General features: G+C 43.9%; 1 protein-coding gene across 1 annotated transcript; it reads right to left on the reverse strand.

Annotated features, from left to right (window-relative positions):
* Positions 1 to 21,101: 21,101 nt before the first annotated feature.
* UBE2L3 (ubiquitin conjugating enzyme E2 L3) lies at positions 21,102 to 49,048 on the reverse strand. Its single transcript, XM_082243758.1, has 4 exons — positions 48,993 to 49,048; positions 33,590 to 33,685; positions 29,627 to 29,813; positions 21,102 to 22,066 (listed from the first exon to the last, which is right to left on the reverse strand). The coding sequence occupies exons 1-4, from the start codon at positions 49,017 to 49,019 to the stop codon at positions 21,912 to 21,914; spliced, it is 465 nt and encodes a 154-aa protein (XP_082099884.1). The 5' UTR covers positions 49,020 to 49,048; the 3' UTR covers positions 21,102 to 21,911.
* Between the last annotated feature and the right edge of the window lie 23,041 nt (positions 49,049 to 72,089).

Consider the following 72,089-nt stretch of genomic DNA (forward strand, 5'->3'; position numbering starts at 1 on the left):
GTTAAATGCTTATGCAACTTGCTAAAAAAATATACAACAGGAAGGCAAAGGTTTGGATATGGGGATGTAACATCTACATACATTTATTTTCAACCTCCTATTGTTCTTATATTGTAAAGGGCCATACACACTAGAAGATTCTCTGAAGACTTTTTCGTGCAGATTTACCTTTTCTATGTAGTGCAAGGGCCTACCAGATTGCATAGGATTTGAAAGTGTTTGTTGGACCTCATATTATTTGGTTTTGGTAAATCGGAAGGATAAATTGTTCTGACAATCTTCTAGTGTGTATGGCCCATTATACTCACCAGCTAGAGCTGAGATTTACAAACTACGGCCATCCAGCTGTTGCAGAACTACACATCCCATGAGGCCTTGTAATTCTCTGACATTCACAGACATGACTAGGCATGATGGAAATTGAAGTTCGTGAACAACTGGTGGCCCATAGTTTGAAGACCTCTGAACTTGAGCTTTGGTATATGCTGACTTTGAGATTTAGCATGTGGGTGGGGGGATGGGTAAGTAAAACTGGGCATTTATACATCAATTAGGGCTTGTGGTCAGTGAAGGTTTTAACATCATTACATAAACATACAGAATCATAGGTGGGAATGGATGGACTGATGTATTTTAGATAAATCATTAACTAGGTACTAAAACATTGGCCAAGGAATAATTGTTTGAGGGAAAGCAATAAAATGACCCAAATTCAAAATACTGTTAACAGGCAATGCGTTTAGGGACACATAGGAGAGAATGGTGGGGTGGTTAGTGGGTAATTTTACAAATGGTTAAAGATAATCTACATCTTTACTACTATGTGCATGCGGACAGAGGGTAGTTTACAAATAATGGCCTGTGTCAATTGCTGTACATCCAAAAACATCATAATTCAGGTGAAACTAGTAATACATGTAATGTAATGTAAAAAATCAAACATACCTTGATATAGTCCTTCTGCAAGACCTTGATGATGGCAGAGCAGGTCTCAGGGATGATGACTCCAAGAGCTTGGGGGGAGATGCCTGTGGTGAACTTCAGATCCTGCAGGCTTCTCCCTGTTGCAAGATACCTCAACGTCGCAATTAACCTTTGCTCAGGAGTAATTGCAAGCCGCATACAAGTATCCTGCTTCAGAATATAGGGGGACACCAGGGCAAGAAGACGGTAAAAGATGGGATCCGTCATCCTCAAATAATTCCTGAAGTCATCAGGATTATTTTCCTGGAGCTCCCTCAGCAAGGACATATGAGAAAATTGATCACGGTTAAGCAACCAATTTTTCGTCCAGGAGGTCCGCTTCTTCTTCCTATTGCTCGTACGTCGTCTCAGAGCCAAAACTCCAACACTAACGACAGCAACGGACGAATTCACAGTCGCCATAATAAATTCTCGAACGATGTCTCGGAAAATAGCGAAATGTCGTCAACCAAACAAATGCTACCGAAATCAGCGCGAGATGCCCAGAAGGGTCACGGCCAAACACTCACTTCCTCTTTTGTAGCGGCGAACGTGCGTGGAACGTAGTGACGTCATTTTCTGTCGGAAGACAAATGTCCTGGGCAAGTTTGGAGCACTTTTCAACAGACAAACAACAAACACACCAGCCGCGAACATTTGTAGGACGTTCCGTCGGCCGACGATCGGTACGTGTGTACGGGCCTTTAGACACAGAAAGAAATTTCTGAACGAATAGGCTGTTCCCAGAGTATCAAGGCACCTCAGTGGGAAGTCTGTGGGAAGGAAAAAGTGTGGCAGAAAATGCTGCACAACGAGAAGAGGTGACCGGACCCTGAGGAAGATTGTGGAGAAGGACCGATTCCAGACCTTGAGGGACCTGCGGAAGCAGTGGACTGAGTCTTGAGTAGAAACATCTAGAGCCACAGGTCAAGCCACTTTTGAACCAGAAACAGCGGCAGAAGCGCCTGACCTGGGCTACAGAGAAGCAGCACTGGACTGTTGCTCAGTGGTCCAAAGTACTTTTTTGGATGAAAGCTAATTTTGCATGTCATTCGGAAATCAAGGTGCCAGAGTCTGGAGGAAGACTGGGGAGAGGGAAATACCTGAAGTCCAGTGTCAAGTACCCACAGTCAGTGATGGTCTGGGGTGCCATGTCAGCTGCTGGTGTTGGTCCACTGTGTTTTATCAAGGGCAGGGTCAATGCAGCTAGCTATCAGGAGATTTTGGAGCACTTCATGCTTCCATCTGCTGAAAAGCTTTATGGAGATGAAGATTTCATTTTTCAGCACGACCTGGCACCTGCTCACAGTGCCAAAACCACTGGTAAATGGTTTACTGACCATGGTATTACTGTGCTCAATTGGCCTGCCAACTCTCCTGACCTGAACCCCATAGAGAATCTGTGGGATGTTGTGAAGAGAAAGTTGAGAGACGCAAGACCCAACACTCTGGATGAGCTCAAGGCCGCTATCGAAGCATCCTGGGCCTCCATAACACCTCAGCAGTGCCACAGGCTGATTGCCTCCATGCCACGCCGCATTGAAGCAGTCATTTCTGCAAAAGGATTCCCGACCAAGTATTGAGTGCATAACTGAACATAATTATTTGAAGGTTGACTTTTTTTGTATTAAAAACACTTTTTTTTTATTGGTCGGATGAAATATGCAAATTTTTTGAGATATTAATTTTGGTTTTTCATGAGCTGTATGCCAAAATCATCAATATTAAAAACAATAAAAGGCTTGCACTACTTCAGTTGTGTGTAATGAATCTAAAATATATGAAAGTCTAATGTTTATCAGTACATTACAGAAAATAATTAACTTTATCACAATATGCTAATTTTTTGAGAAGGACCTGTATGTATATTATATATATATATATATATATATACACACATATAATATATATATATATATATATATATATATATATATATATATAATATATAACGCATGAATTATAATCTAATCAATAATATAATTTTATTATATATATTATATATTATATAATAAAATTATATTATTGATTCGATTATAATTCATGCGTTTGTGTTTCAAATTTATCACATCTGGGATGTCTACTAGACTCTTGTTTTGGTCAGGTTTAAGTCAGTAATTACTAAGAATTGTAGGCCTATAATACATAACGCCAAATTTCCATGAAAAAAATTGTACCGCTTTTGGTACATAATTCCTGACATAATCATACCGCCAGGGAGGTTAATGACAATTTAAACCTAGAGCCCCTGCCGGATTCCCTATCCTTAGACTCTCCCGCTCCTGATTCCTCCTGGGAGGAATGGGGAGATTCAGAATGGATTACTGCGCTTACTAAGGAAGAAGAAAAGAGGCTGCAGGCACTCCAATACAACAATATTGTTACTAACTTATATAATCCTTATATGTGCCGCGCTCAAAATTTATAAAGTCAGATTCTTACCACATATATAACAATTAAAGTGTAACCACTTGAAAAAGTGCTAAGTGCATATAGTGTAAATATCAAACGAAGGGGATATGTATCATCGCATAATAGGAAACATAGATCTCCCAATGCATAAAAACTTATACCATTCCTGAATCTGAAGTCACCCTTTTACATTTAAAGATGATAGGTTAGTAAACAGAATAGAAAAGTGCTTAGTGCATACTGTGCAAAAAAAAATAATGTGCAAAGTCATCAAGGAGCTGAGTATCGATGTCCTATCCAATGTGGGGGGGTCACTGTACCTCTCAATGAGTATTGACCACCTCCACAATTTGGAGAAAGCACACACAAAAACAGTTTAAATGTGATATTCCACCAAAACAAATTGAAAACTTATATTAAGGTGCAATTGTAAAGTCCACTTAGTGAAGAAAAAAGTGTTCAAAGAGTGGGAATCTTTATCTCCTAGTGTAATTCCAAGTGAAAGAACAGGTAAATCTCCACCAGTGTAGCTGCCAGTGGCGGCTGGTGCTCAAGATTGTTGGGGGGGCGCAAACAGAAAAATGTAATAGGCATTGCTTTGCGGCAAAAAACGCTGTAAAAAAATTGCGTGACTTTGAGGTTGCAAAAGTGTGAAAGGGGCCTTCAGTAATTTAAGGTATAGTGTGCCCCCTTTCAATGCAGAGAGACCAGCGTGCCCCTTTTCAATGCAGAGACCAGCGTGCCCCCTTCCAATGCACAGTGACCAGCGTGCCCCCTTTCAATGCACAGTGACCAACGTGCCCCCTTTCAATGCACAGTGACCAGCGTACATGCCCCCTTCAATGCACAGTGACCAGCGTACATGCCCCCTTTCAATGCAGTGACCAGCGTACATGCCCCCTTCAATGCAGTGACCAGCGTACATGCCCCCTTTCAATGCAGTGACCAGCGTACATGCCCCCTTTCAATGCAGTGAAAAGCGTACATGCCCCCTTCAATGCAGTGACCAGTGTACATGCCCCCTTCAATGCAGTGACCAGCATACATTCCCCCAATGCAGTGACCAGCATACATGCCCCCAATGCAGTGACCAGCATACATGCCCCTAATGCAGAGATTAGCGTGCCTGCCCCCTTCAATGCAGTGACCAGCATACCATTCCCCCAATGCAGAGATCAGCGTGCGTGCCCCCTTACTTACCTGGAGCAGCAGCGGCGGCGGCAAGCGGCTTCTCATCAGTCTCTCGGCGTCGGCTTCTCCTCGGGCCCGGCGGCGCGTCTCCTCCAGTCCTCCCGCCTCCTCCTCGGCAAATGGCATGGGGTTTGCCTTGCGGCCAATCAGGAAGCGCGTATAGGTCGCGCTTCCTGATTGGCCAGGAGGAGGATCGGTGTGACAATAGCGAATTTTCATTCGCTATTGTCACACAATGGGTGGGCTTGAGACGCACTGCTCTGCGCCCCGGGTCCACCCTTTGCATCGCCCTATTAGAGCCTCTGGCTCTAATCAGGTGATGCAAAAAAAAAAAAGCCCCATTGAACTGCATGCGTGCGGCGCCCCTGCATGCAGATTAGGGGGCCGGACGCATGGTTGGGGGGGGGGGGCGGCGCCCCTGCGCCCTCAGTACACCAGCCGCCACTGGTAGCTGCCACCACAATAGATTCAGGAGCGCTTACCGGAACATGTGGACTCTTTATGCCTTTGGGACAGAGTCAAACAAGCAATAGATGAAAGGTCCCATAGAAAACAAACATCACCGATAACCTTCTCCTCTGGCAGACTAATTCACTCAGATATGCGTCCTTTCTCCAGGACCCAGGTACTCAGAAAACAAAAGAAAGCCTCCACACGGTGTAATAACTCATGGATAAGTATATTTATTAAAAGTAGAAAACTTAGTGTAGAAGATGAATAACGGCAATGCATAGTGATCACAATCAGTTGCTACAAGCGCAATAGGGTGGTAGGTTCACTGTAACCCTTAACACGACGTACGTTTCGTCTCCAAAGAAGAAGGAGGGTGAGGACTGGAGGACCGCCTTATATCTGGTGGGGTTAATGTGTTTCCTGTCCTGGTAGGAGGAGCCCTAGGTCTCATGGGCTGTCCTGGAATATGACTTGAGAAATCCCCATTGGGAGATTGTATTCTGACAGTGACTGACTGGCAAACATTTTCCAGTTCACCTGAAATTTAGCCAGTCCATGCTGAACCAGCTGAATATCTATGCTCAGCTTTATTCTGGCGGTACTTAGATTGTCGCCCACCAGCTAGAAAATCTCGAAGTGCGGCTGGTAGTGTACTTGTCACATTTGGGTGGCAGCAGTGGGATCTAACAGTGTAACAGCCACAATATACATGATCTATAACCTTTTTTTCAACTACAAATAAATTAATTTAAATATTATTTTAAAGTAATAAAATGTTTTAAATCTCTGACATGAGGAATATCAAAAATGTTATTAAACGCTACATAGCCTTAGCTAGTTCCCAGCATATTGCCTTAGTCGAAAAGGCAGTGTAGTAGCTTTCAACACCAGTCAAAACTGGTGGAGATTTAATAAATGAGCAAACAGTAGAGGCATTTGAGTACTGGAAGTATCCCAACAAATGCTAATGTTAAAATATGGTATACATTCATCAAATTACTTTTTTAATCCAGATTTGTTTTTTCCTCAGCATTATAGTCTGCTGCAATGTTGAAAATATTTGAGGCTGGTAAACTGTGTGTGGCAAGTATTATGATACAGACACTGAGCAATTCATGAAGAATGCAGATATTTGATCTTATAATGAGGAAGTAGCAGGATTACAGGAAAGCTATTAATGTCACACAGTATTAGTCATCATTTCAGCCATTAAAGGCAGCCATTGGCATTCTACTGCATGGTATGTGAACATGTGATGCAGCAAAAACATCAGAAAACGTAAAGCTCACCTCTGGTATGTGAAAAATCACACTATGCACAGCAAAAACATTTGTATTAACACAAAAACTAAGCAACGTAAAGTACAAATGTCAAACGAACTTGATATAGTTCACAACTAATGAAGACATACATAGGGGTTAATGCAGAAGTGAGCCTAATTTTCCACTCTCCAGCTTTAATAAATGAACCCCATAGTGTCCATCTGACAGCTATCTCAAAGGGTTTTCTGCTATACATATAGGTTAAAGCAGACCTCAATCCAAAACATTTTTCTAATTTTGGATAGAGGAATGTTTAAAATTGGTAGTAAAGATTGTTTATTAATGTTTTACCTACAGGTAAGCCTATAGGTACTGTAAATATCCCCTAAACGTGCACCGTTAAGGAGATATTTACTTGTGTAGCCACCAGTGACGTTACCGCCACATGCGCTCTGAAGGAATGGCATACCTGTGCCATTCCTTCAGAGCCCTGTGCCGTAAACATTGAGATTATCAAAGGACCGGAGCCAGCGAACCCAGAAGGAAGACTGGGTGAAGATGGAAGCCCTGTCAGCAGTGAGAGCGCTCCGCTAGGAAGTCTTTTGTAAGTAAGCAACGCAAACTAGCCCATTATAACATTGCCTTGCAGGGGAAAACTGTTCCCCCCCCCCCCCCCCCCCGCAAGTTTACTACCGATTTAAATATCTCTTATGTTAGGCGTGCTTTGCATCTTTGGGTAAAGCTACTCTCATTTTTGCCAGAAAAGGAATTATGGGGAATCTTTCACTGGGGTCACTTCAGTGACAACTTTTTCAAAAGACTACTCTGCCTTCACTTTAGTGGGATGACAACCTACTCACTGTTGTTTGGGGACAGGAAGCATAAGGAAATTTCACAGATGGGGACACAGGTTGCAATAAAAACCCAAAAAGGCTATAATCCTCCACACTATCTAAAACAAATTTTGGTTGGAGTTACGTTTTAAAAGTAGTGTTCCCCAAATTGTGGCCCTTTGTTTGCTTTTGACATGTGTTTGGGGTAATATTCCTCCCACAGACACCAATGACAGGGCACTCTTAATCACACAACCAACATCTTGGACACAATCCTTCTTACTAACACCAACAATGAGGCACTATTTCTTCCCACTAAAACCGACAATGGGGTACTATATCTCCCATAGACACCCCTAATGAGGCACTATTCCTCCTGCTGACACCAACAATTTGGACACAATTCATCCCATTGATACCCACTGTTTCTCCCATTGACACCAATGAAGAAGCACCATTCCTTCTACTGATACCAGTTATGGGGTACTATTCTTCCTCCCACTAACCAAAGGCACTAGGTCATTTATTACTCTCATTACTTACCAACCCTGAGGTATGGTTTACTTCCACTGACTGCTTTCACTGGGTCATTTCACACAGCTCCCTAAACATATTGGATATTTTCAAAATAATTGTAAATATAAATGGGTTTACCTTTTTTTTAACAGTGGGAGATGGTTAGAACTGTGATGTTTTTCATTGTTGCATCTATGACCATTTAGGAAGAATTTCCCTCACTTGCTATTTGATCAGAGACCGCGGGTTTACAAAATCTTTATAAATGGGGGCACAGGCAGTATTAAAATAAATTTTTCAAAGTAAAGTGGGAATGGAAAGAACCTCTATCAGGTTTTTTTTGTAGTCTGTTACCACTGGGGAGATTCCTCTAACTTCCCGCCTGGACACCAAGACAACTAGTAGGGCATATCTACTCAATAAGGGTTAAAACAACAGGGAAAACTTGACAGAGGATAGAACCCTTCCCCACTCCAACAAAAAAAAATCAGTTTTGGTTGTAGTGGGACATTAAAAAAATAAAAGTGTCAGTTCCTGCATGATTTGAATTTTCATGTCATCACTCATTAGCTTGAACTCAGGCCATCAAAGATTATGGCTAATCCAAGATCTTCTGTCTCCAGCTTCCTGAGAGCACATAGTAACGTGTCCTAATGAGTTGTTCAATGCTTCCAAAGTACATTCAAAGAACAATGCAGGAAATACAGGGCTGGCACTGCATTTGAAGGAATAAGCTCCAAGGCTATCATCCTGACATCTTCATTGCTGAATCTCAGACCTACAAAAGCCCCCTCACAGAGTCTCTAGGTCAGATATTAGTAAGTAGTGATGACAAGCTCAGAGCTCTGTATCATCATAAATCAATTTGTTGACAGCTTTACTTTTATCCAGACAGGTTCCCTTTTAATGAACATTAGCCACACAAAAATTTGTCCAGCAGATTTAAGAATTTCTAACCACATGATTTCAGTGTGGTTTATTTATGCCTTAAAAATGGACCTTGCATTAAAAAAGTAAATTATTGCTATTAGGTAAAGCCCCCCTTCCCCTATATGTAAAAACACTTGGGGAAAAAATGCAAGCAAAAAAGACAATGGGAGAAAAAAAAAATGGGATTTTTGACTTACTGTAAAAATCCATTTCTCTGATGTTCATTGACGGACACAGCGCCTGTCATTCTTGACCATTGGGTTATACTGCCCCCTACAGGAGTAGGACACTAGGCAGAAAAAACTTCTGGCTTCACCCATGGGCAGTCCCAGGGGGTATACTCCCTCTCCCTGCTATAGTCACTCAGTTTTGTTACAAGCAGTGTCAGGAGAATTATAACTCCACAGAGGAGAGGGTGCTGTGTCCGTCAATGAACATCAGAGAAATGGATTTTACAGTAAGTCAAAAATACAATTTTCTCTTTCAGTCATTGATGGGACACAGCTCTAGTCATTCTTGACCATCGGGATGTCCCAAAGCAGTGTTAAACATGAGAGGTGGGAAAAACGCAAAAAAAAATGCCCAAGGCTAAACATTAGCCAACCAGGCAACAGGGGCTCAACCAAAACAAATGAAGCCCACCTGAAAAAAAACAATACACCCTCAAAGAGGATCAGGTCCTCTTAAACAGCAGCCTGCAAAACCTTGCGACCAAAGGAAGCATCCGCAGATGCTAATACTTCCACTTTACAAAACTTTGTAAAAGTGTGCACCAACGACCAGGTGGCCACCTTGCAAACAAACCTGCGTCACTGACGCTTGATGAGGGAAGGCCCAGGAGGAACCAAGCGCCCTAGTAGAGTGTGCCTTGACAGGGAAAGGAGGAACCTGACCCCTAATCCATCTGAAAATGGTCGCAGAGGAAGCGGACATCCCTTTGCGAGATCCATCCGTGAGCACAAAGAGTCTGACTTCCTGAAAGACTACATAGCTTCCAGGTACACCTTAATTGCCTGGACCACATGCAACGCAACTTCCTTTGGATGTTTAGGCCTGGGACACAGGGAAGGCAACACAATGTCTTCATTCAAATGAAAGTCAGAGACCACCTTAGGATGCTGGCCTGCTCTATACACGTGACTTTCTCAAGGGATAGGTAGGTTTTATTTGCATTATTTGTGAATTAGCTGCGATTTTTTTTGAATGTTTGCATTTGAAAAAGACAGTTGAAGCTGATACCTGGCCCTTGATGGTATTCAAGGTAAATTTCTGTTCAATCCCCCATTGAGGGAAGGTTAATATCCAAGCCACGAGAAGGCGCGAGGATGAACCCCAAAAGACTCACACCACGCAATGTATGATGGTAGATCTTCCTCAAAGTAGATTTCCTAGCTTCTAACAACGTAGGAATCACCGACTCAGACAAACCTCTATCCTTTGGCGCCTGGCGTTCAACAGCCAAGCCATCAAAGCCAGCGACTGTAAAGCAGGATGGAAGATCAGTCCTTGGGACAGCAGATCCTCCCTGAGAGAAAGCTTCCAAGGAATATCGGCATACCAAACCCGGCGAGGCGAGGCCAGTCCAGGGCCACGAAGATGACCGGAATCCCTTCTGCCTTGATCCTGCGTAGGAGTCTGGGCAGAAGCTTGAGAGGAGGGAAGGCATAGATCAGATGATACTGACCCCCAGAACGTCTGTGGCGTCCACCAGTGGATCCCTTGACTGAGCCACAAACCTCTACACCTTTCTGTTGATCCGAGATGCCAACATATCCACCTCGGGGGTGTCCCACCGGAGACACAGGTGATGAAACCCCTTCCCGTGGTCCAACGCCTGCCTGCCAATTTTACATCCCGGGAATGTGTAAGATGGAGAGGGCTGGAACGAACCGTTCTGCCCACATTAGAATGCCAGCTACCTCCAGAGCCACCAGTACACTTCTTTTTCCCCCTTTGTGATTGACATAAGCCACGGCTGATGTGCACTGGCCAACCCTGAAGACTTATATCTAATGATCCAGACACAGTCTGATCGCTCGGAGTTCAAAGACATTGATCGGGAGTCTGGAGTCTTCCAGATCCCCTGAGCAGAATATTTGCAGCTTACGCATCCCCCGCCAGACAGGCTGGCATCTGTGATAACCACTGTCCAATACAAGGGGAAGGAAGGATTTTCCCAGCCAAAGCGCCAGAAGCCACCATTTCAGGGACTCCATTGTTCCCCGACTCAGCTGGATCAGATTGTCCAGAGACTGCGGAGTCTTGTCCCACTTGGTCAGAATCTCCCTTTGCAGGGAACTCGTATGGAACTGTGCAAACGGAACAGCCGCGATGGTAGATACTATCAGGCCCAGCACCCGCATGCAAGTCCGGAGGGATGACCATTTGTTGGACAGCAGGAGGCGAATTGCAGTCTGCAATTTCTGGACTTTGTCCAGAGGAAGGAGCACTCTGGCTCTGGCTGAGTCCAGAATCAGGCCCAAATAGTCCAGCTTTGTGGACGGAACCAGGGCAGACTTCTGAAGAAGCCAGCCCAACTCCTGTTGAGTTTGTATTGTGATCTCCGAGTTCACCACCAGAGCAGAGGGAGACTCCGCTCGCAGAAAGTTTGTCAAGTAGCCCAGTACCGCAAACCCCCATTGGCATAGCAAGGCTAGCACCGCAGCCAACACTTTTGTGAAAACCCGAGGAATGGAGGCGAGACCAAAGGGTAACGCCACAAACTGATAATGCTCCTCTTCCACAGCAAAGTGGAAAAAAAACTGAATTTTTGCAAAATCTTACCTGTAAAATTCCTTTTTCTGAGTCCTCCGACAGTCGCCACCGCCTCTAAGGCATCACTGTTGGTATTGACTTCCGCTCCGCAGGAGTAGCTAGGCATAAAGACAAATCAAAAGAACAAAGGCGTTTGCATATACACACCCATGGGGGCTGTCCCATCTAGTCAATACCCCCCTGCATTACCACTCCCAACTCAGTTTGGTAGCATAGCAGTAGGTAATAAGAACATAACCCCAAAAGAGGGGCGGGGGCGGTGACTGTGGGAGGACTCAGAGAAAGGAATTTTACAGGTAAGATTTTACAAAAATTCAGTTTTCTCTTACGTTTCTCAGTCGCCACCGCCTCTAAGTCATCACTGTTGGGATGTCCCAAAGCAGTATAAACATGAGGGGTGGGAGACGCAACTGTAGAAAAGGCAACACAGTACCAACATCCGAGAAAGGAATCTTACATGCACCGTAAGAGATCCTGCTGGGCAACAGAAAAAACAATGCTCAACAGGAGCAACAGCCCAGGAAAGCAAACACTAACAGCCAAGGACCCATATAAAAAAACAAGGGTCCTTCATGGCACTGCCGCACTGAGAACCTTGCGGCCAAAGGAGGCATCAGCTGATGCCAGAACATCTACTTTGTAGAATTTGGAAAAAGTGTGCACCGACGACCAAGTCGCAGCTTTGCACACCTGGGCCACCGAGGCCCGATGCCAATAGGCCCAGGACGCACTCACAGATCTGGTAGAGTGCGCATTAACAGGGAAGGGTGGAACCCGTTCCTTCAAAGCATAAGCTTGTTCAATGGTGTGTCTGATCCATTTGGCAATAGTCGCTGCAGACGCAGCCATGCCCTTCCGAGGTTCCTCAGGAAGGACAAAGAGGGAATCCGTCTTCCGAAAGGATTCCGTGGAGGACAGGTAAACCCTGATCGCCCTGACAACATCCAGGGAATGCAGAGCAATCCCCTTCGGATGCTTAGGCTCCGTGCAAAGCGAAGGCAGGACAATGTCCTCATTAATGTGGAACTCAGAAATCACCTTAGGAAGGAAGGAGGGTTGCGGACGCAAAACCACCTTATCCTTGTGAATCACCAAGTACGGGGAACGGCAAAACAACGCCGCCAGTTCCGACACTCTGCGAGCCGAAGTGATCGCCACCAAAAAGACAACCTTCTTGGACAGCAGAGACAATGATATTTTCCGTATGTTTTCAAACGGAGCACTCTGTAACATGGACAGAACCAAGTTCAAGTCCCATGGAGGTAGAGGCTCCTTCCTGGGAGGAGCCAAATGTCACACACCTTGAATGAAGGTGCGAACCAGGGAATGAGACGCCACAGGGCGTTGGAAAAGAACAACCAGTGCGGACACCTGGCCTTTTATCGTGGCCAGCGCCAGGCGCTGGTCCACCCCAGACTGGAGGAAGGCCAGCACTCTTGACACCGAGTACGAGCGAGGAGAGAACCCCCTGGACTCACACCAGGCAAAATAGGCCTTCCAAGTACAGTAATAGATTTTACCAGAGGAGGTCTTCCTAGCCTTAACAAGGGTAGGGATGACCTCAGGGGAGAGACCCCTGTCCCTCAGGACCTGGGTCTCAACAGCCAGGCCGTTAAAGCCAGCGACTGTAAAGCAGGATGGAAGATCGGACCCTGAGACAGGAGATCTTCCCGCATTGGCAGCCGCCACGGAGGCGCCACTGCCAGGTGAACAACGTCTGTGTACCAGGACCAGCGTTGCCAGTCCGGCACCACCAGAATCACCAGGTGCGGTTCCGAGGCAAACCTGCGTAGGAACCTGGATAGTAACTGGATCGGGGGAAAGGCATACATCAGACGATACTAATGCCAAGGGGCCACCAACGCATCCGAGGCGTCTGCCAGAGGATCGCGCATTCTTGCCACGAACCTTTCCACCTTTTGATTTAACCGAGATGCGAACAGATCCACGTCCGGGGATCCCCACTTCGCACACAGCATTTGGAAGACCTCTAACAACTAAAAGCTGACAAAATAAACAGCTAGTAAAGTAAGAAAAAACTGACATTTTCAAAGAAAATCAAATAAAAGTTAGGCTGAGACTGTAGCCTCAGCACAGGGAATCCTAACTACTCCTGACGCTAGGCAGAAAGAAACTAAGTTGGGAGTGGTCATGCAGGGGGGTATTGACTAGATGGTAAAAGCCCCCATGGGTGTGTATATGCAAACGCCTTTGTTCTTTTGACTAAGTCTTTATGCCTAGCTACTCCTGCGGAGCGGAAGTCAATACCAACAGTGATGACTTAGAGGCGGCGGCGACTGTCGGAGGACGTAAGAGAAACACTGGTGACTGGCACATATTGGAAAGTGAAGATAGGCATCCTTGATATCTATAGAGGCGAGGAAATCCCCATGACACAGGGATGCCACCACCGTTTGAATGGACTCCATTCTGAACTTCTATAACCACACAAATCAGTTTAGTGCCTTGAGGTCCGGGATTGGACGCACTTTGCCCTCCTTCCTGGGGACTGTGAACAGGTTTGAGTAAAAACCCTGAAAATGGACAAAAGTCTGAACCGGGACAATAACCCCTTGAAGGAACAGGTCTTGTACCGCCCCCAAACAGACCCTGTAACCGGTCTGGGGACAGGCGCAGGTTGGAAGAAAAAAAAAAAAACCATGCTGGGGGACAAGAGCGCAACCCGATCTTGTAGCCGGCCTGAATGACTTTGTGGACCCACTTGTCTTGTACCAGGGAAGTCCACTGGTCCGGAAACCAGCAAAGCCGCCCCCCCCCCACCCCCAATATGGGTGAGGGCGCACCTTCATGCAGAAGGAGCCTTGTCCACGGGTCTGGAGAAGCCCGACTCTCGGTTCCTTGCCCTTAGTAGCCTGCAGAAAAAAGGTACTCTTCCCCCGTGAGACCTTTAATAATGTCATCCAGGGTAGCTCCAAACAGGCGATCTCCTTGAAAGGGAAGATCAGTCAAGGCCTTTTTAGAAGTCTGGTCCACAGACCAGCATTTGAGCCAAAAGATATGCCGAAGGAACACCGCCAACACAGAGAGGCGAGCCATCAGAGGAGCCGCATCACAGATAAACTGCAGCCCCTGGACCAGCTGGTCCGCCAGCTCCGCAAAGGCAGGGGGAGCTGGTCTCCCTCAATGTCACAGCGTAGCAGCTTAACCCCTTGGTCAGTGTTTGTGACACCAGGGCAATGGTAAATACCGGCATCATTGCCCAACCAGCTAAGGTGTACATAGTGCGGGCCACAGCCTCCACCTTCTGGTCAGCCAGGTCCTTAAAGGCCAGGGACTCAACCGGAATCATGATTGCCTTGTTTAACCTGGAAACCAGAGGGTTCACAAACGGTGGGAAAGTCCACTTCTTAAGAAGGGACTCCTCGTAGGGGTAATGCCTAGTAAAGCGCTTAGGAACCCCATGGGGACGCTTTGGTCGCCCCCACTCTTTAGCGACAATTCTGTCAAAATAGGCAGGTAAAGAAAACACCTTTGCCGCTTTGGATGGCTTGTGAGTGCCTCCATCTTCAGGGTCTCACGCAGATATAATCAGTGCATCTACCAAAGCCTTTTCATGCGCAGACGCAGACGATGATAAATCATCCTCACCATCAGAGGATTCCAGGCGCGCGGTCGCCCACAAGGGTGCCCCACGTCCGCGGTGGCTGAATCAGATTCAGGATCTGAGGAGATAGATGAGGCAGGGGAAAGCGGGGGGCGCTTTTTGCTAGCTCGTTGCCCGCAAGCCTCTTCCACCCAGGACACAAGGAACTCCAGGACTGCCGTCAGTGCATGGATGGTTGGTTGGGACCCAAAGGGCCCCACAGCCTCAGAGGGGATCAGGTGGCGAGATGTGCTCCAAAGACTCCATGAGTCACTAGGGGGACCCCACAAAAAAGTGTAATACACTGCTAAGGGACAACCCCCACTGGGCTGGCAGCACCACCCGGTCGCCAGGCACAAGGCACAGAGCAATCCTCAGCAGAGAGGGAGAGGACCCCACCAGACTCCCCACCCACTGACACAGGCACCTGCAACCACCAGGAGAATCTGCACTACACGTGCGGTGATCAGGAAGCTAAATGATCCAGGAGTCAACACCAGGGGATAAGAAAGGGCTCCCACGCTGAAATGGCCACCCACAGGGCTTCACTGTCATGGTCACTGCTATTTGCAATGGCAAACCACACACAACCACCACAACAAAATGGCAGCCAGGCTAAACAAAAATATCGGGTTCCGTGTATAGGAAAACACAGGCTGCAACAAAATGACGGCAACACGAGGCACACAGGGACCCAGAATTGGGAGATTAGGCCTCAAGGAAAGATCCAGGCAGAACGGGGGGGCCCAGGCAGGCACCCCCGCCAGGTACAAACCTCCCCCTCGCACAGTCGATCGTCCGGTTGCCGGCCGCGCAACCCCCCGGCCCCCATCACCAGTTAGCACTCTGCCCAAATCCCAGGCCAGTGACCAGACCATCCAACAGCCCCAGTATATGTGGAGTGTGGGGGGGGGGGGCAGGCTGTGGGACGCCTGCGGGAAGGAGGGGAACCCAGGGGTCCGACCATCCTAAGAAGGGGACCAACGTCCACCCCAAAACCCTCAAGGGGCAGAGGGGGGGGGGAACAGCTACTCACCATACGGGGAACCAGGTGGGCACCGCTCCAGACACATCCTCCTCTCCAACAAAACGGGGGGCTGTCGGCCAGGAGGAACACTGCGACTCAGCCCAGGTCGTATGCGACCTTGCGAGACATTTAACTCACAGGGCCAGCCGCCGTCCAGTGGGGCTATGTCGCAGCTGACCTAGCATGGAGCTGAGGCCTGTGCGCATGCTGGCCAGACTGGGGTGACCACTGGATCTAAATTATCCAGCTCGTCGGCCAATCCGGCAGTTCATAGTAGATCTCACAGGAAAAAAACCAGGGGGAAAAAAATGTTCTATCTAAAAAATGTTGCCAGGACCAAAGATCCCAGCAAGGAACTAGGTCCTTACTTCAGACTAGGCAGAAAAAAACTGAAGAGCTAGAGCAGGAAGTGGGAGTATACCCCCTGGGACTGCCCTATGTGCGTAGTCAAACTCTAAACTCTTTTCCACCTAGTGTCCTACTCCTAGGAAGAGCAGCATAACCCAAGAGTCAAAAAAGATATGCAGCTTTGTCAATGAACGAAACAAACGCACATAAAATCCCCCTAACTTTTTTTGAGGCCCCCACACACGTACGCATGTACGAACATAAATGCACGTGTCCGGGGCGCCCATGTATGAAAAACTGGATTTTTGTACTTGCCGTAAAATCCTTTATCCATATCTTCTTAGACCACTGGAATGTCCCAAAGCAGTATTTTCATGAGGGTGGGAAAAACAACGCAAAAAAGAAAGTAACTCCCCAAAGGCTAAACATAGCCAACCAGGTAATATGGAGCTCAACCAGGAACAACTGGAGCTCACCAAGAAAAACACCCCCCAAAGAGAACAAACCCGTATTCTCGTTAAACAGCAGCGTGCAAAACCTTGCGGCCAAAAGAAGCATCCGAAGATGCCAACACATCAATTTTGTAGAATTTTGTGAACGTATGCACAGATGACCAAGTCACTGCCTTGCACACTAGCATCACAGATGTTTGATGGTGAAAAGCCCAAGAGGCACTCAGTGCTCTAGTAGAATGCGCCTTCACTGGGAAAGGAGGAACCTGACCCTTCAGTGGATAAGCCTGAACCACCGTCTGCCTGATCCATCTGAAAATGGTCGCAGCAGATGCAGCCATTCTGTAACAGGCAGAGGGAGTAAACCTCCTGGGACTGCCCATGGGTGTAGCCAGAAGTTTTTTCTGCCTAGTGTCCTACTCCTGTAAGGGGCAGTATAACCCAATGGTCAAGAATGACAGGAGTGGTGTCAGTCAATGAACAAATGAGAAAAGAAAATGAATAACTATACACCCATCTTCTGGCATGCTAGTGCAAATGACCTCCATCTGTAGGAATCCCAGGGATGTCAAATTTTACAAAAATGGCCTCCTTGACTGCACAGGAACATTCTCCCATGTTTTGGGAACCTCAGCTGAGTGAGAGAATTTATTGTAGTGCCCAGGAAACCAGGTGCAAGGTTAGTAACGTTTTCCTATTTACTCCTGATATTTGTTCATTTATTGCCTAATATTTTTACATGGGGGAGAGGCTCTACTAAACAGAGGTCTGATTTTGCTTTCAAAGCAACCCTGTCCCCAAACTGAAAGTGATGATAAAATGAGATGTATAGGATATGAAGACTTAACTCTACTGCTGCCGAACACTGACCCACTGAAGGGAAACAGCTGGCTGAAGTATTTTTAAAGCCCCTTTAATACTTGTGCAGCTTGTTCTGCGGCTTGGGACTGCAAAGTTGCATGACCGGTATACCACATGATTTCCAATGAGTACCATTCATATCTGTGCAAATTCAAGTCGCAGTGACGTCAAGGTAGTCCCTGCACTACTATGGTTCGGCTTCGATGTGACTTGAGGTCCATAGACCTCAAGATGACATAGACATTGCTTCAAGTCATGGGACTTTCAGGTCATACAGGTGTGAAAGGGGCCTTAGGGACTGTCAGATGCCTGTCTAAAAGTTGGTGTGTATATATATATATATATATATATATATACATACACACACACGCACACACACACATACATATACACACACCCCCCAGATTGAATTAAGGGATGTTGAGGCAGGGATCCCCCCCCCCACTATTCTATTCTGACAGGGGGGTGGTGGGAGGGGGACAACCCCCAATTAGAATACACCAATCAGCGCTTGCTGACATTTAATGCTGGTTTTCCAGTATTACTATTCAACAGAATACCAGTTTCAGTTGAACAGCCATTAATTTCAGTGCATGTGTATTATGCTTAACACAAAAAACTCAGTGGTTCCACCCACCAAGCCATGTACCTCTACAGGACACTGTAGTGAAAACAGGGTTTAGAGGGAGGAAACACTGAGCATCGTAGGGATTGAGTAGGTTGACATTCCTGGAAGTGTAGTTTCTGAAGGAGACATCAACTTGTAGATCTTTCAACTGAGCTGCAGGAAAGGTAGGTGGCAGCCAGAAGATCACTTTAATGAACACTGGTCAAGAGGGGAAAAATAAAATAAAATATGAGCAGACATTGCTGCGCTCCACTAAGTATGACAGCTAAGCAAATATGATTTCAGAAGTTCAGCAATGGCTGCCCCTGTATTTGTTCTAGGACATTTCCAAGGCAACTGAGCACATTACAAACTGTATAATTATAAATAGCTTTTTTTTTGGTATGCATAATGTGTTAAAAGATCATCAGAGAAGACTATACTCAAAATAAATACAGTAGAGTACAAAAGTAGCATCTACCGAAATACAACCGACTTCCAGTCTAGGTATTCCATGGAGGGATACAACAGTCATTCTGGCGCCTCAGCTAACATCACACATGGCTGCACAGCAGAAACATAGACGTCACAAACATGTCAAGGCAAAAACCTTTTACACAAGTAAAAGTTGAGAAAAGTTATCAGTAGCTCTTGCACATAATGAACACTTCACTGTAACCTTAACTGACACATCAGTTAGCAATACCATCCATCATCACAACACACGTTTGAAGGAATGAAATGCTTTTAAGGTAAGGCTGCTGTTGGGAAGAATTTTTCCTGTGCACACCATGTTTCCTGTGTAAGTTTATTGATGGAAACTGCATTAAGCAATTCTGACACTAGAAAAAAAGGATAAAACTGCAGAAGAGTATCATTGTACGCTGAGCTAGTTCATGATATACAATATCAATGTGCTATTAATAGAATGAACTGTGAACTTTACAAAATGGTTTTCCATATTACACATGCTATTTTAAGCTACTGTACAAAGTAAAATAAAGAACACTATTAAGATTCCCAACACAGACTTGAACAGTGATTTTAATTCATTAAAATCATGAACCAGCATCTCTTTGTTGATTTTCAGCACACAAAATGTGAAATATCTTCAGAAATGCACTCTGACTTCTCTAGTGTACAATATGGATAGACAGTACCAACATTAAAGAAACATTTTGAAAAGCTGCAATGTTTTCGTGCTCACGGAATCTAACAGATATCCTGAAACAGATCTTTTTATATCATCTCAGCTGGGCACTTACAGCTCTCCTGCCGTTAAACTACAAGCCCCACCATGACAAGGCATTGTAAAATATATAGTTCCTCAGCAGAAGAAGGGTCGCTAGCTGTCCAACCAGCTAAATGTCATGACACAGTCTATTTAAATATAGAGATATCTGCGCAGAACATGAACTGAACATGATAACCTTTTATTAACAGGGCAAAGTGCACTAACCCATAGCAACCACTGAAATATTTAATTATTCTAATTGCTGATGAGTAGTTGTCATGGGTTGCTACACTTTAGCCAGCTCGAAGGGTGTGTACACACTTGTACAATACTACATTTACCAAGTGGCATGTTCCCGTGCAGTGAACAAACTATAACTGTATTTACAGCCACAACTCTATTCTGTACAAGAGGACAACGAAACGTACACACATAAAGAGCAAACTGCAAGGCAACCTGCATGACAGCAGACATTTTGTGCAGTTGCACTTGGATTGTACCTTTTCCTGCCCTCAGCCCTTCTAACAGTTTAATACTCACCTCTTTTTCATCCAGCGAGAGATTGTGGATAAAATTTGCAAAGATGCTTGTCAATCTTCTAATCTGGGCCTGTACATACCTTGTGCACTCTCCAGTCAAACCTACAAAAAGCTTGTATGCAGAGCACAGAGAAAGAACGCTCTATAGCAGTGATCTCCAAACTACGGCCTCCAGCTGTTGCAGAACTACGTGTCCCATGAGGCTTTGTAAAACTCTTGGCATTCACAGACATGACTAGGCATGATGGGAATTGTAGTTTCTGAATAACCGGTGGGTCATAGTTTGAAGACCCCTGTGCTATAGGATTAAAAGGAGAGTGCACAACGTATGCACATTCTTTGGCTCAAAAGAAGTTGATAAGTGGCTGTGGGGCTTGATCAGTGATATTCCACTCAATCGGGGACAGGTGAGTAAAGCCGGCCGGGAATTGAACCATGTATGGACAGGCTGAATGTACCCAAGTTCACCAATCAACTTGGGTACAACCAGCCTGTCGGATTTTACATGCAATTATCGCTAGTAGCATTTATAGCTGCTAGCAATAATCACTGTGTTCTCGCCGGTAGACCACAATGGATCCGCTGGAGGGATTCCCCTTTATACTCTGGAGTGGAGTTTCAGGAAAGAAAATCACACTGTCTATGGCCAGCCTTAGACTAACAAGGGGGCTGGGGGCAGAAAAAGCTTCAAGACCATGAATGTATACCTACAATGATGTCCACATATAAAGAAAAGGTATAATCCTGTGAATTAAGTTACTCTGGATAAATGCTTCATCACATAACTGTGTACCTACCTAATAAATTAATGAATCTTTTATTAATCATTTTTGAAATAATAAACTTTTAAACCTATACCTTAGAAAGCATACACCCTTTTCCAAGGAGTGAAAAATTTGACTATATCACTTCATGAAATAAAAATATCACCTGGATTAGGTAGCAGTTTTGTATCAATAAACGTCTGCCCGATTATACAATATAGATATCTATACGCAAAACAATATTCAATCCTAAAGAGTTGCCAAAGCAGCTCTAGAGCGTTCAGAAAACTTGACAATTCTTCAAAGACAGAGTCACAACAGGGCAGCAGCTTGGTTTACCCCTTTAATAAACATTATTTTAACATCCGGCAGAATTACAGAAGAACGGGCTCATTTCCAACAGTTTAAGTTTTTTTTTTGTTTTTTTTTTTGATAGTAACTTTATTCTCTTTGTTACAAACTGAAGGAGAACTTACCAAGTCCCACAAAGCACAGTGCAACATTGAAAGGAAAACTAAGAGCCGAACGTTCAATGATCCCCTCCCTTGCGGTGGCTCAAGATGGACCAAGATTATGTATCCCTTTAAATGTCAGAAAATAGCTGTCATTGAAAAGGCTACAAATGGGAGGGGGAGTGTTAGACTAAAACCTAACAGATACAGGGCTTTTATCAAGATGTGTCCAAAATGAACTGGTGATTAAAAAAAAATTGTATGCAATGCTACAATTAAACCCTAAAGGAGAAAGAAAAAAAAAATTCAAAAAATTATTTTGCGTGTCATTTTTTCTTTTTGACCAAAGTGAACAACAAGGATGAAATATTTTCAGCAGTAAGAATGGCAAGAAGTGATATATATATATATATTTTTTTTTTTTTTACACAGAGAGCAGAACTGCACTCCAATTTCACACTGTTTTTTTTTTTAATCCTCCTCTAACAGTTTGCAGTAGAGTTTAGCGTAAATCGCGGGTTGATGCTGCGCCTCTGTTCCATGTTCCCGCGGAGTCCTGCCTCATGTGTATTTTCAGGGGAGGGTGAAGGAGGGGATTCTGAACTCACTGACTCCAAATCTTCAGTTGCGCTTTTTGAATTTGTGTTAACTCTTGTGTGTGTGTGTGAGAGATCTTGTGTGTGTGTGTCTAGTCCACAGGTCGCTTCTCTCCGTATTTCTTTGTAAACTCTTCGGCATTCTTACAGAATTTTTTACGGTCCTTTGAATATTCTTCAGCTAGGTCTGCACGCAGGGGATGCTCTGGTTGGGGATCGTTGACCAGGGCAATAAGAGACTGAATGACTAGGTGAAAGAGAAACATAGTTCAGAAAGGTGGGATAGCTCACAGTAGATAAACAATTACAATAACTTCAGAAAACAGTAATTCATTCACATCAAACATGTCAAACTGGTGTTTTTAAGCCATGTGTCCCTCTCACTTCTTTATAGCCCTCAGTGGCTTAAAGCAGAACTAAACCCATCAATTTAACAGTTTCAAAAAACATTTACATTTCCGGCACATGTCGGGAATGTAGTTGTCACATTAGTTGTGCTCTCAACTAAGCTTTCAAATCATCAAATGGCTTTGTGTCATAACCGATCACATGTGCAGCATCATGGCAGCTGAAGATCAAACAGACATCAAGATGACAGCTTCCTTGGCTGAAAACAAGAGGGTTTAGTTCGGCTTTAAGTTTAAAAGTCATTGAGGCCCCAGCTGTTATTCAGTTTATAGTTTATTTTACAATTTTGTAACTAGATATTTTAAAACTCATCTCTGGTTAAAATATACATTCAGTAGTCTTTTGGTCAAATGGATACCTTTATCATCTAATTTTTCTTTTCACAGCAGCATTCTTATCGGATTGTGCATAAGTTATCTTTCAGAGGCTCTCTTTACTATTTCATGTGCAGGGGACCAGAAACATGTGGCTACTCCACATGCAGTAAAGTGACAAACTCTCAACGCCCCTGAAATTGTATTGACAACAAGTCATCATGAAATTAACTTATAATTGAGCATGAACTTCCTTCCGGGCTGTGCTCTGCTTTGCCCACTCTTGATTAGTTCTGCTCACCCCATGCCACATATAATCCTCTCTGTACCTTTGCCACTGATGACATCCTAAAGCTTGATGGAATATGTGTCATGAAGAAAGGTGTGGGAAATAATATGCTGCACCACATAGTGCCCTCCCACTTTGCCTGGGCAGATCAGGAAATAAAAGTACGACTGAAGACATCATAGGTCCTTTTACAGCTGTGAGGTTTTTTTTTTCTTTTTGGTGGAATGACACATTTTGTGATCGAAAAAAAAAAAAAAGATCATGGGTGAAAAGAAGATAAGTATCTCCTAAACACAGTCAATGCCTGTATTCCCCCAATGGTTGGCCAGGATCAAGAAGATCCAACCTTACTATGGCCACGAAAGACCAAGACAAATAATAGCAAATCCAGACTCCATGGTTTTTCTAAAAATATCAAATCCCTGTAGCTTCCTAGCAGAAGAGATTGTGACAGATATTCAGTTTTCTGCTATAAGTGAAAGGTGTAACTAACGAGAGATGGGAAAGGGGTACCTGCACCCATCTTTTCTCTTCACCCCATTTCAATTCTTTTAACCCCCACCTTTACTCTCCCTCAACTTAGCTTCTTTATTTCCATTGTATTGTGCTTCCATTCTTCTTTTTCCTAATTCTAAATGTTAAAAAAAAAAAGTTCAAGGGAAACAGTAGTTGCAGACTATTTCCAACATAAACTTTGTAAAAATGTTTAGAGGTATAAAATGTTACAGTAAAAAAGAATCACATTTTGAGAGAGATGAAGAATAGAGGACAAGAACCCATGAAAAATTCTATGTGTATTTTTCCAAAATCTGAGGATTCATCCCTATATGACAGAAATTTCTCAGAATATGAAGGATATAGCCATATTTCAGGTGTTATAGGAGCAAAATGCTTGTCTACACTTTGAGACTACTATGTGATACTATGCTGTGCCAAAAATGTTGTACTGTCATTTCTTCTAAAGAATTTATATAAAGAAAAAAAAAGGGGGGGGGGATAAAGTAGACAATTTGTTGGAAGGCTTATTAGGAGCATCCCTGGGATCAGCTTTAAATTATTTAAGGCCCCTTTCTCCAAGCTACAAAAAAATTGGATTTTTGACTTACTGTAAAATCTATTTCTATGATGTTCATTGACGGACAAAGCTCCTGAGATTAGTAGTAGGGCAGAAAAAAAAAAAAGGGATTCGACTACGCCTATGAGCAGTCCCAAAAGGTATACTCCTCTTCTCTGCTATAGGTACTCAGTTTCGTCACAAGCAGTGTCAGAAGTATTACAACTTCATAGAGGGGCGGGTGCTGTGCCTGTCAATGAACATCAGAGAAATGGATTTTATGGCAAGTCAAAAATCCCATTTTCTCTTTCGTTCATTGATGGACACAGCTCCTGAGAATTTTGACCAGTGGGATGTCCCAAAGCAGTGTCAAAACAAAGGGTGGGAACAGCAAAAAAAATCCCAAGGCTAAACCGTAGCCACCCAGGTAACAGGAGCTCACCTAAACCATAACTCCCCCAAAGAGGGAACAGACCCTCTAAACAGCAGCCTACAAAACCCTGTGGCCAAAAGAAGCATCCGCAGATGCCAACACATCCACTTAATAGAATTTTGTGAAAATGTGCACCGACGACCAGGTGGCCGCCTTGCACACCTGCGTCACTGACGCCTGATGATTGAAAGCCCAAGAAGCACGGAGCGCAGAGTGCGCCTTCACAGCAAAAGGAGGAACCTAACCCTTGATCGAATAGGCCTGAGTCACTGTCTGTCTGATCCATCTGGAAATGGTCACAGAAGAAGCGGACAGCCCTTTTCGAGGCCCATCTGTAAACACAAATAGTGAGTCTGACATCCTAAAAGACGCCGTACCTGCCAGGTACATCCGAATCGCCCGAACCATATCCAGGGCATGCAACACAATTTCCTTAGGATGTTTTGGCCTGGGACACAGGGAAAGCAACACAATGTCCTCATTCGAATGGAAATCAGAGACAACTTTTGGAAGGAACGACGGACAGTGGCATAGAACCACCTTATCTTTGTGGATCACCAAGTAAGGGGTGCGACAAGATAACGCCGCCAATTTCAACACCCTGCACACAGAGGTGATTGCCACCAAAAAGGCCACCTTCTGGGAAAGCATAATTAGGGGAATCTCCCAAATATTTTCAAAGGGAGGCTTCTGGAGGACTGAAAGCACCAAGTTAACATCCCAAGGTGGTAGAGGAGACTGCACTGGTGGAGTCAAATGTCAACCCCCCTAAATAAAAGGAAAGCAGCAGTGAGTGTGTAGCCAAGGGTCGTTGAGGAAGACCGCCAAGGCTGACACCTGGCCCTTGATGGTACTCAAAGCTAAATTTCTGCTCAAACCATCATTGAAGGAAGGTTAATACCCGAGCCACCGAGAAACAGCGAGGGTGAACACCAAGTGACTCACACCAAAAAATGTACACATTCCAGGTACGATGGTAGGACTTCCTAGCTTTCAGCAGTGTCGGAATCACTGACCCAGGCAAACCTCTATCCTCCAGCCCCTTGGCTTTCAACAGGCAAGCCGTCAAAGCCAGAGACTGTAAAGCAGGATGAGAGATCAGCCCTTGGGACAACAGATCCTCCTTAAGGGGCAGTCTCCAAGGGACGTCGGCGACTAGCTGCACCAGGTTGGCATACTAAGGCCGGTAAGGCCAGCCCGGAGCCAGGAGAATGACCAGAATCCCTTCTGCCTTGACCCTGCTCAAGAGTATTGGCAGAAGCTTGAGAGGAGGGAAGGCGTAAATCAGACGATACTGGCCCCATGGGGACACCAGCAAGTCTATGCAGTCGGCCAGGGGACAAAAAATGGCCGTCGGACTACACAAACATGACCGCTGGCCTATACACAATATAGGCCAAGACAAAATGGTGGCCCTGCGCGGCTTCACTAGGCTCCCAGGGACCCAGGTGGGATCCCTGGGGCCAAGGCAAGGCACAGAAAGGAAGGGGGGATCCGGGTAGGAGCCCCCACCAGGTACAGTCTCCTCCCCCCAGCTGATAGCCCAGTCACCGGCGGCGCAACCCCCCCCCCCACACGCCCCCACCACCAGTACAGCACCATGACCCAGAAAGCAGCCCAGTCTGCCACTACCCCAGATAGGAGATCTAATAATCTAGATTATCCAGCCCGCAGCCCAGTCCGGGAGTTGGTTTTAGCTCTCACAGGAATGAAAAGGGAGAAAAAAAGCTATCTAAAAAGAAAAAATTGCTAGGACCAGAGATCCCAGTAAGAAACTAGGTCCTTCCTCCTGACTGAGCAAAATAAAAACTGAGTACCTATAGCAGAGAGGGGGTGTATACCTCCTGGGACTGCCTTTGGCTTAATCAAGTCTTTTTCTGCCTAGTGTCCTACTTCTGTAGGGGGCAGTATAACCCACTCAGGAGATGTGTCCATCATTGAATGAAAGAGAAACTGAAGTTTTTATTTTGTTAGGAAGTGGCTCATAGCAGACAAAATATGGTCCCTTAATTTTATTTAATCAATTCAGTCAACAGTTTAAGATTCATGATTCACATATTAAAAAAAAAAAAAAAATAGTGACTTTCATTTTCTAAAACCAGCATTACCTCCAGTGCTGCATTAAAAACGGGTTAAACATTGAATTTGATCTTAACTCTTTTATAAGTAATTTTTAATTTGATTTTAATATTTATGTATACTTTTACTTCTTAGCTCCAATTAATACCCAAGAGATATTTTAAATAACATTTATCATTTTAACAGATCTTTGCTTGATGTCCTCTACAGTTTATAATATCATATAATATAAGGACCAACACCTCTCACTTATTAACAATAATGCTCATTTAACAACAGATATTGTAACATTAATTTTAAAATAATTACTTTTAACATAATCGATTTCTCCAATCTTTATTAATATTTAAATTGAGTCATACATCTCTATATCTCTCAGTTTTATAGTAATACGAATACAAGACTAAATAAACATTTTTTATCACCTTAAAAACATTTTATATCACCCTTATTTTTTTTAAAGTATTATTACCCATAGTACGACTTGTATTTTATTTATTAATACACACCTATAATAGTTTTCTATATCAATAACTTCTGCACAATATAGGTCTATTTTGACCAATTAATTTTATATCACCATATATATAGGGGCACATCGATAGGGTCATATCGATAATTATTGTATATTTTACACTGTTTACATATTGGTACATAATATTAACGATATATTGATATATTATTGTAGATTTATATTAATATTTTATATTGCATAACAATGTATGTATTGTATACCCATAACGACTATTTCAATGATATATAGATATGTTCAGTCTGTGGTACACCTCACTTCCGGTTTTTTAAATAATTAAATAGCATATATTTTAATTATATAATAATTAATATGAATTAGACATCCAATATAGATACACTATTCTACAATATAGAGTATTAGATTTGTTCAAACCTTTTTATTATGAATTTCCCATAATAAGATATTCAAATATGGCTGTCCCGGCATATCCGGTTTTAGACATACGCCCCATATAAGAAATACACAAAGAAAATGGCGACTCATGCACATCCGGCTCTAGGACTATAAATAACGTCACCCCCGTATGCAAATTATTCCCTGAAGAAGTCATGGGAGTGATCGTGATGTAACGCGTAGGGCATAGCGTTACGGGACACGGAAGTCCCGCGGCATAGCGGCTGATAGCGGCAATTTTAAATGTGAGTGGATAGATTTTTTCTAATAAATGTGAATTGAAAAATACTACACTATATTGGCCCCTTATTTTTGAGATCCAAAGTCTGACCAAGTGAACCCCAGCGGGATCCAGATAAGGAGGAGCATACCACTATCCCCTTTACAGAGAAAGAGAGGAGGAGGGACCAGATCCTATACCCCATCCTGTATACCTAGAAAAGGAGAGGAGGAGAGATCAGATCTTTAAAGAGGTTGTAAACTCGGTAAAAAAAATTTTTTTTTTTCTACAACCTGAAAGAGAAATACATAATGAGCTAGTATGCATCGCATACTAGCTCATTATGAAATACTTACCTTAGAACGAGCCCCCGCCGTGCCGTCCGCTCACCTCTATGACGGGCGACATGTCCAGTCGCCCGTCTTCCGGGATCGCGGCATCCGGCCATCTGATTGGCCGGAGCCGCGGTGACGTCACTCCCGCGCACGCGCACGGGAGCCGACAGTCACGGCACGGGGCTCTGAAGGAACGGCACGAGCGGCCGTTCCTTCATAGCGCATGCGCCAGTGACGTCACTGGCTGCATGTAAGGTAAATATCTCCTAAACGGTGCATGTTTAGGAGATATTTACAGTACCTATAGGTAATCCTTATCATAGGCTTACCTATAGCTACAACTTCCCGAGGAGGGTTTACTTCCTCTTTAATAGATCTAAAGGCGCAATACCTTTAGGTACGCATTAAGGTGAGCATATAGCACACCTATAGGTGAGGAGCACCGAAGAGCACGCCTGAATCACACGGTGTATAGGTGGAAGAAAACATTAATGTGACATATAGAAAAGGAAGATCTGCGGTCACTGTTTAAGCAATATTTGGGACACTAAAGCACTTGTTGGATATTTTTTATTTAATTTGTAGCTTGTTTGCACTCTATGCTACTGGCGTATGTATTGATATAACATCTATATTATATACCGATTTACACAGAGCACTTTACTTATATCACCTTGATTTATTGATATTATATTGAGCAAATTTTAATTATATTTATTGTCACAGTCAGAGCACTTTATTGGCACATTCATATTTTTTATTACTTGTATATAGTACCACCATAAGCACCTCCATTATTTTATTCGTTATTTATTATTTGGTATATTGTTTTGTACTGTTTACTTATACTTATATAACTATATATTTAGAAATATTAATCTGTTCATCATCATACTTGTTTTATAATTTGATACAACACATGGAATATCTACACTATTTATGATCTATTGCACAATACACTATTTAATATAATTTTATTATTTTACACTATTTATTACCACTGAGATATATGTACACCTTATAGATATCCCTTGAAGCGCAGTACTTCCACCCCATTTTTTAATACAGAAATGTTGGCTTACTGAAAAGTATGTCCATGTACAGTATAGTATAGTATACACTCAAAACTTCGCGATCACAAATAATCCTGCAGCTCTAGTTTCTATGCATAGCTTCACCATCAGCAGATCGCAGTTGCAGTGCAGGGCTTGTGCAGACTGTCCTATCGAAGCAATCTGGGATTCCACAACACCTCAGCAGTGCCACAAGCTGGTCACCTCCATGCCACACCGCATTGATGCAGTAATTCATGCAAAAGGATCCCCGACCAAGTTTTGAGTGTATACTATACTATACATGGACATACTTTTCAGTAAGCCAACATTTTTTTCATTGTAGCAGGCACTCTTAATAAGAGTCCCTCCTTCCAAGGCAAAAAAAAAATAGCCCTGGTACTTCTGGGTAAAGGGGCATGCAGAACATTCGGGTGGCAGCCCAGGCAGGCCCAGGTCGAATCTTCTGGTCGCCATGGTGACCCCAAGCCTGGGGTTTGTCGAGCCCTGCCCTAGCACATGTAGTACTGTGAAAAACACCCTTGCTGTAAACTACAGGAAAAAAGTATCAAGCAGAATTTCTCTAAAAATCTATAGATGTAAACTCTGACGTTTTGCTTTAGCTAACAGGTACCATTTTTATGCAAATTCAAGAATACTGTATTTTCTTGTGCAAAAAGTTTATTCCATCTTACCTTGGTCAGTTTTGGTTGCGGGTTTCCAGTTTTCAGCGCTAATCACCGGCAGACATACCTGGCCCTTCTCATCAATATTCGGGTGGTAGATTTTGGTTTTAAATGTGATCTTGGGTGGTTTAAAAGGGTACTCTGCTGGGAAATTTATTTCAATCCGAAATGCACCTTTGTCATATGGGGGATTGTCCTGGAACAATGAAGAAGAAAATTTTACTAAAAGAAGACTTTTATTCAAAAATTCCTTTCTAAATGTCACACCTGCTTTTAAATGTGAGTACTAAATTTTTATTCAAATAAAGAAGTGAGTTTATACAGTACTTCACCATATGAGGTGGTTCTTCTTTATATAACCTGGAATTTGCCTATATTACTGATGGATGTGAAACTTATATGAGGCCATATCGCTTATATTGGATTCACTATACTTATGGGAGAGCTGATCCAGGAATAACCACTGAGGAGATTGGCACACAGGATTTACCTGGCTGAGGGAATACCTTATTTTACTTTATGCTGGTTACCCCTGCAGGGGTGCCGAGCTCTGGTGAGTGCGGGGGATACTGAAAGGGGGAGCACCGGTTTCCTCACCCGGCATTTAATACCTGGATCACCTCGGAAATTCACCCATCAAATTTGTCTTGAAGCCTCATCCACTAATTTATCACGTTATGGACTTTTATTGCAATTTTCTATAGAAAAATGTTTATATATTTTTTTTTATTTTTTATAAAATTTATAATCACCATTTTCACTTACCGATTTACATTGGCACATTTGAGAGTTTGCTTTTAGATCACTTTACATTATATTTCAATTAATTTATTATTGCCAATTGGATAATTGGACTCACCCAGCACAGAGTCACTTTGTTTTCTTTCACAATTTTATCCCATCTTATTTCCGATACTACTGTATTTTTAATTGGTCACATTTTGCTCACTTAGCACTTTATTTTTATTATAATAATTTTTATATATTTATCATAATATTACGATCACTATCACCTTACTGCACTTATTATTGATTGCTATTATTGTATTATCATCATTATTTAATGCCAACTGTGTGCCATACTGGCAGCACGCATACGTCTGATTCCCAAAGACAACCTCTGGTTATGATGTTGAGCACATGCACTCAACTTCTTTGGTCGACCATGGCAAGCCCTGTTCTGAGTGTAACCTGTCCTGTTAAACCGCTGAATAGTCTTGGCCATCATGCTGCAGCTCAGTTTCTGGGTCTTGGCAATCTTCTTATAGCCTAGGCCATCTTTATGTAGAGCAACAATTCTTTTTTTCAGATCCTCAGAGAGTACTTAGCCATGAGGTGCCATGTTGAACTTCCAGTGACCAGTATGAGAGAGTGAGAGCGATGACACCAAATTTAACACACCTGCGACCTTGTAACACTAACGAGTCACATGACACGGGGGGGGGGGGGTGTTTGGTAAAATAGCTAATTGGGCCCAATTTGGACATTTTCACTTAGGGGTGTACTCACTTTTGTTGCCAGCGGTTTAGACATTAATGGCTGTGTTGAGTTATTTTGAGAGGACAGCAAATTTACACTGTTCTACAAGCTTTACACTCACTACTTTACATTGTAGCAAAGTGTCTTCTGTATTGTCACATGAAAAGATATAATAAAATATTTACCAAAATGTGAGGGGTGTACTCGTTTTTGTGAGACACTATGCATGCATGCATATACACTCACACACACACACACATATTATATATATATATATTTGCCCTGACACACCTAACGCAGCATTTTCTGAAACAATGTATTTGTGCTGTGTAACTAAATTGAGACCTGTTGGTAAATTTCAATATCTAAAGGGGACTCAGAAATTAAAAGCAGATACCCTCTGTTGCCTTCTTGTACCTCAGGCTGTGCTGTCTGAATGCCCAATGACCACGATGGTCAGAACAGACTATTTTGAATGCAGTTCTATTTTACCCGGGCTGGCTCTTACTTGGGGAGTGGTGGTTCCCCAGTATGCTCAAGTGCTCTGATGCTTGGGAGGAGGTGTTTCTGTCCGGGTGTACTTGGTGTGATTACATGGAGGTGTAATGCAGCATCAGGTGTTTTTATAACGTACTGAGAACTTTGAAAATTTGACACTGTATATATGCCTAGTGCTCTACAAATAAATGTTCTTCATACTTTTCATGGCTTAGAAGTACAGAAGCACAATACAAACTAATAGACCAACATGTTGGGTTTATAGGTTTTAATGTGAAAGAACAATATACTTTGTCTTAAATGTTAGTTTCACATTTGGTGCTTCAAAAGCCATATCTATATCTATCTATCTATACACACACACAGTGCATCTGGAAAGTATTCCACTTTTTGTTATGTTACAGCCTTATTCCAAAATGGATTAAATTTATTATTTTCCTAAAAATTCTACAAAAAATACCCCATAATGACAATGTGAAAGAAGTTTGCTTAAAATATTTGCAAATTTATAAAAAAAAAAAAAAAAAAAAAATCACATGTACATAAGTATTCACAGCCTTTGCTCAATACTTTGTTGAAGCACCTTTGGCACTAATTACAGCATCAAGTCTTTTTGAGTATGGTGCTACAAGCTTGGTACACCTATATTTGGACAGTTTCTCCCATTCTTTTTTGCAGGACCTCTCAAGCTCCATCAGGTTGGATGGGGAGCACCAGTGCACAGCCATTTTCAGATCTCTCCAGAGATGTTCAATCAGGTTCAAGTCTGGGCTCTGGCTGGGTCACTCAAGGACATTCACAGAGTTGTCCCGTAGCCACTCTTTTGTTATCTTGGTTGTGTGCTTAGGGTCGTTGTCCTGTTGGAAGATGAACCTTCGCCCCAGTCTGAGGTCCAGAGCGCTCTGGAGCTGGTTTTCATCAAGGATGTGTCTGTACATTGCTGCATTCATCTTTCCCTCAATCCCGACTAGTCTCCCAGTTCCTGCTGCCACCACCATGCTCCTCTGTAGGGATGGTATTGGCTAGGTGATGAGTGGTGCCTGGTTTCCTCCAGACATGACGCTTGTCATTCAGGCCAAAGAGTTAAATCTTTCTTTCATCAGACCAGAGAATTTTGTTTCTCATGGTCTGAGAGTCCTTCAGATGCCTTTTGGCAAACTCCAGACGGGTTGTCATGTACCTTTTACTGAGGAGTGGCTTTTTTCTGGCCACTCTACCATACAGGCCTGATTGGTGGAGTGCTGCAGAGATGGTTGTTCTTCTGGAAGGTTCTACTTTCTCCACAGAGAAATACTGGAGATCTGTCAAAGTGACCATCGCGTTTTGGTCACCTCCCTGACTAAGTCCCTTCTCCCCCTTTGACTCAGTTTGGCCAGGGAGTACTGGTGGTTTCAAACTTCTTCCACTTACGGATGATGGAGGCCACTGTGCTAATTGGGACCTTCAATGCTGCAGAAATGTTTCCGTACCCTTCCCCAGATCTGTGCCTCGATACAATCCTGTCTCAGAGGTCTACAGACAATTCCTTGGACTTCATGGCTTGGTTTGTGCTCTGACATGCACTGGTAACTGTGGGACCTTATATAGACAGGTGTGTGCCTTTCCAAATAATGTCCAATTAACTAAATTTACCACAGGTGGACTCTAATCAAGTTGTAGAAACATCTCAAGAATGAGAAACAAGATGCACCTGAGATCAATTTTGAGTGTCATAAGTGCTGTGAATACTTATGTACATGTGATTTTTTTTACTTTTCTATTTTTAATAAATTTGCAAAGATTTCAAACAAACATCTTTCATGTTGTCATTATGGGGTATTGTTTGTAGAACTTTGAGGAACATAATTAATTAATTTCATTTTGGAACAAGGCTGTAACATAACAAAATGTGGAAAAAGTGAAGCGCTGTGTGAATACCTCCCGGATACATACACATACACACACACACACACACACACACACACACACACACACACGTGTATGACTTCAACTCACTGGAACGATGAGACCCTGCCAAGTCAGAAGGTTGGCTTCATCAACCTGGATATTACGAAAGTTTTTCATTCCAGATTTGCGGATCTCTTCAAGCTCCTGAGAAAAAGAAGAAGAAATTTTGAGTGCAAATGACACTATTTGACCAACTGAAAAGTTGGTAATGATAGAAATGGGTATTAAAGCAAAAGGCAAATATGGTGAATTCAATTTGTGACAAGAGAAAGACAGTGTTTTTTTTTTTTGTTGTTATGCAGAACTCCAGCCAAACATATGATAAAAATAAAATGCCCATTAATTGCTTGCCACCCAGCCGAAGTTCACTTACACGGGAAGGCAGAATCACATACATGTACATAATCTTTCCTCTTCTAGTTTAGGGGGGCATAGCACAACATTCCCGTGGCTCCCGGTATGGGCGATCATGTGATCGCTATGTAATCACATGATCACAATGGCATCACATGATCACAATGGCAACAAAGCGGTTATGAATGAACTGCATTCGTAACAGGTGTGTTTCCTATAGTGATGCTGTGATTGACCCATGGCTATTACATGGTACATTGTGTAAATGCAAATTGTGACAAAAAAATTACAACTTCAAAAAACTCACCATGCCTCTTTATATATACCCCAGGCTGTCTACTTTCCAAAAAGGGGTCATTCGGGGAATATTTTTACTGTCCTGGCATGTAAGGGCCATCAGTACATTAGGATTGATCAGTTTTCACATGAAGTAGGAATAGAAAAGAATCACCACCCCCCCCCCCCCCTTAAAATAATCACATGTTGTTACTTTGCAGCCTGAAATGAAGACAAACACAGTTTTTGTTTTATCCAGCTGTATTTACTCAGTGCAACTTTTACCATCCAAGTTAAAGATATAACACCAACATGTCATAACATTTTCAAAAACAGAATCACTTAGTTGGAAAATGGATCACCCCTTGAGTCAGTATTTTGTTGAACCACCTTTTGCTTTTACAGCCTTTAGTCTGTTATAGGTGAGATGTCTGTACTAACTTTGCACATCTAGACTTTGCAATAGTTGCCCACTTTTCTTTGCAGAACTGCTCAAGTTTAGTCTTCGGGCTCTTTCACACGGTCCGCCTCCGCAGGCGGATCCGTGTTGCTCAGCGGGGATCGATCCGCGATCCCTGCTGAGCCGGGCGGATGACATCTCCGTCTCCGCTTGCAGAGCGGAGAGGGAGGTGTCTCAGCACCCGCTGCCCTCTATGGGGGATCGGAGGAGAGCGGACCGCTTGTCCGCTCTCATCAGATCCGCTCCGCTCCGATTACTGAACGGATGGAAAAATAGGGTTTCCATCCGTCCAGATTTCAGCACAGGATCGGATGCGGATGGCAGCGGGTGTCAGCGGAGGTGACCTCCGCTGACACCCGCTGCCCCATAGAGCTACATGGAGGATCCGATCAGATCCGCCTAAATAACTGACAGGCGGATCTGATCGGACCGCCCGTGTGAAAGAGCCCTTAAAGTCATTCCACAGATTTCCATTGGGATTTAAGTCTGGGCTCTGATTGGGCCATGCAAGGACGTTCAGTGCTTTGGGTCCTTGTCATGTTGGAAGGTAATTCTTCTTCACATTAAAATACTTTCTGGCAGAGGGCAGCAGATTTTTCTCAAGAATTTGATAGTATTTTGCCGTATCCCACGTTTCCTTCTATGCTGACAAGTGCTCCAGTCCCTGCTGCAGAGAAACACCCCCATAACAGTATATTACCACCTGCATGCTGTAGGAATGGTGTTATTTGGATGGTGAGCTGTATTGAATTTCTGCCAGACATATCGTTTAGTATTGAGGCCAAATAATTCAATGTTAGTCTCATCTGACCATAACACGTTTTCCCATGTGGCCTCACAATCTTCAAGGTGCATTTTGGAAAAGCTCAGTCATGCCTGCATGTGGCCTTTCTTGAGGAGTGGTTTTTTTCTTGCAACCCTCCCATAGAAGCCATATTTGTGGAGAATTTTTGATATTGTTGTCACATGCACACAATGACCAGTCTTTGTCATCAATCCCTGCAACTGCTTCAGAGTTGCTGTAGGCCTCTTGGTAGTTTCTCTGACCAGTTTCCTCCTGGCTCTTTCATCCAGTTTGGAGCAACGTCCTTGATCCAGGGAGGGTCTGTGTTGTACCAAATACCTTCTACTTCCTAATAGAAGAGTTCACTGTGCTTCTAAGCTTTGATAAAGCCTTTGACTTGTTTGTATCCATCTCCTGATTTGTGCTTGTCCACAACTTTTTCCCCAGAGATCTTTTTTACAGGGCCTTGCCACCCATAGTTGATTGTTTGCTTCAGTTGCACTACCAGGGACTGAAATGCTCCAGGAAAGATGATGAACTAATGAAAATGACCACAGCTGATCCCAGTTCAAAGTGAAATGTCTTTGTGTGCCATCAAGAAGGTGATTAGTTACACCTGATCGTGTTTACAAGTCATTTTAGGAGGGGGGTAATCTTTTTTACAACTCAGTGATTGTGTTTTTGATTTATAGGTCTTCAATTTTGTAACAAGCAGTGTCAGAAGAACATATAACCCAACTCAATAGAGGGACGGGTGCTGTGTTCCTCAATGAACATCAGAGAAAAGGTTTTTTACGGTAAGACAAAAATCCAGTCCTCTTTCATTCATTGACGAACACAGCTCTATATCTTCTTAACCCTTGAGACGTCCCAAAGCAATGTCAACATGAGGGGTGGAAAGAACACAGCAATAAACATACTTCCTAAAGGCTAAACGTAGCCAACCAGGTAAAACAGGAGCTCAACCAGGAACTGGAGCTCACCTGACAAAAAAGTACACCCTCAAAGAGGAATAGACTTCTCCAGCAGTGGCCTGAAAACCCTTGCGACCAAAGGAAGCATCCGCAGATGCCAACACGTCCACCTTATAAAATTTTGTGAAAGTGTGCACCGATGACCAGGTGGCTGCCCTGCAAACCTGCAACACTGACATAAGACCCAAGAGGCAACAAGCGCCCTTGTAGAATGCGCCTTAAAAAGGGAAAGGAGGATCCTGACCCTTAATGGAATAGGCCTGCACCACCGTCTGCCTATTCCATCTGGAAATGGTCGCAGCAGATGCAGCCAGCCCCTTGCAGGGTCCATCCGTAAATAGGGAATCCGATTTTCGGAACGACTCAGTCACCGCCAGGTACATCCTGATTGCCCGAACCACATCCAAAAATGTAAGGCAATCTCTTTAGGGTGCTTAGGCCACAAGGAAGGTAACACATTGCCTTTATTTAAATGGAAACCAGAAACGACCTTAGGAAGGAACGACTGGCAGGGACGAAGCACCACTTTATCTCTTTGAACCACTGAGTAAGGTGAACAACAAGACAAGCTACCAGCTCCGACACCCTATGTGCAGAAGAAAAGCTACCAAGAAGGCTACCTTCTGGGACAATGTAAGCAGAGGAAACTCGCAAATATTTTCCAACGGCAGTTACTAAAGAAACGACAGCATCAAGTTTGAGATCCCACGAGAGCAATGGAGACCGCACTGTGGAAGCCAAGTGGCGAACCCCCTGAACAAAGGTAAGAACCACAGAACGCGTAGCCAAAGGACGATGAAAGAAAACCTCCAAGGCCGAACCTGGCCCTTGATGGTACCCTAGGCCAGACGCTGCTCCACACCTCACTGGAGGAAAGCCACACTCTGAGTCACCAAAAAGGAGCAGGGGTGAACCCCAAGAGATTCACATCTGCAAACTACGCTCTTCAAACGCGATGGTAAATCTACCTAGAAGTCTATTTACTAACTTGCAGCAGCGTGGGAATCACCGGAGCAGACAACCCTCTAGTCTTCAGTCTGGAGCCACTAGGATGGCTATAATCCCTTCTGCCTCGAGCCTACAAAGGAGTCTCGGCAGAAGTTCTAGAAGAGGAAAGACGTTCATCAGACGATACCAGTCCCAAAGGAGCCACCAGTGTGTCTGTGGCATCGGGCAGAGGATCCAGAGACTATGTCACAAACCCAAGCACCTTCCTGTTGAGACGAGAGGCCAACAGGACCACCTCGGGAGTTCCCCAACGGAGACACAACTGATGAAACACTCCAGGGGAAATGTCTAGTATATTGATCGGTAGTCTGGATTCTTCCAGAGTCCAGACCCCCTGAGCACAATCTGTACCAAAAAAAAAGCTACCCCACTCGGACAGGCAGGCATCCATGGTGACCACTGGCCAGTACAGGGAAAGGAAGATTTACTCTGTTGAAGCACCGGAGAGTGAAGCCATTAAATCAGGGACCATCTCGTACCCCTTTTCAACAGGATCAGATTGTCTAGAGACTGTGGATTCTTACCCCAGAAGAACCAGACCCAATACCTTGGAAATTGAATTTCCAACTGAACTCCTGTGGGGTCCACACAGTAATCTCCCGGTTGTCCTTCAGAGCAGTTGGAGACTCTGCTCACAGAAGATGATCATCCAGGTACTCCAGTACCGCAATCCTCCGCTGGTACAACAATGCCAACACTTGCGAAAGTCCGAGGGGCTGAGGTAAGCCTTCTTGATAATGCTCCTCGCCCACGGCAAGCGGAGGAAGCGCGGATGACAGACATATATCGGAATATGAAGGTAAGCCTCCTTAATATCGATAGAGGTTAGAAGATCCCCCTGATGTAGAGATGCCATTACCATACAAATAGACTCCATTCGAAACATCTGTAACCGCACAAAGCGGTTTAGAGCTTGAGGTCCAAGTTTGGACGTACCTCGCTTTCCTTCCGGAGACCTGCAGACATGTTTGAATAAAACCCATGAAACAAACGTTCCGATTCTCGCAGGCAGTCTGGGGATAAACGCAGGTTGGAAGGAAAGAACGTCTCTGGAGGAGAAGACCGAAAACTCGATCTTGTAGACCGATCAGCTCATGGACCCACTTGTCTTGAATCAGGGAGGTCCACGGGTCCGGAAAGAAGCGAAGACGTCCTCCCCCCACCCCAGACACAGGGGAGGGCGCCCCTTCAGACAGAAGAGGCGTTTGTCCGCAGGTCTGGAAGGAACCGCTCTCGGCATACCAGGTCCTCATGGAAACTCTGGAGGAGGTCTTTCCAGGGAGGCTCCGATCATTGCTGTCACGGCCCAGAGACCAGGGGAGCCGCATCCAGAGAGGCATCACAGATGAACTGTAATCCCTTGACCAACTAGTCCGCCAGCTTCGCAAAGGAAGGAGGAAACTGGCGCAAAAGCTTGCCCACTCGGGAAAGTCAGAGACACCAAATGCTATGGTAAACACCGGCCTAAGAAACGAACCAGCCACAGTAAACATGTGGCGGACCAAAGTCTTGACTCTCCTGTCAAAAGGATCTTTTAAAACCAGAGACTCCTCCACCGGAATTAGGGTGGATTTATGCAGCCTGGAGACCTGAGAGTCCACCGCAGGTGGGACTGCCTACGTACTCAACAGAGACTCTTTAAGGGATACCATCTATCGACATGCTTAGGCACCGCCATATTGCGTTTAGAACAACTCCACTGACTCGCGACAATTTTGTCACAGTAGGTGGGGAAAAGGGGAATACCTTTACCGCTTTAGAGATCTACGGGCACCAAAGGGACAGGCACCTCTGACGCAGCAGCAGCTGCATTCCCCATGTTTAAAGTTTCCCGCACCGATACAATCATTGCATCCATCAGCGCCTTTTCATGCGCATATGCAGTAAAAGAGGAATCATCCTCACTGTCAGAGCACTCAAAGTGTGTGGACGCAGACCCAGTAGGGTCGCTATATAGTAAGCTCACTCTGAAAACATAACAAGCAGGGGAGGCCGCCGACCACAGTTCCGCAAGGAGACCCTGGTCAAAAGACCCACCGTGACTGTTTAGAGGGGCTGGGGGGATGGAGGGGAACCGACCATCCCAGGGAGGGGCCCACATCCACACCCCAAAAGACCACCAAGGGAGAGGAGAGACACTACTTACCACACCATGGAATCGGGTGGGCACCACTCCAGGGAGACCACTGCACCATCTTGGAATGGGGGTGCTGCGGGCCAGGGGCACGCTGCGACATAGGTCATGAACAGGGTCGTGACCAGGGCTATGCGTCCTCACGAGGCAATTAACCCGCCAGCCAGCCCCCCTCCAGTGGCTCTATGACGTGGCCAACCTAACGCGGAGCACGCTCGCTGGCTAGACTGGGAAGACCGTAAGGATCTAGGATATCCAGTCCATCCCTCAGTCCGATAGTTGATTGTAGTTCTCATAGGAACAGAAAATAATAAAAGAAAAAATTCAGTTTAAAAAGAAAAAAAATGCTAGGACCAAAAATCCCAGCAATGAAATGGGTCCTTACAGCTGACTATGCAGAAAAAAACTGAAGACCTATAGCAGGAAGTGGGAATATACCCCCTGGGACTGCCCTATAGGCGTAGTCAAACTTTATTCCGCCTAGTGTCCTACTCCCGTAAAGGGCAGCATAAACCCCAAGGTCAAGAAGATATGGAGTTGTGTCCGTCAATGAATGCAAGAGAAAAACACAGTTATTTAACAATCAGAGCCCTGGTAAAAAGCTTCCATGGACAGTTTCTCCCGGCCATCAAGGCCAGAAAAGAATATAATGCAGTGCGATGTGGATTACATTCAGTGGAGCACAGGGGGGACATGCGGGGTCTTTTAAATATAGGGTACTGAAGTTTGTCGCCATTTCACGGGTGCATGCAAATTTAGGGTGCAACCTCGGCTTTTAAATTTTACCCAAAAATTGGGTAATTTATTGCCTGTTTTGTACCCCCTAGAATTAACAATGTGTTTTTTACTGAAATTTTGTGTTTCCTAGACCTTTGCGGTAATATTGTGTGACATAAAATATTGGAACTACCACTATTTTATTCTGCTATCCGAAAATCTATGTTTTGGGGGTTTTATGTAATCTTCAGGCCCCTATTTTTTTAAACGTGTGCAAAAAACGTAAAACCGGCTTTGGCAGCAAAAGGGTTAAAGCAGGGGGTCAGGAACCTTTTTCCATTTAAGGGCCGGATTCAATGTACGTGAATGCATGGAGGGCCGCATTCACCTGCTAATAAATGACAATAACATTACACAGCCCTTGCACCTCTGGCTTCCTTTACAATACACAGCCCCAGCACCTCTAGACTCCTTTACATTACACAGCCTTGCACCTATAGACCCCTTTACATTACACAGCCCTGAAACTCTGGGCCCCATTACACAGCCCTGCACCCCTTTACATTACACAGCCCTGCAACCCTGGACCCCTTTACATTACACAACCCTGGACCTCTTTAAATTACACAGCCCCAGCACTTCTGAACCCCTTTACATAACAAAGCCCCCCCCTTGCATATTACACAGCCCTCACCTACACACACCCCCTGGATATTACACTGCCCCCCACCGCATATTACACAGCCCTCACCTACACACACACCCACTGTATATTACACTGCGCCCCCCGCAGCTACTTAAACCACTTTGTTATGTTTACACAAACGTCCCTGTTTGCTAATGGTAAGTGTCCCGATGCCTGTGCATTATTGATAAAATGCCGCTTTATATCCGATTTCAGAGCCCCGCTCATGTGACCGGCCGGCTCCTCCTCTCCCTGCTGACATCAACGCGGGACTTTCAGCCCCTCTAGCTGCCGGATTGGGAGAGGGGAGAGCCGGCCGGTCACGTAAGCGCTGTTCAGAAATCCGGTATATAGCTGCATTTTATTACTAAAGCACAGGCACTTGGACACGGGCCGGGTGAACGTGAGTTCATCACGTGCACTGATGGGCTGGATGCAGTACGTGGGCCGTAGGGTGTCGACCCCTGGGTTAAAGGATGAGTACACCTTCAGGAACATGATACATGTTTTAACTGTAAGCTTTGTTAGTTAAAAAAACTGGCTCCTAGATTAAAAGCAAATTTGTCAAGCCCTGCACTTGTCCAGCGACGTACGAGTACAGTGCTGATCTTTTGGTGGTTATACCAGGATGATGCCTGCAGCCCTCATCCTGGTACTGTTTTTTAAAGCTGGCGGGGGGGGGGGGGGGGGGGGGCTTGTAACAGGAATCTAAGAGGCTAACCAGACGCTCGATTGCTATTACGAACAGCGGGAGGGGACACCCCCCTCTCCCGTCGCCCTCCACCGCTTGCTTGGGCTCTTCCGTACCACCAGGAAACCCGAGCACCCAGCCGGCCTGTCCAGGATTTGCTTTCATCTATCCGCTATGGTAACCTGGAAGGGATGACCTGACATCACTTCCGGTTTGCCCAAATGACAATGGCGCCATTGTTTGAAAAATCTAAAAAGAATTCAAAAACAACCCCAGATCTCTCCATAAAGAGTACCTGTCACATAGAATGCTTACATTCCTTGTGACAGCAATGAAAAAAAAAAATAAAACAAAAAAAGGAAAGCAACAGTGAAAAAAAAAAAAAAACTAAAGTGCCCCCAACTCTGACATTCTCAGACATGACTAGGCATGATGGGAATTGTAGTTCCTGAACAACTGGAGGGCCATAGTTTGAAGACCCCTGCTTTACAAAATATATAATGTTTGGGGGTTCTAACTAATTTTCTAGCAAAATTTACAGATTTTTACATGTAAACAAAAAAGTGTAAGAAAAAGGCCTGGAGCAGAAGTGGTCTGCACACTTTCATTTTCATTTTTGGCATATGTATAGTGCCACTGCAATCTACAATTGCAGACCTATGTTACACCTTAAAGGAGTATACCAGCCTAAACAAGTTTGTTTACGGAACCTACAAAGACAGAAGTATGGAAGATGATTTTAAAGTGGTTGTAAACCTGAAAAATGAAAAACAACGTGATCAGCAAGTTGAAAAAGATCACCAGTAGAAAGCATTTTTACTTAGTTGCTGCAGTCCCTGACAGTAGTAATACTCTCTGGTTTTCGGAGGACAGTAAAGCCTACACCCAGAAGTATATGGGGACGGTTCATCCCTTCTATTTTGAGTTAACAGGTTGTGCAGAGTGATGTTTATGGACCTTCCAGGAGAGCTATGTGAAAAGGGGATGTGTCCCTGCTGTTCTGTGTGTCTGTGATTGGCTCTGGAGAGAGGGAGGCAGGCCATGCATTACCAGATGGTTGAACGGAAAAAAAAAAAAAGTGCCTATTCCCCCATCCACAGATTCGATGTGGATGGGGGACTCACTCCCACAGCGCTACTATGTTCTGCTGATGAAATTAAATCAAAAATGTTGGCTGCGCCTATGCGTGTGCAATTAAATTATTGTTTTTAATCACTTAATGACCAGGCTATTTTTTGCGATTCGGCACTGCGTTACTTTAATGGACAACTGAGCGGTCGTGTGACACTGTACCTAAATAAAATTGATCCTTCCCCCCACAAACAGAGCTTTCTTTTGGTAGTATTTGATCACCCGTGCAATTTTTATTTTTTGCGCTATAAACAAAAGAAGAGCGACAATTCTGAAAAAATATTTATTTTTCACTTTCTGCTATTGAAGCATTCCTAATAAAAAAAATGTAAAAATCAAATGTTTTCATCATTTTAGGCCAATTTGTATTCTGCTACATATTTTTTGGTAAAAAAAAATCCCAATGAGCATATCTTGATTGTTTTGCACAAAAGTTATCGCGTCTACAAGCTAGGGGAAAGATGTCATTTTTTTTTTTTTTACTAGTAATGGTGGTGATCAGCGATTTTTAGCGGGACTGCGACATTGCGGCGGACAGATCGGACCCCTGCCTGACATTTTTGGGGGGACCAATGACATTACTGCAGTAATCAGTGCTAAAAATATGTTACTGTAATAATGACATTGGTAGGAAAGGGATTAACAACTCAGGGGCGATCAAAGGGTTAAGTGTGAGCCTAGGGGGGTGTTTTCTAACTGTTTTGGGGATGGGCTTGTGGAATCAACAGAGACCTCTGTTTTCTTAAATAGGAGGATCACAGGCGCTCTGTGTTCATTGCAGAAAGAACAACAGTCTGCTGTGTTTACAACTGCAGACCGTCGTTATCTCTCCATGGGGAGAGATTTCAGGTGCCCGGCGGCAATCGCGGCCGCCGGCCCCGTGGATCGGCATCCCCGCTGCCTATTGGGGTACGGCGGTTCGTGCAGCCGAGTCAGCCTGCTGCAGTATATCTGCGGCGGGTGGTCAGCAAGTGGTTAAACCTTACTTTCAAACCACAAAACTGCTATCATTATTCAGTGACAAACTTTCTCGGGTTTAATAAAATAAAAAAATAAAAATCCCAGATGACTAGATTTTAATTAGTGGTGCTTTTCTTCTTTCAAATATTTTTCCTTTTAAATGTGCTTCTCATATTCCGTAGTTTTTCCACCTTCACCCTTGTGGTTTTTAGTTATTATTGTGCGGTGACTCCCACCACCTTTCACCACTGCGCTCACCTCCAGTTTAGACCTGTTTCCAGGTTTAAAATCGCCTTCCCCTGCTGGGGTTAAATCCAGGCTCCTCAGCTGTTGAATCTCTCCCCTCTTCTCACTGAGCTGGCTTTGTCTGGACTTCCTTTTCCTCAACGACCCCCCCAGTATAAAATATTTCACATTTATTGCATAATATCTACACATTAAAACTTGAGACCGTGCGCTTTAAAAAATCAAGTTTTAATGTAAGTGAATATTATGAAATAAAAGTGAACTCTCTACTACACAATGGGAATGTATCTTTTATACTGGGGGGGATCAGTGAGGAGAGAGAGTGGAAAGAGATTCAACAGCTGAGGAGCCTGGAATTAACCCCAGCAGGGGAAGGTGATTTTAGACCTGCAAACAGGTCCAAACTGGAGGTGAACGCCACCGCACAATTCTATCAACTGAAATCCACAAGGGTGAAGGTGGAAAAACTGCGGAATATGAGAAGCACATTTAAAGGGAAAAATATTTGAAAGAAGAAAAGCACTACTGATTGAATTATAGTCATCTGGGACTGTCCCATTTGTTTTATTTATTTCATTTTATTGTACACGTGAAAGTTTGTCTGAATAACAATAGCAGTTGTGGTTTGAAAGTAAGGTTTTGGTTTAAAAACATTAATTGGACTGCACACGGATAGGTGCAGCCAACATTTTTGATGTTATTTTGTTTGCAGTTGTGGGAACAATTATTTGGTTGCAGCCATCAGACACAGGGTAGAAGTGAGGAACACATCAGGTTAGGGAGCACGGGATAACACACCTAATTTATGTTCTGCTAATGGGGAGCCTCCCCTGCTATCAGAATACAATAAATAGTGTTGCTGGCAGCACTGATTGGGCAAAATCCAACCCAACAGGCTGGTTGCACAGAGGATGATAGAGAGATCTACTTCTGTACAACCAGCCTGCCCATGGATGGATCGAGATTTGGCTTGTTCCTGCTGAACCAGCTGAATTTCGATCCATCTATGGCTGGCATGAATGTGCTTCAGCTGAAAGCATGTTTTTTGTTTTCTGATTTGAGTAGTGGACAGTTTGTACAGGTATTATGATTAGGGTAGCTGTTTATAATGGAGATGACAAAGATAGAGAGGAGTATAATGAAGGAGAGAGAGAGAATAATGAGAGGAGAGAGAAAGAATAATGAGACAGAGGAGAAAAACAGCAAGAATAAATGTGAAAGACAAGACACCATGAACAGCTGGGAAGGGGGATAGCGTGATGTCATGTCTCCACCCCCAAGCTTCATTGCTAGGCCATGCCCACAGCATGGGAGATGTACAAGGTCCTACAAACAAATAAAAAAACTAAAAATGGAAAAAAATTATGCTTGATGCAAAAAGTAATCTAATAATAAACCGGGTCAACGGCACTCAAACATCCAAATACTAGACTGAAGTAAACTATATAAATATGGTGTGCGATCCTTTTTAAAAGTGAACTAATCCAAAATAAAAGCGAACATCCACCCAAAAGGGGAAGTTTTGCTGTAAGTACTCCTCCCACTCTCCCCTGCCTCTTTTCACGTCATTTTTTTTTGGGGGGGGTACCTAGTTTTGACAGGTATTCGCTCCCACTTCCGGCAATCCGAGCAGACATTCTCCACTTATACTCCCTCCCTGTAGTCATCTGGAACAGGTCACAGGTCCCAGATGACTGCCAGACCATTCAGGACATGCATGGCAACTCGCGCATGCGACCCTGCTGTGAAGCCACAAGCTATCACTGCAAGGTGCTGTTGGTTAAATGCCAGCACCGAGGAGAGAAGAGATGGCTCAGGTGAGCAGATCACTGGATCGTTAGACAGGTGAGTGTGCGTTTATTAAAAGTCAGCTGCTAAACTTTTTGTAGCTGCTGACTTTTAATAAACATAGAAACGACTGAAGCTCCCCTTTAAGTTCATAAATTCAAAGAGCAAATATACAGGTGAATAAAGTGCAGGATATACAAATGTGAAAATTATACATCAAAATGTGAAATAAACTGCAAACTAAGACCATAAAAGTCTAACATAAGCGTGCTGTATTACGGTGTACTTAAATATCCAACTGCTCTTCTCCACACTACCAGATGAACACTTCTTACTGTAGAAAAAGACCTCTATATCATAGGAGGTCCAAAGAGCTCTTATTATGCAACATCCAGATCATGTGCACAGGAGGATTCAATAACCACTTTATTGGATGTACTCATAAATGACCAAAGCTGTCAGACGTCCTATGATGAAACGCGTTAGTTGTCGAACGGCCCTGCTAGAAAGCCAGCATTTATTCAGCACTTGCATGCAATGGCTGCAGCACTTATATTTATATATATATATTCAGGAGAGAGCCACACATCTACATAGCTTGTATGGATGCAGGGATCTGTGAGGGTTTGTTCAACCAACTCCCCTGTGTATACCCTGCTTTAGAGTGGTGAAGTCTCTTCCACTGTAGGTGGTGTCAGCGGAAAGTGAATACACGTTCAAAAAACTTTTAGGTTTGGTTCACACTGTTGCGATGGCAAAGTAATAAGACTCTGCCATGTGACTTTCTTCTGACTTGGATGCTATTTAGGAGCCTGTGATAAGGAAATCACACCCAAGTTGGACCAAAGTAGTGCAGGAACCTTTTCCAAAGTCGGACTGACTTGTGTAGTATCACTTACAGGGTTCATACACATTTTTACCAATAAAATTCCATGACTTTTCCATGACTTCAAGTAAGTAAGCTGGGAGGCGGTGTCACTTCAGGCGCAAGGGCGAAAAAGCCAGCGATCGGAAGCTGTCGAGCACGCAGCTGCAGACTGGTGCTTTGCACCTTTAGCGTGGCTAGACAGTGCATCTCTATGGGGCATCGGATGTCAGCGGAGACATGTCCGCTGACATCCGATCCGTCAAATCTGGACGGATGGAAACCCTATTTTCTATCCGTCCAGCGGATGGGATCGGATGAGAATGGACAGACGGTCCGTTCCCATCCGATTCCCCCATAGAGAACAGTGGGACCTGACAGCTCTGTCTCCACACACAGCGTGGAGACACAGCTGCCAGCGGGGGATCGGCAGATCGATCCCCCGCTGAGATAAACGGAGTCCGCCTGAAGGACCGGAATGTGTGAAAGGGGCCTAAAGCTGCATTTCCCTGGCATTGCTACACACTAACGTTAGCTAAAACTGCGTTACCCCATAAAGTTAAAATACTGGAGAAAGAAGATTAATGGGCACTCCTGCTTGGGGATAAAGCTTCAGTTCAGGCAGTCATGATGGAGGTGCAGCCGGACTGGTATGGATGGAACAGATGTACAAATGCGGCGCTTACTCTTATATTAGTTTACTGGAGAAAGATGATTAATGGGCGCTTTTTGACACTTTTAGCTACAGGTAAGCCTATAAGGCTCACCAGTAGGTACAATTAATCTCCTAAACCGGCACAGTTTAGGAGATATTTGCAGTGCATGCAGCCGCTCATGTGAGCGGCGCATGCGCTCTGAAGGTCCGGGGGGACCTTCAACTTTCCTTGCCGGAAAATCACTTCCGTGCGCATTCGCTGGAGTGACGTCACCTTGGCTCCGGCCAATCACAGCGCCGGAGCCGCAAGAGACGCCGAGGGATCATGGCAGCGCCAGCAGCGGTGTCCAGGGGTCCGTGTCGGGGCTTCGTTCTAAGGTAAGTAATACATAATGAGCTAGTATGCGATGCATACTAGCTCATTATGCCTTTGTCTTGCAGGTTTTTTTTTTTTTCGGGTTTACAACCGCTTTAAGGTAAATGTAAAGGAAAATTGTACAAGATAATTGAACATACATTCCCACACAACGGAGGTCTGAAGGGAGGCTTGGGCAGCTGGCACTCATTGGTGTCTAGGCACAGTCTCGGTTTCAGTCCCCGATGCGAGTGCTCCAGGCTGGCCAGGTTTCTGGGTAGTCACAGGAGGCCAATCATAGCAGGCCATGTGTGCTCTGCCCAGGACTTACCTCATAGTGGACACAGAGCCCACCTTGTCATGACTTCAGTGTCACTGGATCGAACATGAGAAGGTCCCCCCTGGCAGAGAAGATAAACAAGACTTTGTTGTGGCCAAGCAGTGACTTAACATTTCCCCTTTGTCTGGAATTCCTCCTAGAATATTGAGCACTTCCTGGTTATGTGAGGAGGGTGCCTAGGCACTCCTGTACAGTCTGGTAGTGGTGTACCTGCAGTGTCAGATCCAAGGCTGTGATGAGCTCAGACACAAGTTTCACCTGAGCTATCCCGCCAAGAAGCTGCCAGCCGATAACAGCTACAGGTATACATGAGGGCAGTGTGGTGAGGAATACCAATTCTGCTCATGATTGGCTGCCAGCTTTCACAGCTTCTTGGTGGGATAGCTCAGGTGGGACTCATGTCTGAACATGCCTGAGCTCATCACAGCCTTAAATCTAACACTGCACATATATGGCCACTAGACTGTACAGAGTGCCTAGGCACCATCCTCGCATACCAGGAAGTGCTCATTATTCTAGGAGGAATTCCAGACAAAGGGAACTGTGTCAGGTCACAATAAAGATCGTCTATCTTCTCTATAACACGGAGAACCTTCCCTTCTTAGGTCTGGGACACTGTAAAGTCATTACAAAGGAAGGCTCTGTTACCGCCATGAGGTAAATCCCGGGCAGAGCACACATGGCCTGACACGACTCAGGAACCCGGATCACTCACACACCGGGGACTGAAGCCGGCCACACACCAATGTGTACCGCCTAGCCGGAAACTAAAGCCGCCCGGCCCTCCCCGCCTCCCTCCGGACCTCCGCCGTGCGGGAATGTGAGGCCGCTTCCCCTCCACACCGTACGGAACAGGGAGTGCCGGGCTCGGCGGGCGGCGCGGGGTGAGGCCGGGGACTCGAGGCCTCCCAGGGGAGCCCTCCATACAGCCCTCACCGTCCCTAGAGGGGCCCACACGGCCCCAGGGAACACACACGCCGCATGAAAAGCCTTCTTCTGAATGAAAGAGCCGCCCTTTCCCCCATTACCTTCATCAGCCTCCTGCTGGCCGCCATCTTGGATCTGAGGGGACTTCCCACAATGCATCGCGGCTAAAGGGCCAGCACTTCCTGGTGCGCCCAGAACGGGTCACCGGGCAACCAGGCGGAGGGGGGGCGACAACAGTGCTCGGCTGACACTTGTGGAGGACTTCTTTCTGTCCTGAGGGGTCCTTGGGAGAGAGGGAGGGGGATAATGTTCACACTCTGATGTCCTGGAAACCTCCTGTATCCAGAGGAATCCTGTCATGCCACAAATACGGGGTTGAACTTACCTTTAGAGGTTAGTAGTCAGGCTGCTTTGCTGACTCTTTACATTGAAGTCACTTTGTGACTTTTTATTGAACTTTCCTGAGCTGCCTACTGGCTGAAAGTCAGGGACAGTACAACAGCCAGGCAACTAGCATTGTTTAATAGGAAATGGCACCCCCCCCCCCCCAATACTTATCTTAACTGCTTGCTTACCGAAGAGTTTGTGACATCTCTCACATATCTGTTCAAATCTGCATTTATTTCCTTTTGCTAGAATACGACTTAGTGCCGGTTCACACTTGTGCGGCTGCGGAGATCGCATGTAATTCCGAGTGCACTGCTCCTTCGTTACATGCGATCTCATGTGCGGTGCGAATTTCAGCCATACACTTTGTATGGCCGAATTCACACTGCATCCGCACCAAAGACGCACAGGAGGCATTTTTTGAGCCGCATCAAAATCGGATCGCACAGTGGTTCACACTTGTGCGATCCGATTCTGTGCGAACTGTCAGATCGCACTGCGATATGCAATCAAACTGGGGGTGTTGTTAACTTTTAATTGACACCCCCTGCGTATCGCATATGGCAGTGTGAACTGCCAGATGTGCGGATGCGATGCGGGAACACGCTGCATATTCACAGCCTTCCCGCATCGCACAAGTGTGAACCGAGCCTGAGAATCCAGAAACAATCTATTATTATTATTCAGGATTTATATAACATCAACAGTTTGCACAGCGCTTTACAAAATGAGGGAAGACAATACAGTTACAATACAATTCAATACAGGAGGAATTAGAGGGCCCTGCTCGTTAGAGCTTACAATCTAGAAGGGAGGGTCAAGTGAAACAAAAGGCAATAACTGTGGGGGATGGGCTGATGGAGAAAATGGAAGTACTGTACATTTGTTAGGTGTTGGTAAGATAGGCTTCTCTGAAGAGGAGGGTTTTCAGGAATCGTCTAAAAGCTAATAGAGTAGCAGATAATCGGACGGATTGGGGGTAAGGAGTTCCATAGGATTGGAGAGGCTCTGGGAAAGTCCTGGAGGCGGATATGGGAGGAGGTGACGAGGGAACTAGAGAGCAGGAGGTTTTGAGAAGAATGAAGATAGCTAATGATTAGGTTGGTTTTTTGAGACTAGGCTAGAGATGTAGCCGGGGGCTAAACTGTGGATGGCTTTGTAATATGTTAGTATTTTGAATTTAATTTGTTGGGTGATCGGAAGCCAGTGGAGGGATTGACGGAGAGGAGTAGCGGACACTGAGCAATTGGTACGGTGGATGAGCCTGGTAGCAGCGTTCATGATGGATTGAAGTGGGGATAGCCTGTGTAGAGGTAAGCCAATGAGAAGGGAATTGCAGTAGTCGAGGCGCGAGATGACCAGGGAGTGAACTAGGAGCTTTGTTGTGTCATTGGTTAGAAAGGGGCGTATTTTGGAGATTTTGGCGTATTTTATACACACCCCGGAAACTTTATTAAGTACACCTTGCTGGTATTGGGTTGGACCTCCTTTTGCCTTCAGAACTGCCTTAATTCTTTGCGGCATAGATTCATCAAGGTGTTGGAAATATTCCTCAGAGATTTTGGTCCATATTAATATTACACAGTTCCTGCAGATTTGTCGGCTGCACATCTATGATGTGAGTTTCCCTTTCCATCAAATCCCAAAGGTGCTCTATTGGTTCGAGATCTGGTGACTGTGGAGGCCATTGGAGTACAGTGAATTCATTGTCATGTTCAAGAAACCAGTGGTGAGAGGATTTGAGCTTTGTGACATGGTGCGTTATCCTGCTGGAAGGAGCCATCAGAAGATGGGTACACTGTAGTCATAAAGGGATGGACATGGTCAGCAACAACACTCAGGTAGGCCGTGGTGTGTGTTTAAACGATGTTCAATTGATACTAAAGGGCCCAAAGTGTGCCAAGAAAATATCCTCCACACCATTACACCACCAGCCTGAACCGTTGATACAAGACAGGATAGATCCATGCTTTCATGTTCATGCCAAATTCTGACCCCACCATCTGAATGTCGCAGCTGAAATTAAGACTCATCAGACCAGGCAACGTTTTTCCAATCTTCTGTTGTCCAATTTTGGTGAGCCTGTGTGAATTGTAGACTTCGTGTCCTGTTCTTAGCTGACAGGAGGGTCACCCAGTGTGGTCTTCTGCTGCTGTAGCAAATCTGCTTCAAGGTTTGATGTGTTGTATGTTCAGAAATGCTATTCTGCATACCTTGGTTGTAACGAATGGTGTTGTGAATTACTGTTGCCTTTCTATCATCTGGAACCAGTCTGCTAATTCTCCTCTGACATAAACAAGGCATTTTCCTCCACACAACTGCCGCTCACTGGATATTTTCTGTTTTTTGGACCATTCTTTGTAAATTCTAGAGATGGTTACGCCTGAAAATCCCAGTAGTTCAGCAGTTTTTGAAATACTCAGATCAGCCTGTCTAGCACTAACAACCATGTCACATTCAAAGTCACTTAAATCCTCTTTCTTTCCCATTCTGATGCTCGGTTTGAACTTCAGCAAGTCATCTTTACCACGTCTAGATGCCTAAATGCATTGAGTTGCTGCCATGTGATTGGCTGATTAGCAATTTGTGTTGCCAAGCAATTGAACAGGTGTACCTAATAAAGTAGCCGGTGAGTGTATATTTTCACGGAGGGGCTATAGAGAAAATAATGGTGGCTGTTGCAATTTTTTATGTCACATGATATTTGCACAACCATTTATCCATCACACATTTTCAGCAAAAAAATGCACTTAAATGTGTTTTAGTGCACACAAACACAATATAATACCCATTTTATTTTTAGTAAATAAAGATGTTGCTTTAGGTAAATGGATACCAAACATGTCAAGATTTAAAAACCGCACATGCCTGTTAAGTAGCAACAAACTACAGTACCCTAAGGCTGCATTCACATTTCAGCGTATGATCGCAGGCAGAACCGCCGCGGTTCCGCCCGCGATTCGGAGATTAATTGCAAATCGCGGGATGCCTAGCGTTGCCCGTTGATTTGCAATAGCCCCCCAAACGCCGAGCGATGTTGCCGCGATTTACGCCCGCCGTATCGCGGCAACATCGCGCAAACAAAATCGCGGGACGCAATATGCTCCAAAGAAGCTCTTGTACATCTTTGGAGCGTATTGCGTCCCGCGATTTTGTTTGCGCGATGTTGCCGCGATTCGGCGGGCATAAATCGCGGCAACATCGCTCTGCGTTTGGGGGGCTATTGCAAATCAACGGGCAACGCTAGGCGTCCCGCGATTTGCAATTAATCTCCGAATCGCGGGCGGAACCGCGGCGGTTCTGCCCGCGATCATACGCTGACATGTGAATGCAGCCTAAAATTGTCTTGTGTTTTTCACTTCCATGGGGGATGGAGGTGCCTTATTTTTTTAATCATTTTTATTTATTTAACTTTTTTTTTAACTTCTTAACTTTTCCATTTTTTCTGTTTAAAGTGTTTATAAAGTTTAATAATAAAAAATAAATAAATAAACAATTCATACTTATCTGCTGTGTGCAAGGGTTTTGTACAGAGAAGCCCCAGTCCTCTTCTTCTTGGGGCCCCAGCTGGTGCTCCTGGCTCCCCCCCCCCCCCCCCGCTGTGTGCCCCATAACAAGCTGCTTGCTATAGCGGGGACTCGTACGTGCTCACTCCTGAGCCGAGTCTGTGTGCCTATGAAACATATAGTGCATGGCTCGGGCCCGTTACCTCTGCACTGGCTGTGATTGACAGCAGCAGGAGCCAGTGGCTCCTGCTACTAGTTTTCAGCCAATGAGGAGGCAGAGACCCAGAGAGCTTCTGCACTTGTGCACATCGGTGGATTGGAATCAGGTTCGGGTGACTATTGGTGGGGATGAGGGGAGAGCTGCAAACTAAGGGTTTTTTTCTTTTATTATGGTAAAGCTTCTCAGATACAACCTATCAAGTTATCACAGTACATCTTCCTGTTTAATTAAGAGTTCAGTGAATCAACGCTAGTTCGGCATATAATTCTGACAGAAAAACAAAAAACGAGAACTATGGAAAGGGTTGCAGACCGTATCTATGCAACTTTGCATGAACTACAGGACGTAAGACAGCGATACCAAGGGGCCGTTGGGCTCAAGAGAAATCATACCAAGATCTGACTTTGAACTTAAAGTGTTACTAAACCCAGAATCTGCATTCACCATATCTGGTCTCCCACAGTACCCAGAACATGGAAATGCAATTATTTTGGTAAATATAAACTTTTAAATTACTTTTTCTCATCATCAGTATATAGCAGTCTTTTGACTTATATCAGTGTCTGGTTAAAGCTTGTAGGAGGAGTTTTCATTCTCCCCTGATCCTCTGTTTGGACATGTCTGGACAGTGCTGATTGGCTCTTTGCTGATCACATTCACTCTCCCAAGAAAAAAAAAAAAACTCTCTAGCAATACACACCAAACTGAGCATGTGCAGCCCGTCCCCTGGCTCTGTAAATATAATTTTTTTTTTTTTTTTGGAGACAGTGAAAGAAGAGGGGGATCAGAAAGACAGGATCAAACAGCCTTTATATGCAATGAAAAGGATTAACCCTTTAAGTTGCACAGTGAGTATAACAAGCATGCTTTACTGCATATACAGACTGATTTTACTGTTGTGGGTTTAGTAACACTTTAAAATGAATGAGACTAAGTAACACTGAAGGTTTTTATGAAGGTAAAAAACCTTTAGCCTTTAGAACCACTTTAATTTTATCACTATCACAATGTGTGAACAAGACTCCTTGTGATAGCTTTGGGTAGTGACAGGTACCCTTTATTAGGACATCAGGCATCTATTAGATGCCTGATGTCTCCCCTGCACTTCAATTCACCTGATCAAACACAGATTATGTTGATTCCCTCTTGATTCTCCATACCACCATCTTGGTTTCTGATTGCTGCCTTACTAGTCTCCAGTGACACCAGACAAGTGTTAGCCAGCAACAGTGTTACCATTCACTACAACACGAGTCCCAGTGTCACCAGACCAGTGTACGCTAGCAACAGTGTTTCTGATCACCACTACACAAGTCTCAGTGCCATCAGACCAGAGTAAGCCAGTAACAGTGTTCCTGAGTGCTGCCACACCAGTCTTTGTGTTCGCCAGACCAGTGTAAACCAGCAACAGTGTTCCTTATTGCTGCCACACTAGTTACAATGGGACGATATCAGCCACACCAGTTCCAGTGTCGCCAGGGCCAGTGCAGCCACCAACAGTGTTCCTGATCGCCATCACAGCAGTACCAGTGTTACTAGGCCTGTTCAGCTATCAACAGTGTTCCTGATCTTCACCAAAACAGTCTGCGTCACCAGACCAGCGTAAGCCATCAACAGTGTTCCTGATCTTTGCCACATCAGTGACAATGTGACCAGACCAGTTCAGCCACATTCCAGTTCAGTCAACCAGTTGCTGATTGCTAGCCAATCAAGTCTCAGAGTCAGTACAACCATCAACAGTGTCCCTGATTATCACCACATCAATACAGTGCAGTGTTGCCAGAGTAGCCAGCAACAGTGTTCCTGACACCGCCACACCAGTGCAATGTTGCCTCTGCCTGCCGCCTGTACTGACCATGGCCTTTTTATTGACTACATTTTTGCCTACTGTTTTTATCAATCCTTTGCCTGTTTGCTGCCTTCGTCTCTGCCTGCCACCTGAACTGATCTATCTGCATGTCCCACTGACTATGTTCCAATGACACACCAGTCCCAGCCACCTCAATGACTTTTGTTGAGCGGGAACAGCCATAGATTAATCGAAATTCAGCTGGTCCCTGCTGAATCAGACAAATTTCAATCCATCCATGGCCAGCTTTACATAAGTACTATATCACCCCACTGAAACATTGCACGTAAGTGCATTGATTTCCCATCTGATCCTATTGTTTAATCCAAACATTTTCAAACTTTGTAACAAACCCTTAAATTCACTTTAATGCCTGCTAATAACTATTATATCTACACGTCATGGGATTTTACTATGACCAGTAAGTTATATATATATAAGAATAAAGGAATAAGCAATGCGATATACTTAGCACCAAGGGCCTATTTATAAATGTTTTCACACAAGATTCACTTTTTTTTTCTGAATAAATTTAAATTTAAATTAGTGTCAAAAGAAAGGCAGATTGTAAAAATGTTAGTGTCTTTTTTTGTATTGGCGATCAATGGAGAAATGCAATTTTAAGCTGGTTGTAAGTGTAGTGCTTCTTTGCATTCATGGTCAATAGAAAAGGGACCCCATTACATGGATAGTCAGAAGGAGAAGGGCCCTACTACACTGTGGTCAGTTGAGAAGAATGCCCCCTACATTGGCGGTCAGTGGTCAGTAAGAAGAATGCCCCCTACACTGGTAGTCAGTGGAAAGGATGTTCCCTAGAATGATGGTCACTGAGAGGAATGGTCCCTATATTGGTTGTCAGTGAGGAGAATACCCTTAAATTGGTGGTCAGTGGGAAAAGGATCCTCTTACATTAGAGGGTTGGTAGGAAAAGGGTCCTATCACACTGGTAGTCAGTGGGCAGAAAGCTCTTCACATTATTGGCCAAGGAACATGTTGCCTTGCAGATAGCAGAAACTATCATTGGTGTTAGTGCTAACTGATATCTGAGAGGCAGTAATTGCTCAAGGAACCTCTAGTGACCTTCAGAGGAATCCTAGCTATCCATTAAGCCCTGGATGGGAAAGACTGATGTAATCCGTCTAAAAAGCTTATTAGTTAAGAAACCCACTGTTATGGTTCAACTTTTTTTTAATTGAACAAGAAAGGGACAGAGGCTCTTTTTATTGCAGTATGTGTCCCTATCCTCTCACTTCCTGTCCCAATGCTGAGGGGACAGGAATTGGACAGGAAGTAATGTAAAATGACACAGATTGGAACAGAGACCGCAATAAAAAATACAATTTTCTTTCATTCATTGATGAACACAGCTCCCTTCTTCTTGGCCTGAGGGGTTTATGCTGCTTTCCATAGGACTAGGACACTAGGCGGAAAAACATTTGACCATGCCTATAGGGCAGTCCCAGGGGGTATACTACCACTTCCTGCTATAGGACATCAGTTTTTTTTCTGCATAGTCATTCTTTCCTTCCAATATGTGTTTGTCCCCAGATCGTCTACAAGGTCTTCTTGAGGCGGTACAGGATGTGCTCTCACAGGAGGTCATTGTCTTGGTTCCCGGAATCAAAACACTTTCAGGGGTTTTATTCAAGCCTGTTTACTGTTCCCAAGAAGGAAGACAAGGTACGTCCCTTTCTGGATCTCAAGGCTTTGAATCGCTTTGTGCAGGTTCAGAAATTTTGAATGGAATCCATTCGCACGGTGGTTGCATCCCTCCATTTCCTGGCCTCTATCGATATCAAGGACGCTTACCTTCATATCCCAATATATGTTGGGCATCAGCGTTTCCTTCGCTTTGCTGTGGTCAAGGAGTATTATCAATTCATGGCATTACCCTTTGGTCTCGCCTCGGCTCTTCGGGTGTTTACAAAAGTGTTGACCCTGGTGTTGGCTTTACTGAGGCAGAAGGGGATTGCAGTGCTGGGGTACCTGGACGATCTTCTTCTACGAGTCTCTGAATGCCCTGAAAGACAGTCTGGACATTTCGGTGCAAACTTTGCAAGAGTTCAGATGGAAACTGAATTTCCAAAAATCTGTTCTGGTTCCATCCACAAAACTGGACTATCTGGGCCTGATGCTGGACATGACCTTAGCCCGGGTGTTTCTTCTGGAGGTGAGACTCAAGAAGTTGCAGGATGCAACACGGCTCCTGTTGTCCAACTGGCGATCATTCCTCAGGACCTGCATGCACCAACTTTTAAGGTGGTTCCATTTGCTCAGTTCAATACCAGGTCTCTATAGAAGGAGATCTTTGTCAAATGGAACAAGAATCCACAGGCTCTACACAATCTGATGAGCTGGAGTAGGAGGGGATTTGTGATCTGGTGGCTACGCTCTCCGGCGCTTCGACAGGGAAAATCCTTTCTCCCCCTGTACTAGACGGTGGTCACAACGGATGCCAGCCTCTCCGGATAGGGAGGTGTCTTGGGTACGGTTCCGGCTCAGGGGGTTTAGACTCGGGAGGAAATTTAGTCTGCTGATCAATATCCTGGAAATTCGGGCAATCAGGCTTTGCCTAATTTATTGGACGGAAAGGTCTGCAGGGGCGCCGAGTGAGGATTAAATCAGACAATGCCTTGGCACATGTCAATCATCAAGGGGCACCAAAAGTGGCTTAGCGGCCTGGGAAGTAGCCGGCATTCTAAGCTTTAAAAATGTATGGCTTCATGATGAAAAGGATGAGAGGTGCCTGGAGAAAGATCAGGACCCGGGACGTGCTAAATGTACACTGTGTCGTAAAACGTTTGACATTTCAAACATGGGAGAGGCAGCGCTGTCTAGCCACGCTAAAGGTGCAAAGCACCAGTCTGCAGCTGCGTGCTCGACAACTTCCAGTCCGATCGCTGGCTTTTTCGCCCGTGCGCCTGAAGTGAAACCGGCTCCTATCTTACTTACTTGAAATCATGGAATTTTATTGATAAAAATGTGTATGAACCCTGATTACCTTCTGCAAAGTATTGAGGCAGAAGGGATTCCTGTCATCCTAGTGGCACCGGACTGGCCTCGCAGGTCCTGGTATGCAGACCCAGTACGGCTGGTCACCGATGTCCCTTGGAGACTCCCTCTCAGAGAAGATCTGTTAACTCAAGGACCAATCTTCCATCCTGCTTTACAGTCCCTGGCTTTGATGGCCTGGCTATTGAAAGTCAGGTGTTGAGGGATGTCTGAATCAGTGATCCCTACATTGTTAAAAGCTAGAAAATCTACTTCTAGGAAGATTTATCATTGAGTCTGGAGGGCGTACATTACTTGGTGTGAGTCTCAGAGGGTTTTCCCCCGTTCCTTTTCGGGGTCTTGTGTCTTGGAGTATCTCCAAAGAGGTGTAGATCAGCGTTTGGCCTTGGGTACAATCAAAAGACAGATATCAGCCCTGGTGATTTTCTTTGAACGCCCGTTAGCCGCAAATTCCTTGTTTCAAACCTTTTGTTCAAGGGGTCCGCCACCTGGCTCCCCTTGTGAGGTCTCCGTTGCCTCTCTGGGACCTCAATTTGGTGCTATGGGTTCTTCAGAAACCGCCCTTTGAAAATATTTGTGAGATTCCTCTGCTCACTTTGACAAAGGATATTACTTCTGCATGCAGGGTGTCGGAGCTGGCTGCATTGTCCTCTCGTTTACCTTACCTGGTGGTTCACAGAGACAAGGTGGTGCTTTGTACCTATCAGTTGTTACTTCCTAAAGTCTTCTCTGATTTCCATTTAAATGAAGACATTGTGTTGTCTTCTCTGTGTCCTAAACCTAAGCATTCTAAAGAGATTGCCTTACATTCTTTGGATGTGGTTTGGGCAATCAGGGTGTACTTGGCAGCGACTGAGTCATTCCAGAAATTGGATTCTCTGTTTGCTGCAACTATTTCCAGATGAATCAGACAGACTGTGGTGCAGGCCTGTTCCATTAAGGGGCAGGATCCAACTTTCCCTGTTAGACGCATTCTACAAAGGCGCTTAGTGCCTCCTGGGCCTTCCGTCATCAGGCGTCAGTGCTGCAGGTATGCAAGGCGGCCACATGCTCGTCTGTACACACTTTTAAAAAATTTTATAAGGTGTATGTGTTGGAATATGCGGATGCTTCTTTTGGCCGCAAGGTTTCGCAGGCTGCTGTTGGAAAGGTAAGTCCTCTTTGAGGATGTATTTGTTAAGGTGAGCTCCAGTTGTTCCTGGTTGAGCTCTTGTTTTGCCTGGTTGGCTATGTTAATCCTTTGGAAAGTGTGTTTTTTTTTTCTTGCTGTGTTATTCCCACCCCTCATATTGACACTGCTTTGGGATGTCCCATCGGTCAAGAAGATCAGGAGCTGTGTCTGTCAATGAACATCAGAGAAAAGGATTTTACGGTAAGACAAAAATCCAGTTTTTATAAAGGAGAGAGAATTGGTTTGAACCTTATCAGGTTTTTTTATTGGTACTTTTGCTTTCCGGTCCTGATGATCCTCGATTCCCTTTTTTCTTGTCCTGGTCTCACAAGACTGTCACAGAGACACACAGCGAGGAGACATCCCCCCAAATGGGTTCATAGCAAAAAAAAAAAAAAGATTTTCTTTCTTCCACATTCTATTAACCACTTTACCACCGGAGGATTTTGCTGTCTTACGTCCAGGCCACTTTTTGCGATTCGGCACTGTAAGACTTTAACTGACAATTGCGCGGTCGTGCGACGCCGTACCCAAACAAAATTTATGTCCTTTTTTTCCCACAAACAGAGCTTTCTTTTGGTGGTATTTGATCACCAGTGCGATTTGTACTTTTTGCGCTATAAACAAAAAAAGAGCGTTTATTTTGAAAAAATAACAATATTTTTCACATTTTTTTTTATATGAAATTACCCCCAAAAAATATGTAAAAATCTAATTTTTTTAAAATTTTTGGCCAATTTGTTTTCTGCTACCTATGTTTGGTAAAAAAAATCACGATAAGCGTATTTTGATTGGTTTGTGCAAAAGTTATTGCATTTACTAACTAAGGGAAAGATTTCTGTCATTTTTGGTGTTTTTTTTTTAAACGTGTAATGGCGGCGATCTGCGCTTTGTTTTTGCGGGACTGCGACATTGCGGCGGACAGATCGGACCCTTGACTGACATTTTTGACACTTTTGGGGGTACCAGTGACATTACTGCAGTAATCAGTGCTATAAATATGCACTGTTACTGTAAAAATGACACTGGGAGGGAAGGGGTTAATTTTATTGGAGAGGGAGGGGTTAATGTATGCCTGGTGCTTACTAACGTGTGGGGGGGGGGGAGGTGACTGTGTGACACAAGGACAGATCGGATGTTCAGCTATGCTGAACACTCCGATCTGTCCCTGCCTGTCACTTAGGAGATCCGCCCGCTCTGTTTACACAGGCGGGCGGATCTCCACACCCGATTCCCCGACGATCGGGCAGAGCAGCGGCGATCGCCGCCGCTCCTCCCCTGGCCCGACTCCCGCTGTGAATGAAAACAGGGGGAGGAGTAGGTCTACGTCGCTGGGCGGGATCGTGCCACATTGCTGCAGTAGCAGCAATGTGAGCAGGGCTAAAGTGGTTAAAAACAAAAGCAACATTATGGCTGTAGTGTGGCTTTAAATGACAAAAGTAGTTTGGATGCAGTTGACATACCCGATTGATGGGTATCTGTAACCAGAAATAGCACTTCCTTTTATTTGGGGTCAATCAAAGTGGTGGTGGGACAAATTATCTTCATCATTTGCTGAAATGGTCAGAATTTTCTATTCAGTCCAGTCATTATTATTGTCTGATTAAGACACAATATCAACACTTTTACAAGATGGAATAAAATTGTAAGATATCTCCCTTTGTCATTCTTGTGGAGATATCCGCAGGTTTTTTGCTAGTCCTTATAATACTGATTCTAAGTTGAAGCAGCTTGCCCACGATCATTGCCCCACTAGATGACTCCTGCAGACATCACATTGCCTAAAGATAAAAGGTTTTTTCTAGATATAACCGGAAGGCTCCTAAGAAAATGATCATTTAAAGCCCACTATAGCATAAAATAATGCATTCTGGTAACTGTATGAGGTTAATAACCAGACTTGTATAAAGTACTCGAAATTTCTACTTGAGTAAAAGTACAAGTGCTCAATGAGTGACTTGAGTAGAAGTGGAAGTGCTCGCAGAAAAAGTTACTTAAGTAGAAGTACTAAAGTATTCAACATTTTTTTTACTTAAGTATTGCAAGTAGTTTTTTCAAAAAATTTGCTACTTAAGTACTAAAAGTAAAAAGTACCAGTAGTTTTGAAAAAAAAATTCTACTCAAGTACTGAAAGTAGAAGTACAAGTACTGTGTTATGTAGTTATTAAAGAAAGAAGTCAAAAGTTTGAACATTATATTGTTTTTTATTATTTCAAATGATTTATTCAAATGATTAACCTGTGTTTGTTAGTAGTTTTTTGATGCACTTTAAGCGCTGTAGCACCATTTATTTGTTTGTTTCATATTTTCTTTTTATTGGAAAGATTTGGTATAGCAGCTTTTATTATACACAGCCTTTATTTTCGTATGCGCAGATTTACAAATGACATTATACACATTTTTTTGAGCTTTATGCAACCTGCCATCTACTGTTCTGGCAGTGGTAATTTTTTTAAAAGTAACGAGTAACTATGCAGCACAAAAAAAAAATACTTGAGTAGAAGTATTGAAATCATCGAAAAAATGTAGTGAAGTAAAAGTAGAAGTAGGAGAAAAAAATTCTACTCTAGGAAAGTACAGATACCGCATTTCGGTACTTAAGTACAGTACTTAAGTAGTTCTACTTCGTTACTATACATCTCTGTTAATAACTGTACTTTTATAGCATTCAATATTTGGATTTCTTTTTATTTCACATATCTTTTAATTATATTTTCTCAACATTTAGATGCAGGCCAAACTGTCCAGACAAAGTGACAGTTCTAGGAGTTGGAAGCAATCATATAACTGTAGAGAGCACTTACAACTGTCACCCTTTATTCATATGGTCAAAACCTATTTTATAATAAAAGGAAAAAAAAATATTATAGCAACTACTGACTTTTAGGCCTCTTGCACACTGCAGCTTAAAAATGCACAGTACAGCATTTTTTTTTCTGTGCTAAAATAGAGCCCATTCATTCTTATGTGCCTATGCACACAGCCGCGTAATTGAGCGCCCCTTATTCTTCAGTAAGAACAAAATAGAAAAATCTGCATTTTTGGTCAGTAATTTACGCCTGATGTGCGCAAAAACGCGCAAATACGCGCGAATGCGCGCAAATGACCCTAAAATGTCAATTGAATATCCAGAACGCTAGAATAAATTTATGCGCAATTGCGCGCATTTACGTGAATTCGCGCGAGCGCGTAAGCGCGAAAATGCGCGAAAATGCGCGCATTACAATTACGCTAGAAAACGTAGATGCTCTAACAGGAGTATCGTGTGCAAGGTGCCTTAACTTGTTTGTTTCTTTCTGCGGGTGCATTCACACTATTGCTTTAAGTAATTTGAAAACACACAGCAACATGTTACACATTGGGGTTGATTTACTAAAGGCAAATTGTCTGTGCACTGCATGTGCAGTTGCTCTAGATTCAAGGGGAACATGCAAGGAAAAATAAAAAAAACAGCATCTTTGCTTGCGGGTGCACTTGCAGTGCACAGTATATTTGCCTTTAGTAAATTAACCCCATAGTGCAGTTCATTGTGGTGCCATTCACTTGGATGGCACCCCAACATACCTAGGTACTAGGCATAACAGCACAATGAAAATGCATGGCAGCTCACAGCAATGCACAGTTGTGAATCATCTGTATAATGTGGTGCCCAGCGTTTAAAAATAAAAAATGATGCATGTTTATTTTTTATATTCTTTAAAGTGCGGCGCCAGCTCGTATAAAAGCACTGGGCTGCCTTATCGCAGCCTACTTTAACACACATCTCTAAATACAGTGTATTGTGTAACTAGGGCCTTGAAGTCCATTAATGACTACATGCACATATAAATGACGGTGCCTACAGAGAGTAAATACTACTGTGCTATTTCATGGTAGAACAGTCACCTGGTTAAAAAAGGGTAAAAATATTGGTCTTCTATGTCACAATATAAAGCATTCTGTTCTCTCCCATTCCTTGAACAAAATCAAGTCAGTGAGTCAGGGTGAGCGCTGCTCATCCATTCACAGGGAGCTTTGTATTCTATGAATAAGTACAAAGCTTCCTCTTTTAGAGGAGGAGATTGTGAGGTCATGCACCCACCCCTCCGCCTCAGCTAATCAGAGGAAGCTTTGTAATCCTTCATAGAAAACAAAGATCCCTGTGAAGGCTGAGCAGTGCTCAGTTTTGTTCCCAGGACAGGAAGTTCCCATCCTGCTGCCAGAAAACAGCACTTTATACTGTATGTAGCTGAGGGTACATACAATTTTACTGTATATAGCGCACACAGCCACTGCAACTGTTAGTGAAGAAATAAGTTTGTTTGGACCAGCTTGACCAAAACCATTTATACTAAGTTCACTAAAACCTGGAGATCTACTTTAAAGCTGAACTCAAGGCACAAAGCTTGGATATAAATATATAGCTCAATAGCCATACAGAAAATACCTCCAAGTGAGTATGTGTCAAACCCAAAAAATGGCGGTGGCACCATCACTGTGCTACACACAACCTGCGCAGACAGCAGAATTGTAGGAGGAACCCAGGAGGCCCCACCCACCACAGGTTGCCTGCAGAAAACTACAGGAGGGGGGCGGATACAAGACCAGTCACCCTGCACAAGCAGGGAGGGCAGCAGTGACCAGTCAATTACAGAAACCTCCTTCACAGGAATTGTTTTATGCTTGATTAGGGAACAGATCTGGAAGAGAAAAACAGAGTGCCAATAATACACATTGTTCTTGCATGTAGACAATATTTGTTTAGCCTAGATTTCAGCTTTTACTTGTAAGTAAGGTGCTAATGTGCGAATTCCATGGTGCAACATATCAGAACAAAAGGCATAGAAACTGCAATTTTTAATGTTTATAATGCTTGACAACCCATGACCCATATGCACTGAACATCTGTGAATAATCAGCTGGATAATTTTAGGTACCATCAATTAATGTGTACAAGAACATTTTTGCACATGTAGGCACATAACAATTTATCCCTGTTTTTGTTCATTTGCTTTAATATTGCAGGCTTTGTGTTTCTTCCCAACACCAAGCTGTATACTTGTTTACCTGGCGAATTAGTGGACAATACTGGTTGAACTTGAAGAACCTGTATCTACTCCTTTATAACCAGAGATGTATAGTAACGAAGTAGAACTACTTAAGTACTGTACTTAAGTACCGAAATGCGGTATCTGTACTTTCCTAGAGTAGAATTTTTTTCTCCTACTTCTACTTTTACTTCACTACATTTTTTCGATGATTTCGATACTTCTACTCAAGTATTTTTTTTTTGTGCTGCATAGTTACTCGTTACTATTATAAAAATACCACTGCCAGAACAGTAGATGGCAGGTTGCATAAAGCTCAAAAAAATGTGTATAATGTAATTTGTAAATCAGCGCATACGAAAATAAAGGCTGTGTATAATAAAAGCTGCTATACCAAATCTTTCCAATAAAAAGAAAATATGAAACAAACAAATAAATAGTGCTACAGCGCTTAAAGTGCATCAAGAAACTACTAACAAACACAGGTTAATCATTTGAATAAATCATTTGAAATAATAAAAACAATATGATGTTCATACTTTTGACTTCTTTCTTTAATAACTACATAACACAGTACTTGTACTTCTACTTTCAGTACTTGAGTAGAATTTTTTTTTCAAAACTACTGGTACTTTTTACTTTTAGTACTTAAGTAGCAAATTCTTTGAAAAAACTACTTGCAATACTTAAGTAAAAAAAATGTTGAATACTTTAGTACTTCTACTTAAGTAACTTTTTCTGCGAGCACTTCCACTTCTACTCAAGTAATTTTTTGATCGAGCACTTGTACTTTTACTCAAGTAGAAATTTCGAGTACTTTATACAAGTCTGTTTATAACATTCATAAGATAATGCTTAGCAACAAATGAAAAGTAAGAAGTAAACAAAAGATAAATGAGGTAATTCAATAAAACCTTGGTAACACTTTTCTAGCGGTATGACCTTTTAAAATGGCCTGCTCCAGATTCAAAAGTCCCTGCTGCCAGTTTTGGTAACTTAACCGACACATGTGGCAGATACCGGTAGTTCTTAATAGTACCACTTTTTAAAAGTAGTGCTATGGTTGCTCTAAATTTAATAAAAATGACTAGATAGACCCCTCTTTGATAGGTGTTAGGATTAGTTAGATTTAGTGTTCAGTGAAGCTGTGTGTGTTTTGAAAGGGAAATTTAGTTGCTCACTGTATCCGGTGCAGCTGCCTTTTGACTAGCTAGGTCTACTCGGTGTTCTTAGCTCATGCTAGTCTGTTTACTCCCTCTGCTTTCCAGAAAAACTGAGAAGTTTCTGGATCATAGGTGTGGAGCTATGCAGATGGCCACATGACTATTTATACAGCCCTGGCCAATCCCAGGGAGCAGGGCCCTGAAGACATGTTGGGTAACTATATTAATTTTCTGAGCACATTGTGCTCTGGGTCTTTTTCCAGAGAGCATTAGTCTCCAGCCTGGAGGGCTTGCTGCCCTCTAGGGCAGTGCTGCCATGTGCTTGCTGTTCCTGAGAATTCAGGTGGGCGACCTGGAGGTCTGGATGCTGAGGGAGCAGAGAGCTGACTGAGGGGCTGCCTACTGAGGATCTAGTCTGGTATCATTGGAGAAAGGTGTTGCTTGTAAGTTGGAAGGAGGCAAAACAACTCTCCTTGGACATTCTGTAGGTACAGACAGCTGAGAGATTTTTGGGCTGCTACCACCCCTCTTGTGCTAGAGAGTAAGCTGGGTGTTTGCTAAAGGGGACATCGGCTGGTGTCCTGAAGAGCTTAGTTTATCTAATTCCTTGTGAAGGGTCTATGCTCCTATTGCTCTAAAGTAAGACACTTGTGTGCTGTTAACTGGTTCTACTCCAAGCCAGGTCCACAGTTTGCTATATGCAGGGACTTATGCTTCAGCTCTACATTTAGCAGTTTCACGACAAGCCAAGTCCATGGTTTGCTATATGCAAGGATTTCTGCTTCAGCTTAATAGAAAGCAGTTCACTGTCCTCAGCCTGTACATCATTTCTGTTTTTGGAGTTTCCTACTCAGTTTCCTCAACCCTATCCAAGTTCCTCAAAAATAAAAACAATACCCCTAGATTAGTCATTGAGGAAAAGTGTGGCTGAAATCATGTGCCTGGCTGTGGGACAATCCACTTGGGAAGAACCTGGCCAAAATTCCAGCGGCTCCTATGGGAGTAAGCACTACATGCACATAATGAAATTGGAGGTAATTAAGCCAGACTCTAATATGATTTACAAAGACAGGCAGAGTACCTGCCTCTGTACGCTGTGTAGCAGGCAGCATATTTGTAATTGCTACCTCCTTTCCTCCCCACCTGTCACTGTTTGTCAAGGATGCTGTAGGCTTCACAACCGACAGACAGACTACTGGAAACCAGTGTTGCTGACAGTTGGTGAATCCTGATGGAGAAGCTGAGGCACTAACTCCCCATCAGGTCCATTCTCTCCTTGTGATTGTCAGTAGGTAGTGGGCGGATTCTGTAGCCAATACCAGGTTGTCTATCAGCTATGGATCCTCCCACTGCTTGCTGTCAGTCACAAGGGGAGCAGACCTGATGGGGAACTAGTGCCTGGAAATCCTCAGCTGGCTCCGCTGCACTGAGGAGGGTGAGTCCATATTGACACTTGTTTACAGCAAGTACCCAAATTTGTTGCCCACAATGAGATTTGTCATAGACGCTCTCTATGAATTTTCCAGAATATATTTTGGAGTACCAATGGAAACAAAATATCTTTTTTTTTTTTTTTTTTTTTTTTTTTTTTTTTAACCAAAAGACAGATAAAAGGTCATAAAGAGATAAAGTAATAAATGTATTGCTTGGTGATAGGTGGATTAAATAGAAAGTCTTGAGTTTACAGCAAACTTTTTCAGTCATATGCTGTAAAATATACAGAAAAAAAACAGGAACTTCAGCACATGACTGAACGTGATCACTGTATAATTTTTCTTCTACAGTAAATCACACCCATTTTAAGTTTATTTCTCTCTAAAATGTATGCAGCAAAAGCCCCTTTTTTGAATACATAAATAAACCGAAAGATAAAAAAGTGACTTCGGTTTAAGTACACTTTTTCCAACCCTGGCTCAGGACTAGAGTATGGATATTATCCCCCACCCCATTGTCCATTTCTTTCAGTACAAAGTCTCTGAAATTGTCCCTTTTTTCCCAAATCTCTTGCTCAGCACTACAAATTTTTCGGAAATGCCCCTTTTTATCAATCCCTGATTCTGGCACATTTGCTATTCATAAAACTTTTTGAGAATAACTTCCCTGCTCATTTTTTTCCATGTTTAGGTAACAATTAGAATAATAAAACAAAATACATTTTGCAGATAGCTTCCACCAATTCATTGACTTTTCCTAATTTAATTAATTATTTACTCTATAATTGTAAAGTGAGCTGATCGTGAGATATATTTTTATGGTAAGTATACTAGTATGTATGCTGTATAATAAGAAATTATAGGGCTTCATGTACACTTGACTGTCATTTACCGTGGCTGCGGGAAAACGCAAAACGAGGCAAAAGTCACGGTATTTTTAAATAAAGGACTTGTCAAATACTGTCTTTTGGATTTATTTTTTTGTACATTTTTTGGTCAATGGGTAGGGGTACGATGTACCCGATACCCATTAACATGAGGGGGGCCGGGATCCGGGGGCCCCCTTGTTAAAGGGGGCTTCCAGATTCCGAAAAAAAAAAACATACCCGCAGACCCCCACAACCACATCCCAGGGTAGTCAAGAAGAGGCCCTTGTGCCCATCAACATGGGGACAAGGTGCTTTGGGGGGCACCCTCCCCATGTTGAGGGCAAACGGCCTGGTATGGTTTAGGAGGAGGGGGTCCTCCTCCTGAACCATACCAGGCCGCATGCTCGGATAAGGGTCTGGTATGGATTTCGGGGGGGGGGGCCACGCTGTTTTTTTTTTTCATTTTTTTAAAATCTGTATTGCCAGGAGCCGACAATAGCCATGAGCAAGTTTAAATTACATTTTTTCCTTTAGAAATGTCAGTATTGGTGCAACAGGCAGGCTACATACATCGTACAGATGCGCCACTTTACAAGCCCATGAAGGGAACCCCCCCAGGCATGATATTTAAAGGAATTCTTAATTTTTATTGTTTAACTTTAAGGATCAATAAAATCACTGCTCCTGTAAAAACGATTGTTTCAATTTTTTCTTTGCATAGGTACATGTCCCCCAGGGCAGTACGCAGATCCCCATACACTTTTTATGGCAATAACTTGCATGTAAGCCTTTAAAATTAGGACTTTTGATTTTTCATTTTTGTGTCCCATAGACTTTAATAGAGTTTGCATGTTCGCTAGAACTTTTTCCCTGTTTGAGATATTCTGGTGCGAACCAAACAGGGGGATGTTCAGCCCATCACTAATGACAAAGATCAGCCCCCCACTGCAGCCTCTCATCTTGTGAATTGCTATGAGATTGCAAGGTCTGAATCAGATTGACTAAGAGAATAAGGAAATGTTTTCTCCTGCCTGCATCAGATTATTGACATAATCTCAGCCTAAGGAAAGTCTCTGACAGGAGGTGAAGCATTACTTTTTAACAATAAAGGGTACAGTTTTTTTTTTTTTTTTTTGGGCAGTGTGAGGCACCTGAAATTTATTAGAATTAAAACATTAATTAGTTATCTCTATGCCCTAGTATTTGGGTTTACTTAAAGTGTTTGAAAAGCCACTTTGTCATAATCATACTATCCCCTCTGTTAGATAACATTATGGGCTTTCTAAAAAAATATGCTGATTTCTACCTTTTTTCAGAGCGCCTCCCGGTGCTCACGTGACTGCTCACCGCTTTCCTCTCCCAGTCTGAATGGTACAGTGGGAGGAGCTGAGAACTCCCACTGATGTCAGCCGGGGGAAGGGGACGAGTTGCGGGTGGTCACATGAGCGCCGAGAGGCATATTGTTTATAAGGCACATACAGTGGTACACATATTGTTATCCAAGAGAGGGAACTGTATGAATATAACACAGTTATGATAGCAGCAGAAAGGGAAGGGGCGGGGAGTAGAGCGGCACTGATACATGCTGACAGGGAGGGAGGGGGAGAGGAGGACAGAGGAGAGCAGCAGATGACGGAGGCTGACCACGGTGTCAGGGCTCAGCAGTCATGATAAACCGTGGGCAGTTTACAAGGGGGAGGGCAGAACCAGGCAGGATCAGCCAGGTATTTTAGATTATACAAGGGGCAAAATTACACAGCAAAAGCACTGTGCTGTTAAGGGAACAGGATCAATTTTTTTTTTAGGGTTAAACACACTTTAAAGTGGAACTAAATCCTCCTGTCTTTTACAGCCAAGGAAACTGCCATCTTGGTCTCTGTTGGTCCACAGTTGCTATGGTGCTGCACATGTGATCATTTGAAGTCATTTGACAGTTCAGTTGAGAGTACAAGCAACTGTGACAGCTATCATTTGCGTCATGCCTTTAATAAAACTGCTTTGGGAAACAGTTAAATAGATAGGTTTAGTTCCACTTTAAAAAGGTTTTCTATTTTCAGGAAGAGAGTGGAAAATCTGTGCTGTTTATACCTCCACTAAGAGAGCTGTTTAATTGTTTTTTTTAGGTGTAACGTAGCCTTGTCCTGAATCATATTGCTCTTCAATGGCCTTTTTGAGACCAGTTATACTGTATTTATGGTGGAATTGTTTCAGTGTATAGATTCTGTGAGCTTCATTTTTCAGGTGGAACCTCAAAAGAAATATTTTGCCTCTAAGCTAAGTAAAGGAACTGCTAGAAGTTTATTGACACATCTAATGACTGATTTATGCTTTAAGGCATATCACAAAGAGCTTGTGCATTCCTTCCAACATATTCATTGAGCATAGCTATTTGTTGAAACATATTATACAGAGTTTAAAACCTGGACCATCATAACTATGCAAATTCCATACCTGTGGGACCACTGGGGAAGCAGAGAATTAATGATCACCACTGTCTTCTGGGTCCCATGTTGAGGTTGCCCTGCTGCATAAAGAACATAGGGGATCCCTCGCTTGGCACAGGCACCATTCGTTGCGTTGAATGAATGCAAAGCGTTCTGTGATTAAACTGATGTAACTAAATCCATACCTGGAGTTCAGCTTTAAAGGAGTTGTAAAGGTAAATGTTTTTTACCTTATTGCATTCTCTGCATTAGCCCTTGTTCACATAGACTGCGGCTTTAAAACTGTGTGACCTCATCTGAAATCGCACAATTTCAAAGCCGCATGTCAGTGTGACTTCAGGTGTGACTATCCACTTCCATACCGCAGTACGTCATATGACATCCTGGGCTTTAAATGGGGATATCTGAATGATGCCTGCAGCAGCAGGCATCATTCAGATATCATTTTTTTCAGCCGGTGATTCCCTGCACCATAGGAATAATCATAGCGGCTGTTCAGCCGCTTGATTGTTCTTACAGGCGGTGGGAGGGGACATCTCCCCCCTCCCACCACCCTCAGGTGCTTCTACCCGCTAGCCCGTGCGATCGGCCGAGCCGGAGAAGGAATCCACAGCCGGCGGAAGTACACCATAGAGACTGCCGATGACCAGATGGTCCCTGGCAGTCTCTATGACTCTCAGAGGCCCGGGCACGATGTGATGACGGCCTGGCAGTTGTCAATACTGCCATGATCTCCGCTGGATAGCCGAGATCGTTTTTTTTTTATTTCAGGCTTTCCAGCCTTTAGGAGAGATCTGAGGTCTTATTGACCCCAGATCGCTCCATAAAGAGGAACTGTCAAGCACTATTACATTCCTTGTAATAGGAATAAAAGTGATAAAAAAAAATGAAAGGGGAAGTGCAAAAAAAAAAAAAAGAAGCAAACGCATGCGTACGTCGCGACCACAAATGTAAATGTCGTTCAATCAATACATGTGAGGTATTGCCGCGAACATTAGAGCGAGAGCAAACATTCTAGCCCAAGACCTCTACTGTAACTCTAAACTGGTAACCTGTAAAAAATTTTAAAGAGTCTATGGAGATTTTTAAGTACCGAAGCTTGGAGTCATTCCTCGAGTGTGCGCAATATTAAAGCGTGACATGTTATGTATCTATTTACTCAGCGTAACATCATCTTTCACATTATACAAAAAAATTGGGCTAACTTTAGTGTTTTGTTTTTATTAATTCATAAAACTGTTTTTCTCTTACGTCCTCCGACAGTCGCCGCCTCCTCTAAGTCATCACTATTGGGTATTGACTTCCGCTCCGCAGGAGTAGCTAGGCATAAGACTTAGTCAAAAGAACAAAGGCATTTGCATATACACACACCCATGGGGGCTGTCCCACTTAGTCAATACCGCCCTACAGTGACCACTCCCAACTCAGTTTGATTCTGCCTAGTGTGAGGAGTAGTTAGGCTTTCCCTGTGCTGGGGCTACAGTCTCAGCCTTCTAATCTTTTTATTTGATTTCTTTTAAAAAATGTCAGTTTTTTCTTTGATTTACTAGCTGTTTATTTTGTCAGCTTTAGTTTTAGTCGACTCCTCGGATGAAGATGGATCATGCGGAGCTGGGATTCGGACTGACCGCCCTGGTTCTCCAGGGCAGAGGGTCAGATGGACCCCCAGCCCGCCATCGAGCGTTCAGCCATGTGTTCATCCTGTCATTATGAACGACCCATCCCTGCTCGTAGCAGGGATGCAGCCGTGAGGTGGCTACCTCACTGGACTCATCTGCGATACTGCAGTGTAATGTCCCTGGCTAACGGCATTCCCTGTCAGATGAGGACAGCGGCTTTCCGTTCTGAGAGGCACCCCACGCCATCTGGTACAGGTAAGTACTTCTGTGTGGGGCCTCTGTCTGGGGTGGCAGTCCTGTGTTGCTGTGTGTCCCCATGTCTGTGTCGCTGTGGGGCTCCCTGTTGCGATCCCTGCGGGGTCTCTCTTTGTACATGCGCTGCGGTGCTGTATATATCTGGGGGGGCCCCTTCCCCTGTGTCACTTCAGTGTGTTTCTGGGGACGCAGACTGTGTGTGTGGCGGCCGCAGCAGGGGAAAATCGCGCGGTCCGCCATCTT

This window comes from Pelophylax lessonae, assembly GCF_965119305.1.
Source record: "Pelophylax lessonae genome assembly, chromosome: 1".
NCBI lineage: Eukaryota > Metazoa > Chordata > Amphibia > Anura > Ranidae > Pelophylax > Pelophylax lessonae.

Excerpts from the sequence above, each read along its gene's own strand:
- UBE2L3 (XM_082243758.1), bottom strand. The coding sequence starts at position 49,019 with ATGGCGGCCAGCAGGAGGCTGATGAAG. Across the intron at positions 33,686-48,992 it reads CCAGCAGGAGGCTGATGAAG|GAGCTTGAAGAGATCCGCAA; the intron begins GTAATGGGGGAA and ends TCTTTTTCTCAG. Across the intron at positions 22,067-29,626 it reads CGCAACCAAAACTGACCAAG|TCATTCAGTCTCTTATTGCC; the intron begins GTAAGATGGAAT and ends TCTTTCACCTAG.